Below are 72,089 nucleotides of genomic sequence, written 5' to 3' on the forward strand. Positions count from 1 at the left end.
TGTGAGAGGCTCTCTCTGAGAATGTCAATTTACTAAAGGTCTGAATGATGGGAAGAGCCCAGCCACAGGGCAGTTCCAGGTTGAAGAACAGCTCTCTAGATGGGTAACACTATACACTCATGATCGCCGCCCTGGGATGTGTGCATAGAACATCCTGGCAATCCTCTTAGGTATTTGGTCAGGCTCCCTCACCTGCGTTGCTCATTGGCTGTTCCAAAACTTTTCCACCCTACTCAAGGTCATATCTCATTCCTGCCTTCTTCTTGCTCAACAACTGAGTCTGCCTTTTACTTCACAGAGAAACTTGAGTGTGTCAGGGGAACTTCATCCATGTCCCACCCCCCCCATGCCTGCAGGTTCACTACAAACCCATATTTTCTTTTCCTTCCCATCTCAGAAGCATCCCTTCATCTCCATATTCTCATGTTCCACATTCACCTCGTCCCATCTCCTCAAGGCTGCGACCGGCCCTCTCCTATAATTCCAACTTCTGGCCGGGCACGGTGGCTCATACCTGTAATCCCAGCACTGTGGGAGGCCAAGGCAGGTGGATCACCTGAGGTCGGGAGTTCGAGACCAGCCTGGTCAACATGGCAAAACCCCATCTCTACTAAAAATACAAAAATTGGCTGGGCATGGTGGTGTGCACCTGTAATCCCAGCTACTTGGGAGGCTGAGGCAGAAGAATCATTTGAACCCAGGAGGCAGAGGTTGCAGTGAGCTGAGATCATGCCACCGCACTCCAGCCTGGGGGACAGAGTGAGACTCTGTCTCAAAAAAATAAAAATAAAAATAATTGCAACTTCTTTTATGCTGTCATCTTCCATTCAGCATAGAAGAAATGCTCACATCTCCCTTAACAGAAATGCTTTCTTCACTCTCACAAACTGCTAGTGGTCATTTAAGTTGGCTAATATAAAAGTCACAGTAATATCAAGATATTCAACAAGCATTTTGCAATACATTTCAAGGGTCTTAGACTTTTGCCTAAATTTCGATTTAGGAATTCTACTTCTAGAATGTATCATGATTGTGCTCTAAGTCATAGTGACAAAGAGGGTCATGCTTGTGCTGTTTATAATACTGAAAAGCTGTAAAACCATTATGCTCAATAAATAGGGGAAATTATTTAAATAAAATATGTAGGTATGGCCGGGCTCACGCCTATAATCCCAGCACTTTGGGAGTTCGAGTTGGGCAGATCAGCTGAGGTCAGGAGTTTGAGACCAGCCTAGCTAACATGGTGAAACTCTGTTTCTACTAAAAATACAAAAACTTAGACAGGTATGGTGGTGTGAGCCTCTAATCCCAGCTCCTTAGGAGGCTGAGGCAGGAGAATTGCTTGAACTCGGGAGGCAGAAATCGCAGTGAGCCATGATCAAGCCATTGCACTCTAGTTTGGGCAACAAGAGCAAGAAAACGCCATCTCAAAAAAAAAATTTAGGTATATAATAGAGCACGACCTGCTGCAATTAAACATGGTATTGTAGGAAAGACAATTATGACATGAAAAATTATTCATGATTTATAAAAACACAAAAAGTAGTCAACAAAATGATATGAAAACCATGATACCATTTAAAAAGTATATTTCTGCTTTTAAAAAGACTATAATTATATTGTGTATACCAAAATGTTAACAGCGATTATCCAAGGGGAGAAGACATTATATAAGGTAGCTTAAACTTTCATGCTTAACTGTGTATAGTACTCTACATTTTTGTTGTTGTTCTTGGGTTTTTTTTTTTTTTTTGAGACAGAGTTTCACTCTTGTCTCTTGCCCAGGCCAGAGTGCAATGGCACAGTCTTGGCTCACTGCAACCTCTGTCTCCCAGGTTCAAGTGATTCTCTTGTCTCAGCCTCCTGATTAGCTGGGATTACATGTGCCTGCCACCACACCCGGCTAATTTTTTTGTATTTTTAGTAGAGATGGGGTTTCACCATGTTGGCCAGGCTAGTCTTGAACTCCTGACCTCAGGTGATCCACCTGTCTTGGCCTCCCAAAGTGCTGGGATTATAGACATGAGACCGCCGCACCCAGCCTGTTTTTTTTTTTTTGAGGCGGAGTCTCGCTCTGTCGCCCAGGTTCAGTGCAGTGGCGCGATCTCCACTCACTGCAAGCTCCACCTCCCAGGTTCACACCATTCTCCTGCCTCAGCCTCCCATGTAGCTGGGACTACAGGCACCCACCACCGCACCCCGCTAATTTTTGTATTTTTATTAGAGACGGGGTTTCACCGTGTTAGTCAGGATGGTCTCGATCTCCTGGCCTCGTGATCTGCTCGTCTCGGCCTCCCAAAGTGCTGGGATTACAGGTGTGAGCCATGTTGTTTGTTTTTGAGACAGGGTCTTGCTCTGTTGCCCGGGCTAGAGTACAGTGGGGTGATCATGGCTCACTGCCACCTTAATCTCCTGGGCTCAGGTAATCCTCCCACCTCAGCCTCCCAAATAGTTGGGACTACAAACATGCACGACTATGCCTGGTTAATTTTTTTTATTTTTAAATTTTGTAGAGATAGGTTCTCACTGTGTTGCCTAGACTGGCCCTGAACTCTTGGGTTCAAGCAATCCTCCTACCTCAGCCTCCCAAAGTGCTAGGATTACAAGCACAAGCCACAGAATCTGGCCAGTATTCTAAATTTTCTTTTGTAAGATTATACAGCTTAGTAATGAGAATAAACTTATTTTTATATTTCTTCTTCGTTCTTGAGTATTGTTCACTTTTCTTTTTTCAGGAATAAACTCCTTCAAAGCTTAAATGGTCCCAGACAACACTTTCTCCCTCATTTCTCCAATTCTACACAAAGTAATCTACTTTTTTTTTTTTTTTTTTTACATTGGGTAGAATCTAAGCCATCACCTGTCTTTCTTTATTTTTCTTTTCTTTTCTTTTTTTTTGGTTTGAAGATGAAGTCTCACTTTGCCGCCCAGGCTGTAGTGTAGTGGCGCGATCTCGGCTTACTGCAGCCTCTGCCTCTTGTGTCCCAGGGATTCTCCTTCCTCAGCCTCCCAGGAAGCTGGGATTACAGGCACACACCACCACGCCCGGCTAATTTTTGTATTTTTAGTAGAGACAGGGTTTCACCATGTTGGCCAGGCTGGTCTCAAACTCCTAACCTCAGGTGATCCACCTACCTCGACCTTCCAAAGTGCTAGGATTACAGACGTGAGCCACAGGGCCCGGCCTATTTTTTCTTTATTTTTTATTTGTTTAGGAGAGAAGTTTGCTCTGTCACCCAGGCTAGAGTGCAGTGGCCTGATCATAGCTCACTGTAACCTGGAACTCCTGGGCTCAAGGGATCCTTCCACCTCATCTTGCCAAGTAGCTGGGACTGTAGGCATGAGCCACCATACCTGGCTAATTTTTAAAGGTTTTGTAGAGATGATGTCTCGCCATATTGCCCAGGCTGGTCTCAAAATCCTGGCCTCAAGTGATCCTCCCACCAAAGCCTCCCAAAGTGTTGGAATTACAGCCATGAGCCATTGCACCCAGCTCATCACCTGTCTTTCAAGATGCCTATTCCATTTGCCTTCTCTTTCAGTAAATGACCTTGCCTCTTACTTCACAGAGAAAATTAAAATTAACAAGTGAAAATTCTTTTACCTTTCACATATCCTATAGAGTGCTAGAAGCTAGTGGTACAAAGATTAAAGAGCATAGCCTCCGGACCTTTCCATCATGTGAGCTTTGGGGATTTGTTTGGACATCGGGAAAGAGATTTCCCCCCAACCAGTATACATTACACTAATATTTACAGAAGACTTAATGTATAACCTGTTTGGCCAGATCTACGGATAAATTTGAATTATATGATTGAAGATGCCTAAAAGTCATAGCAAGAAAATTTAGCACAGATACATGGAAAAGTTTGTATACAAACAAGAATCCCTAAGACAGCACAGCTTGTGATTGAATTCTAGCTTCTTACTTGTTACGAAAGTTTACTACTGCATCCTTCCTTTGGATGCACTCATATAACAAATACACCAGCAAATCTGAGTGCAGTCTGTGTTCCATGAAAGCATAGAGAGATGGGCACTAACATAATAACATTACTACAGCGATGGAAGTAGAAATAGAGTTCAGTAAGCAACCAGAAGAAGACCCTAAGGGAAGACTCCATAGAGAAGATGAGATTTGAGTTGGGACTTGAAAGATATCTGCCACCATTTATTTATGCATATCCTTGCATATTCCAGAAGGAGTTAATACAGTTTCAAAAACAAATGTGGGATGTTGACTTCCAGAAAGAAATGGAGCAGATGGACTTCTTCCTATTCATCTCACCAAGTACAACTAAAACCCTGGACCTCACATATAAAACACAGAAAGACTCTGAAAAGTAAAGAGAAGAAGTTAGCCTGACCAGGGACCTCAGAACCTGAAGAACAACAATGAGTGAGTTTCCTGGGTTTTCCTTCTGACTCATATTCCCCATTCTGGATGCCAGAGAAGCTGGTAACACACAAACACCAACAGGAACAAAAATCAGAAACAAAACAAAACTCAAGAAAAATCTGCTCTTTCTAGCCGAAGGAAGAGAAAAGGGGTAGCCTGGCAAGAAGGAAAACTTTTAGACAAACAACCACTCTACTCCAGCCAAATATCACAGATAAAGCTGTGGCTCCACACTCACTCCCACCAGCAAAGGCTGACTGGAGGGTTCAGAATGCTGCCGTTGCCAAGCTTGCAGTGATGAGACAGACACCACTGGGGCTGTGTCAGAGGAAGCCTAGTGGAGAGTCAAGACTTTCAGCCCTGCCCAGGGTAAGGAAGTGACCCCCCCATGGCCTCAGTAGGTGCCACGTACGGAGCAGTAACAAGGCACCCCTGTGCCCCCCATCTAGGATAATCAGTGGAGGCCTAGTAGGGGGGCTGATCTTCCACCCCTGCTTATCAAAAACAAGGAGGTATCCCAGGCATCAGTGAAGGCAGAGTGAGTAACCTCGGGTCAACACATACCTAGCAGTAATGAGTAGAGCAATGTGAGAGGAGGTCTGTTCAACAGAAGATTTGAATAAGAGACACAATGTCTAACATAATACTCCAAATGTCTATGTTTCAATAGAAAATCACTCACCGTATCAAGAACCAGGAAAATATCAATTGGAATGAGAAAGCATAACCAGGATGCACCAACACCAAGATGGCACAGATGTTAGAATTATCTGACAAGAATTTTAAAATAGCCATTATAAAAATGCTTTAGGCCAGGCGCAGTGGCTCACGCCTGTAATCTCAGCACTTCAGGAGGCCGAGGCAGGCGGATCACCTGAGGTCAGGAGTTTGAGACCAGCCTGGCCAACGTGGTGAAACTCCGTTTCTACTAAAAATACAAAAATTAGCTGGGTATGGTGATAGGTGCCTGTAATCCCAGCTACTTGGGAGGCTGAGGTGGGAGAATTGCTTGAACCAGGAAGAAAGAGGTTGCAATGAGCCCAGATTGTGCCATTGCATTCCAGCCTGGGCAAGAAGAGCGAAACTCCATCTTAAAAAAAAAAATGCTTTAATGAGGCCAGGCATGGTGTCTCATGCCTGTAGTCCCAGTGCTTTGGAGCCTGAGGCAGGAGGATCACTTGAGGATAGGCGTTCAAGACCAGCCTGGGCAACATGGTAAGACCATGCATCTACAAAAAATAAAACTAAAAAATTTAGTTGGTTGGTGACATGTGCCTGCACTCCTAGCTACTTGGGAGGGTGAAGTGGGAGGATCACTTGTGCTTAGGAATCCACAGCTGCAGTGAGCTATGATTGCACCACTGTACTCCAACTTAGGCAACAGAGTGGAGTGCAGTGGTACAATCATAGTCCCTTAGTGAAAAATAAAAAAGCTTTAATGATCAATTATGAACATGCTTGAACCAAATGGAAAAAAATATAAATCTGACCAAAGAAATAAAGCAATAAAAAAAAACTCAAGTCAAAAATTTTGAACTGAAAATACAATAACCGAGTGAAAAACTCAGTGGATGGGTTCAATAGTAAAACAGAGAAAATAGGCTGGAAAAAGAAAAGAAGAGATCCTCAGAGAGCTGTGGAAAAAATATCAAAATATTTGTGTCATCAAAGTCCTAGGAGAGGACAAAGGGGGCAGAAAGTACTAGAAAAGTATCTGAAGAAATAATGGCTGAAATTTCCCCAAATTAGGCAAGATGCATAAACCTAAGGATTCAGGAAACCTGGAGAATCTCAAACAGGATAAAGCCAAAGAATCCATACCAGGACACATCACAGTCAAACTCTGAAAACTAAAGAAAAAGGAAAATATTTTAAAGAAACATGAGAGAAATTCTCCTTACATATAAGGGAAAAACAATTCCAGTGGCAGCAGATTTCTCATCAGAAACCATGAGGCCAGACGGAATTGGCACAGCATTTTTCAAGTTCTGAAAGAAAAGAATTGTCAACCCAGAATTCTACATCCAGTTAATACAGTCTTCGGAAATAAAAGGGAAATCAAGACATCCTCATATGAAACAAAACTAAGAGAATCTGTCACTAGTAGAACTGCTTTAAAAGAATGGCTAAAGAAAGTTCTCTTAAGAGAAAAGAAGTAATAAAATAAAAAAGACTGGAATATCAGAAAAGAAAACAATAACAACAAAAGTAAAAATAGGAGTCAATACAATAGACTTTCCTTCCCTTCTGGAGTTTTCTAAATTGTGTTTGATAGTTGAAGCGAAAATTATAACAATGTCAGATGTGGTTTCAATGCATGCAGAGGAAATAGTTAAGACAATTATCCTATAATGGGGAGGTTAAAAGAATGTAAAGGGAGGTGAGGTTTGTACATTTCATTCAAACTAGTAAAATGTTGACACTAGTAGACTATGATAATGAGTAGTACAAGTGACATTTTTGTAGTAATGGAAAAGTTCTGTTTTGATTACAATGCTAGTTACATGAATCTGATGTGGTAAAATGACAGAGAACTACACACACACACGCACACACGCACACACACACACATTGTCCCAATGTTAATTTCCTGTTTTTGATAGTGTACTATAGTTACAAAAAATGTAGTTATTGAAGGAAATTGGGTGAAGGCTACACAGACTTCTCTATACTACCTTTACAACTTCCTAAGAATGTATAATTATTTTTAAATAAAGATTTTTTAAATAAAGTGAATGTAGTACACCTCCTTAAAATATGAATGGAAGGCAGTAGATGTTCCTAAAATTGAGGTTATATCTTTTTTTTTTTTTTTTGAGATGGAGTTTTGCTCTTGTTGCCCGGGCTGGAGTGCAATGGCGCAATTTTGGCTCACTACAACGTCTGCCTCCCGGGTTCAAATAATTCTCCTGCTTCAGCCTCCCAGAGTAGCTGGGATTACAGGCATGCGCCACCACACCCGGTTAATTCGTATTTTTAGTAGAGATGGGGTTTCACTTTATTGGCCAGGCTGGTTTTGAACTCCTGACCTCATGATCTGCCCACTCGGCCTCCCAAAGTGCTGGGATTACAGGCATAAGCCAAGGTTATATCTTAATCAGGACTTTTTTAGTTGCAAGTGGCAGAAACCTGAATCCAACCACTTTAACCAGAAATTTATTAATACACATTAACTTCATCGCTTAGTTTTGCTTCTGTCTGTGGACTCGTTTCATTTTATGCTGCAGCAGCCAAGCCTCCTCCAAGGAACATGACTAAGGATTAGCAATCTTAGAGCTTAAGATCCAAGAACAAGAGAGTCTCTCTACCCTTCCTAACATCCAAATGTAACGTTGGAGACCTCCAAATGTCTCCACAAGTTGGAGAACACTCCAGTTTGCCTGGCTCGGTCACATGCCTATCCCTGGGCCAATCACTATGGCCTGGAGATGGAGTGTTGTGAGTGACAGCCCTTCCCCTTGCCCCACCCACCAAATAGAATTGGTAAGGAAATGCTGTAATAGAAGAAGGAAGGGATGTTGGCCAGCAAATACACTAGGAGTCCACTCCAGAGCCACCAGTGTCCTGCAGGGATTACAGAAGTGAGAGAATGATGAGAGTCCCTCATACAAATGGAATCATACGGCATTTGTTTTTTTGTGACTGGCTTATTTCACTTAGCATAATGTCCTCAAACTTCATTCATGTAGTAGCATGTGACAAAATTGCCTTCCTTTTCAAGGCTGAGTAATATTTCATTGCATGGATATATCACATTTTGCTTAGCCATTCATTCATGGATGGACACTTGGGTTGCTTCCACATTTTATCTATTGTGAATAATGTTGCTATGAACATAATTGTACAAGAATGTTAGAATTTTAAAAGGAGAAAAAGATCACAAAAGAACATAAAACATCCCATAAGGCCATGAGCAGTGGCTCACGCCTATACCTTCCCAGCACTTTGGGAGGCCAAGGCGGAAGGACTGCTTGAGGCCAGGAGTTTGAGACCAACCTGGCCAACATGGTGAAACCCTTTCTCTACAAGAAATATAAAAAGTAGCCAGGCATGGTGGCGCATACCCATAGTCCCAGCCACTTGTGGGATTGAGATGGGACGATCTCTTGAGTCAGGGAGATCGAGGCTGCAGTGAATCTTCACCGCTGCACTCCAGCCTTGGCGACCAAGTGAGACCCTGCCTCAAAAAAAAAAAAAAAAAAAAAGAGAGAGAGAGAGAAAGACAGGAGAGTAAATAAGAGAAATGAGAGGGGAAGCAGCAGAGTTGGCCAATCATATCTCCTGGGCAAAGCCATTCCAGGTCCTGTGGGTGAACTAACACAGCTTCCAGGATGCATTCGAAATAAGAGTCAAAAGAGCTTCTGAAACTTTGAAAAGCTTTTGTGAAAATTCAGATTCCTGTGTTGAATTCAGAACCCCCAGCAGGTTGTAGGCAGATGGTAAACATGAGTGATTTTACTTCTAGTTAGAGGTAAAACAAGGTAAAAACCACAAGAAATTGTTTTTACTTCATGGATCCATTTCAGATAAGGTAAGGCCGAATGAGGGAGCCAACTCAGAAATCAGACAAGGAGTCAGAAAAACAACAGCAGGAATAAACCGAAGAAAAGGATGGGATGTCGCACAAGCTTTCTGTCATTCAAGAGAACATTTTGAAGGTCATCATCTGGTGTTAGTCGGAGTTTAATTTTTGCTTCTCACAGCAACTTGTATCAGAGAAAGAAAATGCTTCTGCACGCCGATCCCACAGCCCTCGGTGAGGAGGCTAGGCTGTGCTGTCTCTAGCCAGCAATAGTCCTGTTAAGTGACTTGGTAAGCTGGGCGCAGTGGCGTGTGCCTGTAGTCCCAGATACTTGGGAGGCTGAGGGAGAGGATCACTTGATCCCAGGAGTTTGAGTCCAGCCTGGGTACACAGCAACTCTGTCTCTAAAAAACAACAATGGCTGGGCATGGTGGCTCACGCCTATAATCCTAGCACTTTGGGAGGCTAAGGCCAGTGGATCCACTTGAGGTCAGGAGTTTGAGACCAACCTGGCCAACATGGTAAAACCCCGTCTCTAAAAGAAACAAACAAACAAACAAACAAACACAAAAATTAGTCGGGCTTGGTGGCGCACAGCTGTAATCCCAGCTGCTCGGGAGGCTGAGGCAGGAGAACCGCCTGAACCTAGGAGGTGGAGGTTGTAGTGAGCTGAGATCATGCCACTGTACTCTAGCCAGGGCAACAGAGTAAGACTCCGTCTCTAAATAAATAAATAAATAAATAAATAAATAAATAACAACAACAACAACAAAGACTTAGTGGGACGGTTCTGCATGCTTCCTCAAATCTCCCAGGTGTGCAGGGCGTTATTGTTGACAGGTAGCTAATAAGCACCTCACCGACAAGAAATAAAAACAATAACCAGCAGGACCAAGGACTTCTCTTCATTTTTTTTTTTGTTTTGTTTTGTTTCGCTCTGACACTCTGTGTTTACAAATACAAGCATACATCAAAATTGCCTGCATTTGTTGTGTCTACAGGACATCTTGCTAAAACTTTTGATCTCATTGCATCACCGCAACAATCCTAGGAAGTGAGTGATATTATTATTGCCACCTACAGAGGAGGACAGTGGGGTATAGATTCATGTGCAAGCACAGGCCTGACTCCAAAGGCTGCATTCTTAACTTCTTCCACAAGGCTTTCTGCTGAAGAGGAAGCCTGGCTATTGTCCCCAAACACAAGGGAATCTGCTTTCTTGCCTGTACACAATTGACACTTTCCTGGGGTGGGAGGATAAGTTAAAGAGACCTTTGCATGAAGTTGTGATGTTCCCTACCAAATATAAGTTAAAGTTCCCAATGACTTCTTGTTGGTTGTCAAAACAGAGATTAACAGTCTGAGTCATGGAGTCATTTATTTCAAATTTGGCTTCTGCGTCCATTGTGAAGTAATTTCAAAAATGGGCCACAGGCGTGGGAATGATTTGAGTGACGTCACGATTGGGCAACACGATCCCACCCTGGGAGGCTGAGACCTAGATTCAAATGGAGCACTCGCCTGTCCGTCCCTTCTCCACTATGGTTCAGGTTAGATGAGCTGCCCCCGTTGGTAGTTTTTATCTCTTAGCTACGCAGCTGCCTGTAGCACTCTCGTCTTTCAGGATGAGTTGCCAACTTTCCATTCTGGCCTTCAGAATCAAGACAAAGAATCATCCTCCAAAGTCATCCAGGCCTGTTATTTTTTTTCTCTCTCTCCCTTTTGGCATTAGTGTTTTAAATGGAAACCTGATTCACTTGTCACCAAAACACACAAGAGAGCGCTGTATCAGAGGTGCTGGACAAAACTTGTCTCCTGGTATCCTATTCAGGGGTGAGCACCCCACCTGCTGAAAAGGGAGCCTCAGACAGAGACCAGAGAGGCAGCTCCTCGGCAGGGAGTGGGGAGGTGGGTGGGTGGAATTTATCTGAGGCCCCAAGGGAACATTTCTTTTTTTTTTTTTTTTGAGACAGGGTCTTGCTCTGTTGCCCAGGCTGGACTGCAATGGTGTGAGCACAACTCACACTGCAACTTCAACCTCCCAGAGTTAAAGGGCGGGCGCAGTGGCTCATGCCTGTAATCCCAGCACCTTGGGAGGCTGAGGCAGATGGATCACCTGAGGTCAGGAGTTCGAGACCAGCCTGGCCAATGTGGTGAAACCCCGTCTCTACCAAAAACACAAAAATTAGCCGGGCATGGTGGTGCATGCCTGCAATCCCAAGTACTAGGGGGGCTGAGGCAGGAGGATCGCTTGAACCTGGGAGGCGAAGGTTGCAGTGAACCAAGATTATGCCACTGTACTCCGGCCTGGACGACAGGGCAAGACTCTGTCTCAAAAAAAAAAAAAACCTCCCAGAGTCAAGTGATCCTCCCACCTCAGCCTCCTGGGTAGGTGGAACTACAGGCATGTACCACCACAATCAGCTAATTTATTTTTTAAGTTTGCTGTAGAAACGAGGTCTCCCTACTTTGGCCAGACTGGCCTCAAACTCCTGGCCTCAAACGATCTTCCAACGTCGGCCTCTCAAAGTGCTAGGATTACCTGCATGAGCCACCGCACCTAACCAAAGGGGACATTCTTGACCAGACAATGTCCTGAAGCACGGGAGTACCAGGCCATGTCAGTTCTGTGAGGTTCATCCTCTCCAGAATGAAACTGACAGGATCAAGTGATATTAAATATAACAATATTAAGATTCAAAAAGTCTTTACCATTGCTTCAACAATCCCACTACTGGGTATCTACTCAAAAGTAAATAAATCATTGTATCAAAAAGAATCTACCCGCCCACACTCATATGTTTATGGCAGCACTATTCACAGTAGCAAAAATATGACGTCAACCTAAGTGTCCGTCAACACAGGATAAAGAAACTGTGGCATGTATACACTATGGAATACTACTCAGACATAAAAAGGAACGAACTCATGACATTTACAGCACCGTGAATGGAACTGGAGGCCATTATCCTAAGTGAAATCTCTCAGAAATAGAAAGTCAAACAGTGCACGTTCTCACTTAAAAGTGGGAGCTAAGAACTGGGTACCCGTGGACATACAGGTGGAATATTAGACACTGGAGACTCCAAAGGGTGGGAAGGTGGGAAAGGGTGAGGGTCGAAAAATTGCCTATTGGGTACAATGTTCACAATTCAAGTAATGGGTTCACCAAAAGCCCAGACTTCACCACTATGCAATATATGCTTGTAAGAAATCTGCACTTCTATCCCCTAAATTAAAAAAAAAAAAAAAAAAAGAGGCTGGTTGTGGTAGCTCACACCTGCAATCCCAGCACTTTGGGAGGCCGAGGCGGGGGGAGTCACTTGAGGTCAGGAGACCAACCTGGCCAACATAGTTAAACTCAGTCTCACAAAAATATAAAAATTAGCCGGGCATGGTGGCAGGCACTTGTAATCCCAGCTACTTGGGAGACTGAGGCAGGAGCATAGCTTGAACTCAGGAGGCGGAGGTTGCAGAGAGCCGAGATCATGCCACTATACTCCAGCCTGGGCGATAGAGCAAGACTCCATCTCAAAAAAAAAAAAAAAGAGAAAAAGAATATAGGTTGAATCAATGGGTGCACGTGGACACACAGCGTGGAATAATAGACACTGGAGACTATAAAACATGGGAGAGTGGGAGGAGGTGAGGGCTGAAAATTACCTATTGGGTGCAATCTATTTGGGTAATAGGCACCCTGAAAGCCCTGGCTTTACCACGACATAATAGATGCATGTAAGAAACCTGCACTTGCAGGCCCTAAGACTTTAAAAATAAGGAAAAAAGAATACAGGTTTAAAGATGCAGGCACTCCCTGCTGACAAAAAAATCCCCACTGAAGTGTAAGCATCTGACCGAAGATCCTTTTCTGATATCAGATTTGGTGGTGGCAGGAACAAAAGGGCACTTATCCCAGAAAGGGGAGGCTAGATCAAATTTAGGTCATGACTTACTACTTTCCTGGTAAGTTTTACTTGCTCTAGAATACTCTAGTTTTAATATCTGTTCCCTTTAGGATTATCAGTCTTGAAAAAAATGAAACATTTTTAGTGTAAGTATGTCCCCTGCAATATTTGGGACACACTAATAAATCATTTGTTTCTCCATTGCTTTTTTATATATTTATTTTTTTGAGACAGTCTCACTCTGTTGCCCAGGCTGGAGTGCCATGGCATGATCTTGGCTCACTGCAACCTCCGCCTTCTGGGTTCAAGCGATTCTCCTGCCTCAGCCTCTGGAGTAGCTGGGATTATGGGCACCTACCACCATGTCCAACTAATTTTTGTATTTTTAGTAGAGATGGGGTTTCACTGTGTTGGCCAGGCTGGTCTCAAACTCCTGACCTCAGGCGATCCTCCCGCCTTGGCCTCCCAAAGTGCTGGAATTACAGACATGAGCCACTGCACTCAGCCTGAAATTCATATTTAACTGGGCATCCTGTATCTTACCTGGCAACACTAGTTCCTTGATCTGAGAGTTTTCCACAGGGTATCTCACAGACAGAGGGGATGGGATGCCATCATCAGGCATCCTGACGTCAGAGAATGGGCCCAATGCCTTCCTAATCTGGCAGCTTAATATGAACTTGGAGCTGCACTCAGGAATGTCTGGACTGGGCATTAAAAGAACAGTTTTCACAGAGGACCCAAAGGGACAATTGATGGTGGGAGTGGTGGCCAGGTCTGAGAGTGGTCGTGACAGGATGGTGAGGAGGAGAGGGCAGGATGGAGCTTACGCTGCGCTTTTGGACATGCATATTTGTTTTTCTGTTGCTACCATGGCAAATGACTGCTAAGTCAGTGGCTTAAAACAACACCCATTTATTATCCCACAATTTCTGTGGGCCCTACATCAGGTAGGCATGTCCAGGTCATGGGATTGAAATTCTGCCTCCCACAACAGGCTTCGGAAATTGACGGTTCACTCTGGCTGGCCAGGGTTGGACAACCTCTTAAAGCAGAAGAGCAACTTCCTGTCATATGTGAGGCTACAACTGTTCATGTAGCCACTTAGGGCCCAGTGTGATATAACCAGGGTAGAGCCCAAAAAGCTTTATTCTGGTCCCAGCTCTGCAGCCACCAAAATGAAGAAACTTAGACAAGTCATTTAAAGTCTCTGACTGGCCTACTGTGGGAGGCTACGGTGGCTTACACCTGTAATCCCAACAGTTTGGGAGGCTGAGGCAGGGAAAATCCCTTGTGGTCAGGAGTTCAAGACCAGCCTGGGCAACACAGAGACTCCCCCGTCTGTACAAAAAGTTTTTTTTATTAGCTGGGCTAGGTGGCATGTGCCTGTGGTCCCAGCTGCTCAAGAGGCTGAGATGGGAGGATTGCTTGAGCCCAGGAGTTCAAGGTTGTAGTAAGCAATGATTGTGCTACTGTACTCTGGTCTGGGCAACAGAGCAAGACCCTGTCCCCTCCTAAATAAATAAATAAAGTAAGTAAGTAAGTAAGTAAGTCGTCTCTGGCTACTTTATCTGTCAGACGTAGCATCCTGGAGGAGTCTGGCTCCTGGTCAAATACCTATGTGTGGTTTTTTTTTCTGGCCCAACCCTAGGCAGTTACCTAGGCTTTACCTGGCAGGCCTCCCTGGGAAAAGCTGTCCTCCCCACACCAGGCGTGGTGCACAGCCAGGGCATTGCAGTCTGCAAAGGGAGCTGCAGTCAAGGGCTCAGGCCCCGCTGGCCAGCCGTGCTCCTACACATAGCTGTCATTCTTAGCCCAGGTGCCCCTTCCTCAGGCCAAGACCTCTTATCAGGGGAGAGAGGAAAACCATGAAGAAACTTCTTGTCTACCCTGACGGTATTCAGTATTTTTCCACTCAGAGTCTTTGTCCCTGATTCCCTGTCCCCACCCTAGTCCCCCAGGACCATAAAACTGCAGGAGCCCTTTGCTCTGGGCTCCCTCAGCAGCGAGACGCCTCACCTGTGTGCTGTCTCCGCACTGACACAGTGCACCAGCCAATACTCTATGCTGTTCCACAGTGGGAGATGGAACCAGGGGCGCTGGTGTTTTCTTCCACTTAGCATCTTGCTTACACTATTGTGGTAAGTGAATAAAGGGTGGGCTCTCGCTTTATTTGGTTTATTTTTTTATTTGACAAGGTCTTGCTCTATGACCCAGGCTGGAGTGCACTGGCACAATCACAGCTCACTGCAACCTCAACCCCCTGGGCTCAAGTGACCCTCCCATCTCAGCCTCCTGAGTAGCTGGGACTACAGGTGCTTGTCACCACACCTGGCTAATTTTTAAATTTTTTGGGTAGAGGAAGAGTCTTGCTATGCTGCCCAGGCTGGTCTTGAACTCCTGGCCTCAGGGAGTCTTCTCGTCTCACACTCTCAAGGTCCTGGGATCACAGGCATGAGCCACTGCACCCGGCCAAAGGGAATATTCTTGACCAGATGATGTCCTGAAGCACGGAACTGCCAAGCCCTGTCACCACTACACCCAGTTAATTAATTTATTTATTTTTATGTTTAGTAGAGATGAGGTCTCACTATGTTGCCCGGGCTGGTCTAAAACCTCTGGCCTCAAGCGATCCTCCTGTCTTGGCCTCTCAAAAGGCTGGGATTTCTAGGCATGAACCACCGTGCCCAGCTTAATGTCCTAAAGCATGAGTGCACAATGACCCCATGAATGCAATGCCTCTCAAAAATGCTGGTTCTTTAATGAGGCCATTTAAGAATCAGAGTTCTGGCTGGGCACAGTGGCTCACACCTGTAATTTCAGCACTTCGGGAGACCGAGGCAAGTGGATCACCTGAGGCCAGGAGTTCAAGACCAGCCTGACCAACATGGAGAAACCCCGTCTCTACCAAAAATACAAAACTAGTTGGGCATGGTGGCGCATGCCTGTAATCTCAGGTACTTGGGAGGCTGAGGCAGGAGAATAGCTTGAACCTGGGAGGTGGAGGCTGCAGTGAGCCGAGATCGTGCCATTGCACTCCTAGGCAACAAGAGTGAAACTCCGTCTCAAAAAAAAAAAAGAATCAGAGTTCTAGCCTGGCACAGTGGCTCACGCCTGTAATCCCAACACTTTGGGAGGCCAAGGCAGGAGGATCGCCAGAAGTTCAAGATCAGCAACATAATAAGACCCCATCTCTATAAACAATACAAAAATTAGCCAGGTATTGGTGGTACATTCCTATAGTTCCAGCTACTTGGGAGACTGAGGTGGGAGGATCACTTGAGCCCGAGAGTTCGAGGCTGTGGGTGAACCACTGCACCTGGCCAAGATTCTCACTTTCATTTTAGCTTGCTGTGCTGATCAGCTACTCCAACCCCCTGGCAGTTCAGCCCTCTCCTGCTCAGCAGAGCTCTTGACAACACTGCCCAGACTAGTTGCCCTAGTAGTGTCATCAGTTACAAGGCTCATTCATTCATTGATTCAATAACATTTATTCAACACCTATTATGGGCTGGGCACTTGCTGGGTGCCAGGGATACAAAGATGAGTAAGTCCTGTCCCATCACCGGCATGAAGCCCGTTCCAGTTAAGACACGTTGATTGATCCATTAGGATATGGTAAAGCCTGACTTCTTACTTGATACCTCATATAACCCTCACAATGATTCTTTGAGATACATTTTATGATTATCTTTAGTTTACGGATTAGTAAACTAAGGTTCAGAGAATAAAATATTTTGAGTGAATATTTTAGGCCCTCTAACTAATAAGTGATTGATCAGGATTCAAACTCAGGACTTCTAGTTTAGTGTGCTGGGTCTCTTTCATGCCACCTAGAGATAAGCTCGAAATAAGGACACAGAGGAAGGAATAGATTATTCCTGGGGCTAAAGGAGGGGAATGCTGCAATATCTCAGGGCTTTGAAAAAATAAAAGGCTATGTATAATTACTATTACTACTATCATAATTTAAACTCTTACCGCTTTTAATTAATGAAGATAAAAGTTGTGGGTCATGCATAGGCCATCGTGCAAAGCCCTAACTTCCCCCTGAGATGGAAAGTTCCCTTGTCATGGGCTTTACTCACAGCTGGTCCCTCTGGGCTATGTGCTGATGACACCAATGCTTAAGGCCACAGTGTGAGTGGATTTCTCCAGGTGAGTTTTTGCAAAATTTGTGCATAATGACCTGCTAAACAATGACTCTCCAAAAATAGTGATTCACTAATGTAGCCATTTAAGAATCAGAGTCCTAGCTTGGCACGGTGGCTCACGCCTGTAATCTTAGCATTTTGGGAGGCCAAGGCAAGAGGATGACCAGGAGTTCAAGACCAGCCTGGGCAATAAAGAGAGACCCCTTCTCTACCAAAAAAAATACAAAAATTAGCTGGGTATGGTAGTGCGTTCCTGTAGTCCCAGCTGCATGGGAGGCTGAGGTAGTGAGCTATGGAGTTTGAGCCCAAGAGTTTGAGGCTGCAGTGAGCTATGATTGCGACACTGCACTCCAGCTCAGGCGGCAGAGTGAGTTTCTGTCTCTTAAAAAAAAAAGAGAGAGACAATCAGTCCAGTAGAAACCCCATCTCTACTAAAAATACAAAATTAGCTGGGCGTGGTGGTGGGCACCTGTAATCCCAGCTACTCGGGAGGCTGAGGCAGGAGAATCTCTTGAACTCGGGAGGTGGAGGTCGTGCCACTGCACTCCAGCCTGGGGGACAGAGCGAGACGCCATCTCAAAAAACAAACAAACAAACAAACAAACCAACAAACAAACAGCAAAAGGAGAGAGAGAGAGAGAGAGAGAGAATCAGAGTGCTATCTGGACATAGAGGATTCCATTTACTCCACCTCCCTGGCTTGAAGGGAAAAATTAAGCGTGGGAGTTTGCAGACTGACAATAAAGGGCGCAGCACAACTTGGAGCTACACGCAAAAGTGAGCATGATGTCACCGTCTCCTCCTTGAAACACTTCCTCTGTTTCCATGAGTGTGAAGATATTGGGAAATATTTAAGATAAGTGCTCTTGTCTGGGGCTCCGGGACGTCTGTGCCTCCCGACAGAGAGGAAGGCATGGAGGCCAGCCCCGGCACGTGCCCATCACAGGGTGGCTTCCTACTTTCATTTGTTCATTTCACTCCCACTTCCCAGTCCTTCTTCCTTTCCAGGCTTCTCATGAAAAACACAGCCGTCCCTAAGGATCCCAGAGGCCCTGCACCTTGGCTGTGCATCTGCGCCTGAAAAAATTCTGCAGCCACAGAAACAAACACAATTTTCTTGTCTCACATCACCTTCAGATAAGCTTGAATCAGCCAGCCCAAGTGACCGGTTATGACATTCATTTTCCTCTTATATCTCTGCTCCTCCTAAACAATAAAGCTTTAAGGTGCCAACAAGGAAGACTGAATTTTATTCTGTCATATTGAGTGGAAGCCAACTCATTACCTCATCAACTTCAGCCTTCCCAGTTATCAAACAGGACTTGCATAAGCACTGATGATCTGAAATTAAGTTTACTGGAGAAGGAGTATAAAGAGCTATCAAGTATTATGAAGCTCTTGTTAGCTATTGAGTTGTAATAGGAATCATTAGAATCCCCATTCATTTGTATCTCTTCTCTTAATAAGCATCAATTGAGCACCTACTGCATGCAGGGCTCTCTGCTGGTCACCTATGGGGGTACACAGACACAATCTCTACCTTTCCAGAATTTAGCACCTTAAAACCAGCCAAGCGGAGTGCTGGAGAGGAGGGGCAAAAGGTATTCTTGGTGGTGTGCCATGTTGGTTCTGAGCAATGTGTCACAGTGCAAACCAAAAATAAAATTCTAAGGCCCACCAACCATCTGAATGGACCCCTCCTTTCAGCCAACGACATTTGAAAGTTAACCTGACAAAAGCTAATTCAGGCCATGATGGAAGAGGGCATTGGACATGCCTCATGATCCCCTCCTCTCTTTGGAATTCAGGAAAAGCTGACCAACGTTAACATCAACACAGACCTTAAGTCTGATAAGAAACATTTATAATCTATTCTCTCTGAAGCCTACTACCCAGAGGCTTCTTCTGCGTGATAAAACCTTTGTCCACAACCCCTTTTGATAACTCAAACATTCCTTTCTATTAATAATAACCTTTTCAACCAATTGCCAAATGGAACATTTTTAAATCCATCTATGACCTGCAAGCTGCTCCATCTTTAAGTTGTCTCTCCCTTCCAGATGGAACCCATACACATCTTACACGTATTGATTAATGGCTCATGTCTCCATCAAATGTATAAAAGCAAACTAGGCTCCCGACTGCGTTGGGCACATGTCACCAGGACCCCCTGAGGCTGTGTCATGGATGTGTCCTTAACCTTGGCAAGATAAACTTTCTAAATTGAGTGAGTGCCCTCTCAGATGCTTCTGGATTCATAACAAGACTCCCCATGCCTACATTTTGAATAAACAAGCAAGACTGATGCTGGCTGGGTGTGGCAGCTCAAGTCTGTAATCCAAGCACTTTGGGAGGCTGAAGTAGGTGGATCATTTGAGGCCAGGAGTTTGAGACCAGCCTGGCCAACGTGGCAAAACCCCATCTCTACAAAAAAAAACCAAAACAAACAAAAAAAAAGCACAAAAATTAGCTGAGCATGGTGGCACATGCCTGTAGTCCCAGCTACTTGGGAGACTGAGATGGGAGGATTGTTTGAGCCCAGGAGATGGAGGTTGCAGTGAGCCCTAGATGCGCCTTTGCACTCCAGCCTGGGCGACAGAGTGAGATCCCATCTCAAAAAAAGACTCATGCTGACCACAGCTGACTTTGCTCACATGTCTCTTTAGTCATCGGAGAGGCCAGGCCCTGGCCAACCCCCAGCCCTCCTGCTGGACTTAATGCATGTGGGCAGTTTGGTTTCTGCCAAAGGCCAACAGGGTTCATCTCAGATCTGTCAGTGGCACTTTGGGATAAGTGCAGTCATTTTTAATTCATGAAATTCAAAGGAGACACTGAATGAGTTGGCTCTCCAGCCCTTAACAGGCTGGCTGAGCATTTTGGGGTGGAAGCATTTTGTAAGGGATTGGAGGAGCCACGCCTTGGCTCAGGCAGGGGAAAGGATGACTCAGCCTGAGCCACTGAGGTTGGGCAGGAAACAGCTGATTCCCCTGCTGTGGTGCTGGGCAGGACTGCCTTCCGGGTGGGGAGCAGGGGGCAGCGGGAGTGGGGGGGGTGGTGGCGGGACAGGTTGCCTTGGGAATTTGGCATGACTTTAACTGGCAGGTCTTTTTCTTCTCTTCCTTGGGTTCTTCTTGGGGATTTGGGGAAAGAGTTGAGCAACAGGCTGAGTTAAAGGAGACAAAATAGGAAGGAAATGAAGAGCTCAGCAAGGCCATCCCTCGAAATAGGCTGGCAAATTCAACCCATGGAGCCTCTTAGGGAGTCAAGTGGAACCAGGAGGAGCACACGACACAGGAGAGATCCTTAACACACTGTAAAACGTGAATGTGCTTTTTTTTTGCACCTGGTGAGAAGCCCCCAAAGCCATAGTCTTCCAGGAACTGCCCGCAGCCTGCAGAGATGGTCTTGCGTGGCTTCCGTCAGTCAAGAAAAATGATGAGACAAGTCTCTCTCATTTTAGGAGGTTTATTTGCCAAAGCTAAGGACACACACTGTGACACAGCCTCAGGAGGTCCTGATGACTGTTTTGTTTCATTTAATTTAGGAGAGCTAAATAATTAAACATGAGGCCAAAGTACATAAAAAAGTGGCAGTTTTTTATTGCAAATATGCGCACATTCTCGGGCAAGGTTCTCTGGTCCTCAGGTGTGGGGGGCCAGGGAAGTCGCGCTGGCGCTCTCGGGTGATGTTCTCCAGTCCATGAATGCAGGGGCCGAGGAAGTCACACCGGCGCTTACCAGCGGCGGACTTTTATATCTGGGAGCTGGAAGGGGAGGAGTTTGGGGCATGTGTGTAGGAGTGGCTTCTTGAGTTTCGGTGTCCCCAGCTTGACGTCACTCTGCGCATGCTCAGTTGATTTGGTTCTTTTCCCGGGCACGGGAATTTTTCCCAGGCACGGGAAAATCTGTGATGAAGAACCCAGAAACAACAGGGACTGCTTCATCTTGTTCACCTTCCTCCATCTTGTCCCTTCTCCCTCACCCAAACAATGACATGTGCCCAAGGTGGTCGGGGCACAGCTTGGTTTTACACATTTAGGGAGACATGAGACATCAAATCAATATATGTAAGAAGTACATTGGTTTGTCTGAAAATGTGGGTGTCAGGCCTCTGAGCCCAAGCTAAGCCATCATATTCCCTGTGATCTGCATGTATATATCCAGATGGCCTGAAGCAATTGAATATCCACAAAAGAAGTGAAAATAGCCTTAACTGATGACATTCCACCATTGTGATTTGTTCCTGCCCCACCCTAACTGATACATATGTTCTCCCCTGCCCTTAAGAAGGTACTTTGTAATATTCTCCCCCCGCCCTTGAGAAGGTACTTTGTAAGCCTATCCCAAACCTATAAGAACTAATAATAATCCCACCACCCTTTGCTGACTCCTTTTTCAGGCTCAGCCCGCCTGCATCCAGGTGAAATAAACAGCCTTGTTACTCACACAAAGCCTGTTGGTGGACTCTCTTCACATGGACGCACGTGACATTTGGTGCTGAAGACCCGGGACAGGAGGACTCCTTAGTGTCAGGCCTCTGAGCCCAAGTCAAGCCATCGCATCCCCTGTGACTTGCACCCCCTGTGACTTGCACTTATACGCCCAGATGGCCGAAGTAACTGAAGAATCACAAAAGAAGTGAAAATGCCCTGCCCCTGCCTTAACTGATGACATTCCACCACAAAAGAAGTGAAAATGGCTGATCCTTGCCTTAAGTGATGACATTATCTTGTGAAATTCCTTTTCCTGGATCATCCTGGCTCAAAAAGCTCCCCCACTGAGCACCTTGTGACCCCCACCCCTGCCTACCAGCGAACAACCCACCTTTGACTGTAATTTTCCTTTACCTACCCAAATCTTATAAAACGGCCCCACCCCTATCTCCCTTCTCTGACTCTTTTTGGACTCAGCCTGCCTTCACCCAGGTGATTAAAAAGCTTTATTGCTCACACAAAGCCTGTTTGGTAGTCTCTTCACACGGACGCGCATGACACTTAGGGAGACCAGTCCCCTGTCATCCCCTGTTGTCGCCCTCACTCCATGAGGAGATCCACCTATGACCTTGGGTCCTCAGACCAACCAGCCCAAGGAACATCTCACCAATTTCAAATCAGGTAAGCGGTCTTTTCACTCTTCTCCAGCCTCTCTCGCTACCCTTCAATCTCCCTGCCTTTACAATTCCAGTTCTTTTTCCTCTCTAGTAGAGACAAAGGAGATGCATTTTATCCGTGGACCCAAAGCTCCGGCGCTGGTCACGGACTCAGGAAGATAGTCTTCCTTTGGTGTTTAATCACTGCGGGGATGTCTGCCTGATTATTCACCCACATTTCATTGATGTCTGATCACCGTGGGGACGTCTGCCTCGATCATTCACCCACATTCCCTTGGTGGCAAGTCAATTGCGGGGATGCCTGCTTTGGCTGCTCACCCACATTGCAGCCCAGGGCTGCTCACCCACCCTCTTCTCCGTGTCTCTACCTTTCTCTTTAAACTTACCTCCTTCACTATGGGCAACCTACCGCCCTCCATTCCCCCTTCTTCTCCCTTAGCCTGTATTCTCAAGAACTTAAAATCTCTTCAACTCACACCTGACCTAGAACTTAAACGCCTTATTTTCTTCTGCAATACCGCTTGGCCCCAAACTTGACAGTAGTTCCAAGTGGCCAGAGAATGGCACTTTCGATTTGTCTATCCTACAAGATCTTGATAATGTTTGTTGAAAACTGGGCAAATGGTCTGAGGTGTCCGACGTCTAGGCATTCTTTTACACATCGGTCCCTCCCTAGTCTCTGCTCCCAATGCAACTCATCCCAAATCTTTCTTCTTTCTCTCCTGTCTGTTCCTTCAGTTTCCACCCCAAGCTTTGAGTCCTTTGAATCCTTCTTTTCTACGGAATCATCTGACCTCTCCCCTTCTCCCCAGGCTGCTCCTTGCCAGGCCAAGCCAGGTCCCAATTCTTCCTCAGCCTTTGCTCCCCCACCCTATAATCCTTCTATCACCTCCCCTCCTAACACCTGGTCTGGCTTACAGTTTCGTTCTGCGACTAGCCCTCCCCCACCTGCCCAACAATTTCCTCTTAAAGAGGTGGTTGGAGCTAAAGGCATAGTCAAGGTTAACGCTCCTTTTTTCTTTATCTGACCTCTCCCAAATCAGTTAGCATTTAGGCTGTTTTTCATCAAATATAAAAACCCAGCCCAGTTCATGGCCCATTTGGCAACAACCCTTAGACACTTTACTGTCCTAGACCCCAGAGGAAGGCCATCTTATTCTCAATATGCATTTTATTATCCAATCCGCTCCCAACATTAGAAAAAGCACCAAAAATTAGATTCTGGCCCCACAACAGGACCTAATTAAGCTCGCCTTCAAGGTGTACAATAATAGAGAAGAGGCAGTCAAGTAGCAACATATTTCTGAGTTGCAATTAACTTGCCTCCACTGTGAGAGAAACCCCAGTCACATCTCCAGCACACAAGAACCTCAAAATGTCTGAACCGCAGAGGCCAGGCATTCCTCCAGGACCGCCTCCCCAAGGATATTGCTTGAAGTGCTGGAAATCTGGCCACTAGGCCAAGGAATGCCCGCAGCCTGGGATTCCTCCTAAGCCATGTCCCATCTGTGTGGGACCCCACTGGAAATCAGACTGTCCAACCCGGCAGCCACTCCCAGAGCCCCTGGAGCTCTGGCCCAGGGCTCTCTGACTGACTCCTTCGCAGATCTTCTCGACTTAGCAGCTGAAGACTGATGCTGCCCCATTGCCTTGGAAGCTTCTTGGACCATCACAGACACTTTGGGTAACTCTTACAGTGGAGGGTAAGTCCATGCCCTTCTTAATCATTATGGAGGCTACCCACTCCACATTACCTTCTTTTCAAGGGCCTGTTTCCCTTGCCTCCATAACTGTTGTGAGTATTGATGGCCAAGCTTCAAAACCCTTTAAAACTCCCCAACTCTGGTGCCAACTTGGACAACATTCTTTTATGCACTCTTTTTTAGTTATCCCCACCTGCCCAGTTCCCTTATTAGGCTGAGACATTTTAACCAAATTATCTGCTTTCGTGATCATTCCTGGACTACGGCCACACCTCATTGCCACCTTTTCCCCCAGTTCAAAGCCTCCTTCACATCCTCTCCTTGTATCTCCCCACCTTAATCCACAAGTATAGGACACCTCTACTCCCTCCTTAGTGACTGATCATGCATCCCTTACCATCCCGTAAAAACCTAGTCACCCTTACCCCACTCAATGCCAATATCCCATCCTATAGCACACTTTAAAAGGATTAAATCCTGTTATCACTCACCTGTTACAGCATGGCCTTTTAAAGCCTATACACTCTCCTTACAATTCCATTTTACCTGTCGAAAAACCAGACAAGTCTTACAGGTTAGTTCAGGATCTGTGCCTTATCAACCAAATTGTCTGGCCTATCCACCCCACAGTGCCAAACCCATATACTCTCCTATCCTTAATACCTCCCTCCACAACTCATTCTGTTCTAGATAAACCTAGCTGACCCCATAAATCCTAAATCCTTTCCTCACTCCCCTTTCCATTCCTTAAAACACAGCCCTAAAAGCTGCTCCCGCACTAGCTCTCCCTAACTCATCCCAACCCTTTTCATTACACACAGCCAAAGTACAGGGCTGTGCGGTCAGAATTCTTACACAAGAGCCGGGACTGCGTGCTGTAGCCTTTCTGTCAAAACAACTTGACCTTACTGTTTTAACCTAGCCCTCATGTCTGTGTGCGGTGGCTGCCACTGCCTTAATACTTCCAGAGGCCCTCAAAATCACAAGCTATGCTCCACTTACTCTCTACAGTTCCCATAACTTTCAAAATCTATTTTCCTCCTCACACTTGACGCATATACTTTCTGCCGCCCCAGCTCCTTCAGCTATACTCAGTCTTTGTTGAGTCTCCCACAATTACCATTGTTCCTGGCCCAGACTTCAATCTGGCCTCCCACATTATTCCGGATACCACACCTGACCCCCATGACTGTATCTCTCTGATTCATCATCCTCCATTTCCCCATATTTCCTTCTTTCCTGTTCCTCACCCTGATCACACTTGGTTTATTGATGGCAGTTCCACCAGGCCTAATCGCCACTCACCAGCAAAGGCACGCTATGCTATAGTATCTTCCACATCTATCATTGAGGCTACTGCTCTGCCCCCTCCACTACCTCTCAGCAAGTCAAACTCATTGCCTTAACTCGGGCCCTCACTCTTGCAAAGGGACTATGCATCAATATTTATACTAACTCTAAATATGCCTCCCATATCCTGCACCACCATGCTGTTATATGGGCAGAAATAAATTTCCTTACTATGCTAGGGTCCTCCATCATTTATGCCTCTTTAATAAAAACTCTTCTTAAAATTGCTTTACTTCCAAAGGAAGCTGGAGTCATTCACTGCAAGGGCCATCAAAAGGCATCAGATCCCATCGCTCAGGGCAACACTTATGCTGATAAGGTAGCTAAAGAAGCAGCTAGTGTTCCAACTTCTGTCCCTCATGACAGTTTTTCTTCTTCTCATTGGTCACTGCTATTTACTCTCCTACTGGAGTTTCCACCTATCAATCTCTTCCCACACAAGGCAAATTGTTCTTGGACCAAGGGAAAAATCTGCTTACATCCTCACAGGCCCATTCTATTCTGTCGTCATTTCATAACCTCTTCCATGTAGGTTACAAGTTGTTAGCCTCCCTCTGAAAACCTCTCATTTCCTTTCCATTGTGAATATCTATCCCCAATCCTCCATTCTTGACTCCCTCTTGGAGTGGATAGATGATCTTTGCTGACAGGACACACTCCAACACTCTCTCCCTGATGAAGTCCTATTCTTCACTTTTATACTCATTCTTATTCTCGTTCCTGTTCTTATGCCACCCTCTACCTCTCCCCAGCTATCTCCACCACACTATCAATCTCACTCACTCTTCCTAGCCATTTCTAATCTTTCTTTAACAAACAATTGCTGGCTTTGCATTTCTATTTCCTCCAAAATCCCTGAGGCCTCAACACACTGCTGAAAAAGGAGGACTCTGTGTGTGTGTGTGTGTGTGTATATATATATATATATATTTTTTTTTTTTTTTTGAAACAGAGTCTCGCTCTGTTGCCCAGGCTAGAATACAGTGGCGCGATCTCGGCTCACTGCAAGCTCTGCCTCCCAGGTTCACGCCATTCTCCTGCCTCAGCCTCCCGAGCAGCTGGGACTACAGGCGCCTGCCACCACACCCGGCTAATTTTATGTATTTTTAGTAGAGACGGGGTTTCACCGTGTTAGCCAGGATGGTCTCCATCTCCTGACCTCGTGATCCGCCCGCCTTGGCCGCCCAAAGTACTGGGATTACAGGCGTGAGCCACCACGTCTGGCCAACTCTGTATATTTTTAAATGAAGAGTGTTGTTTTCACCTAAATCAATCTGGCCTGGTATATGACAACATAAAAAAACTCAAGGATAGAGCCCCAAAACTCACCAACCAAGCAAATAATTATGCTGAACCCCCTTGGGCACTCTCTAATTGGATGTCCTGGGTCCTCCCAATTCTTAGTCCTTTAATACCTGTTTTTCTCCTTCTCTTATTCGGACTTTGTGTCTTCCTTTTGGTTTCTCAATTCATAAAAAACTGCATCCCAGATTTGAATCGTGGGACCCGTTGGCAGAGGTGGCGGCAGCGGCATGGGTTCCCCGACGTTGCCCCCTGCCTGGCAGCCCTTTCTCAAGGACCACCGCATCTCTACATTCAAGAACTGGCCCTTCTTGGAGGGCTGCACCTGCACCCCGGAGTGGATGGCTGAGGCTGGCTTCATCCACTGTCCCACTGAGAACGAGCCAGACTTGGCCCAATGTTTCTTCTGCTTCAAGGAGCTGGAAGGCTGGGAGCCAGATGATGACCCCATAGAGGAACATAAAAAGCATTCATCTGGTTGTGCTTTCCTTTCTGTCAAGAAGCAGTTTGAAGAATTAACCCTCGGTGAATGTTTGAAACTGGACAGAGAAAGAGCCAAGAACAAAATTGCAAAGGAAACCAACAATAAGAAGAAAGAATTTGAGGAAACTGCAAAGAAAGTGCGCTGTGCCATCGAGCAGCTGGCTGCCATGGACTGAGGCCTCTGGCTGGAGCTGCCTGGTCCCAGAGTGGTTGCACCACTTCCAGGATTTATTCCCTGGTGCCACCAGCCTTCCTGTGGGACCCTTAGCAATGCCTTGGGAAAGGAGAAGATCAATATTTTCCAATTAGATATTTCAGCTGTATCTTGTTTTGTCTCGAAAGTGGCACCAGAGGTGCTTCTACCTGTGCAGCGGGTACTGCTGATAACAGTGACTGCCTCTCTCTCTTTTTTTTTTTTTTTTTGGCTTATTTTTGTCTTCCTGATTCCCGGACTTACCAGGTGAGAAGTGGGGGAGGAAGAAGGTGGTGTCCCTTTTGCTAGAGCTGACGGCTTTGTTGGCGTGGGCAGAGCCTTCCACAGTGAATGTGTCTGGACCTCATATTGTTGAGGCTGTCACACAGTCCTGAGTGTGGACTTGGCAGGTGCCTGTTGAATCTGAGCTGCAGGTTCCTCATCTGTCACACCTGTGCTGCCTCAGAGGCCACCTTTTTTTTTTTTTTTTGGTAGATGCATGACTTGTGTGTGATGAGGAGGGGAATGCAGACAGTCTCTGGCTCCTCTACTGTTTCACAACGTGTCTTTCTTATTTTGTTTGAATTGTTAATTCACAGAATAGCACAAACTACAATTAAAACTAAGCACAAAGCCATTCTAAGTCATTGGGGAAACGGGGTGAAATTCAGGTGGACGTGGAGACAGAATAGAGTGATAGGAAGCATCTGGCAGATACTCCTTTTGCCACTGCTGTGTGATTAGACAGGCCCAGTGAGCTGCGGGGCACATGCTGGCTGCTCCTCCCTGAGAAAAAGACAGTGGCCTGAATCCTTTTTAAATGACTTGGCTCGATGCTGTGTGGGACTGGCTGGGCTGCTGCAGGCCGTGTGTCTGTCAGCCCAACCTTCACATCTGTCACGTTCTCCACACGGGGGAGGGATGCAGTGTGCCCAGGTCCTGGCTTTCTTTGGCGGTGGCAGCTCCCGCAGGGCTGAAGTCTGGTGTAAGATGATGGATTGGATTCGCCCTCCTCCCTGTCACAGAGCTGCAGGATGGATTGTTACAGCTTCGTTGGAAACCTCTGGAGGTCATCTCGGCCGTTCCTGAGAAATAAAAAGCCTGTCATTTAAAACAAACAAACAAACAAAAAACAAAAAAAAAAAAACTGCATCCCAGGCCATCACCAATCATTTTATATGACAAACGCTCCTTCTAACAACCCCACAATATCACCCCTTACCCCAAAATCTTTCTTCAGTTTAATCTCTGCCACTCTGGGTTCCCACATTGCCCTTAATCCCACTCGAAGCAGCCCTGAGAAACATCGCCCATTATCTCTCCATACCACCTCCGGAAATTTTCACCGCCCCAACACTTCACCACTATTTTATTTTGTTTTTCTTATTACTATATGAAGACAGGAATGTCAGACCTCTGAGCTCAAGCTAAGCCATCGTATCTCCTGTGACCTGCACGTATACATCCAGATGGCCTGAAGCAACTGAAGATCCACAAAAGAAGTGAAAATACTCTTAACTGATGACATTCCACCACTGTGATTTGTTCCTGCCCCACCCTAACTGATACATATATTCTCCCCTGCCCTTAAGAAGGTACTTTGTAATATTCTCGCCCCGCCCCCCACCCTTGAGAAGGTACTTTATAAGCCTATCCCAAACCTGTAAGAACTAATGATAATCCCACCACCCTTTGCTGACTCGTTTTTTGGACTCAGCCTGCCTGCACCCAGGTGAAATAAACAGCCTTGTTGCTCACACAAAGCCTGTTGGTGGACTCTCTTCACATGGACATGCGTGACCGTGGGGACAACTCAAAGCAGGGAGGGGGCTTCCAGGTCACAGGTAGGTGAGAGACAAACAGTTGCATTGTTTGAGCTTCTGATAAGCTTTTCCAAAGGAAGCAATATACATCTATTTCAGTGAGCAGAGGGATGACTGAATAGAACGGGAGGCAGGTTTGTCCTGAACAATTCCCAGCCTGACTTTTCCCTTAGCTTAGCAATTTTGGGGCCTCAATATTTTCCTTTCACACTTCTCTATGGCCCAGGCACTGCTGAGTTGGAGTCAGCCATTGTGACTCTTTTTTTTTTTCTTGTAGAGATGGAATCTCACTGTTTGGCCCGGGCTTGTCTCGAACTCCTGGCCTCAAGCCATCCTCCTGCCTCGGCCTCCCAAAGTGCTGAAATTACACGTGCAAAACACTGTGCCCTGCTTCCATTGTTACTTTAACTTCTTTCCAGTCTTTATGTCTCAGAATCCTCATTTGTAAAATAAAGTTAATAGAAGCCACCTGTAGAGCTGTTTGTGAGGATTAATGAATCAAAATGGATGAAGCACCTAGAACAGTTCATGGCTTAAAGTAAGGGCTTCGTAAATGTTTAGCTATTTTTATGAGCAGGTCAAGAAAGAAGGCATTGGTCAACACAAACAGTTGTACAGACACTGATTGTTAAATTGTAGCCAGAGGTAAGAGTTGACTTAAAAGGGAGAAGCTGAGGCAAAACTAATATAAGTAGAGAGCTTACTCAGGCCACATTTGAGGGCTGCAACCCAGAAGCATAGATTTAAGTTGCCTGAATATACACTCCAATTTGCAGTAGTTGCAAGTGAATTTTTAAAGGCAAAAAGAGGGAGACAGGGAGTGGGCTAAGACAAAGTTGTTGGTCAGGAATTCCCATTGGTTTACAGAAATAACACTGATTAGCTATACACTATGAAGCATTAGGGTGTGGGTTATGGTGTCCCATGTGGCATTATTAGATTAACTTATAGCTGCCTGTGGCAATAGCAAGCCATTTCAAGAAATGAATACGTAGCTCAAAGCGGGGAGTAGGGCATGATTGTGAGACAGTCAAATGCCTGGGCATATAAAAAGAGATCCCTGGAGAATCTTCGACCTGCCCCACAAGCGTTTACATTAGATACTTTTGTGCAGATGAGGGAACCTGCCCAGGACCTTGTTTGAGCCTGCCCACATGCACCCTGGGGGAAGGGGCGGAGCCATGGGCAATGGGAGGAGCCTGGCCTCTTCAGTTCCTGTGTGGTGGCCTGGGATTCAATCTGTGAGGTGGGGGGCCTGTTGGCAGGACTCTATCTCGCTTTGCTGTTTTTTTCATTTTTCTCTTTTCACCCAATACAGTCCTGCTCTACTCACCCTTTAATGTGCCTTCGTGCCTAAATGTTCCTGGTTGTGTGAAAAGAACCCATTTACGACTGAACTAAGGTGCAAAATTCTGCGACAGTTGCTGCCTCGTTTTAATGCCTCTCTGGGCCCAATAATTAAAAGGACCTGCGTTCCTCAGATAAAAGTTCTTTTCTTTTCTCATAACTTAATATTTTTCTCAGTTTTAAGAAGCCATAGGAAAGACGCATTTCTGTAGGAAGTAACTGCACCTATAGCCCAATCTGGATGCAGTTCTTTCCTTCTTCTAAGCCTTAGGGTATGCTTCCTCTATGGATGGAAAAAGTCAAACTCTGTAAACTATTTGAGGAGATTTATGCTGAGCCAAATAGGAGTGACCATGACCCATGACACAGCCCTCAGGAGGCCCTGAGAACATGCACCCGAGGTGGTAAGGGTGCAGCTTGGTTTTATACATTTTAGGGAGGCATGAGACTTCAATCCAATACATTTAAGAAATACATGGGTGTAGTTCAGAAAGGAGGACAACTGGAAGCAAGGAATGGGGAGTGGGGTACAAGGGGGTGGGGGAGGCTCCAGTCTATAGATAGATTTAAACATTTTTTGGTTAACAATTGGGTGAGTTTCTCTAAAGACCTGGGATCAATAGAAAGGAAACGTCTGGGTTAAGATAAAGAATTGTGGAGACCAAAGTTCTTATTTGCAGAGGAAGCCTTCAGGTAGTAGGCTTCAGAGAGAATAGGTTGTAAAATGTTTCTTATCAGACTTCAAGTCTATATTGATGTTACTGCCAGAGAGGTATAATGAGGCACGTCCGATACCCACTTCCTGTCATGGCCTGAACCAGTTTTTCAGGTTAAATTTTAAGAGTGTTCTGGCCGAGGAGGAAGTCCGTTCAGATGGTTGGGGAGGTGCTTAGAATTTTATTTTTGGTTTACACCTCGATTGTCTAGAACAGTGCTTCTTACACTTGAATGGTACATAAATCACCTGGGATTGTCATTAGAAAGCAGATTCTCTCTCAGTAGGTCTGGACACAGCTGAGATACAGCATTTCATCCAAGCTTCCAGGCGATATTCCTGCTGCTGGTTCACAAATACCGGTCCCAGGGACCCAGCACAGTCCGCAGAACTTCCGGTGATGGCGGAAATCTCTACCTGAGCCACTAATCATATGTGACTACGGACCAATTGAAATGTGGCTATTGAAAACTGAAGTTTTCATTGCATTAAAATGAAGTATAGGCCGGGCGCAGTGGTTCATGCTTGTAATCTCAGCACTTTGGAAGGCCGAGGCAGGTGGATCACAAGGTCAGGAGATCAAGACCATCCTGGCTAACATGGTGAAACCCCGTCTCTACTAAAAATACAAAAAATTAGCTGGGCATGGTGGCGGGCACCTGTAGTCCCAGCAACTCTGGAGGCTGAGGCAGGAGAATGGCGTGAACCCGGAAGGCGGAGTTTGCAGTGAGCCCGATGTCGCGTCACTGCACTCTAGCCTGAGCGACAGAGCGAGACTCCGTCTCAAAAACAAAAAAAAAATAATAATAATAAAATAAAATAAAACGAAGTATAAATAACTACGTATGGCAAGTCGCTACCTTACTGGACAACACAGCTCTAGACTTATGCCCAGAAGGTCCAGCTCATAATCTGGTTTCTAATTAGAGTCACAGAACAAACCATGTTCAGGACCACATATTACATCTTAGATAGCAACGAGGACTCAGCAAAAAGGTGTGTACAGCTCTACCCAGACCCTCTGCATACCCAGAGCATACAGTCAACACATGTGCTCTGATAATCTGTAAATGTCAGTAAAATAACTTTCCTATTTGCAGATAAACTTCCTGGTAGAGCTGTCTGACTGAGTTCCTTCCCTCACCTCTGGACCTGGGGCTAGAACCACTGTCGTAGTCTGTGTGTTTGTAAAGAAAAAATAAAAACCAGATATTTAATTAACATTTTTTCTGTGATCTCCTCAGCTCCATAATTTTTACTTCTCAATTGTTTTTGTTTAGGTGAGGGAAAAGGGACAAGATGGAGGAAGGTGAACAAGATGGAGCAGTCCTCATTGTTTCTGGGTTCTTCATCACAGATTTTCCTGCGCCGGGGAAAAGAACTAAATTAACTGAACATGCGCAGAATGACGTCAAGCTGGGGACACCGAAATTCAAGAAGCCGCTCTTACATACACGCCTTAAACTCCTCCTCTTCCAGCTCCTAGGCATAAAAGTCTACCGCCGGCAGGAGCCGGCGTGACTTCTTCGGCCTTCCGCATTTGTGGACCGGAGAACATCACCTGAGAGCGCCAGCGCGACTTCCTTGGCCTTCCACACCTGAGGACCAGTGAACCTCGTCTGAGAGTGTATGCATATTTGCAATAAAAGACTGCCACTTTCTTACGTACTTTGGCCTCATGTTTAATTACTTAGCTCTCCTAAATTAAGTTACATTACATTAAATTAAAACAGTTTTCTTTGCATGCGTTTAGGGCATGCCCTTGATACCCACCAACAACATAAAAACAGGCATTCTCTGCACTTAAAAAATGGAAAGTTTGTAAAATTGAGACACGTTAAAAGATCTTTATCTGACTACATTGTGAAATAATAATAAAAGAACTTGGAATGTTTGATATTCAGGAATTTTTCTCGGGTTGAAAATTATTTCCAAGTGTTTAGCTTTCTTCTGGGTTGTTCCAAACAATCTTTGTGGTTTCTTTTGGTTTTTGTTTTGTTTTGTTTGAGACGGGGTCTTGCTCTGTCACCCAGGCTGGAGTGCAGTGGCACGGTCTTGGCTCACTGCAACCTCCGCCTCCTGGGTTCAAGCGATTCTCCTGCCTCAGCTCGCCTTTTGTATTTTTAGTAGAGACAGGGTTTCGCCATGTTGGCCAGGCTGGTCTCAAACTTCCCATCTCAGGTGATCTGTCCGCCTCAGCCTCTCAAAGTGCTGGGATTACAGGTGCGAGCCACTGCACCCAGCCCCAAATAATCTTTGATTTCTGCCAGTGCGTTCTTGGGTGAGCTGGATGTGTCAAACATCCTGGATAAATGGTGACAAGCCTTACACCCATATCAGTGACAAATAACTGACTCTGATCCAGAGCATGCAGCCAGGTTCTGAGCAGATGCCGGGGCCTGATGCTTCAGAACTGATAGGAGGACGAAATCAGCCCTGTTTTTCACTACCTCTTGCTGAGAAATGTATTCACACTTTTACATGCTTTTGGTGTTACATGGAAGAGATCAGTTTCAATTGTCTCCAAGTTACAGTACTGATTTTATAAATGACTCTGCATTTAAGAGGACACTTTACATTTTAGCATGTGAATGGTTGAAACCATAATAGACAACACTTCATATGTAGGGACAAAGTGAAGAGCTATTATATTAGTTGTGAGAACCTTCTACTGTAACATAGACTGTCAAATTGAATTTAATAGCAAGGAGTTGATAGCAATCATGAAATAATAGCAATGAGTAGCTACCTTTTATTTCATGATAGTGGAAAGTTTTTTCTATATCCTTATTGCTTTTATAGGGTCTGCGTATAGTGGTCATGCCTCTAGTCCCAACACTTTGGGAGGCCAAGGCAGGTGGATTGCTTGAGCCCAAGAGTTCAAGACCAGGCTGGGCAACATAGCAAGACCCTGTCTGTACAAAAAATTAAAAAATTAGCCAGGCATGGTGACACACACCTCTAGTCGCAGTTACTCAGTAGGCTGAGGTGGAAGGATTGCTTGAGCCCAGGAGGTTGAGGCTGCAGTGAGTTGAGATCATGCCACTGCACTCCAGCCTAGGTGACAGACAGCGATCCTGTAAAAAAAAAAAAAAGAAAGAAAGAAAGATAGAAAGAGAGAAAGAGAGAAGAAAGAAAGAAAGAAAAAAAGAAAGAAAGAAAGTTTATGGAAATGAGATATACTGAAAAACTATCCAATAAATGCCCCCATGCCATACTGTGTTGAAAATAATATGTGTTGAATAAGAATGATTCAATTCTTATTCAAGGACAACATTGAGTTTCCTGCCATAGTGAAAAGGGGGACACTTGAGTCAACATTCACATAGAAATCAAAGTGGGGTTAAACATTAAATGCCTTTGATGATGGACTATAAAATATACACACTTTGGACATTTTATTATGACACACCACTTAACAGATTCAACATTAACTCTCAGATGAGAAAGAATGCTAGCAGCCCAAGGAGCAAAGGAGTATTCTTCTCTTTTCTTTATTGTTCCCTCCCCTTCCCTAATTTCGCTTTCTAGTTCTCTCTGCTTTTTAACTATTAGAAAACTTTTATTTTGTACTTTATCCCATGTCTTCTTCCACTGGAAAGACATGCCCCTTCACTGGGCATCAAATGTACGCAGCACTGTGCAAGATGCAATAGAAAGGTATAAAGGACACATACGAGATTCCTTCCCATAAGCGATTTAGAATGTATCTGGGGAGTCAACGCAGCAAATACGAAGTGATGTGTTTATAAGGGCCATAAGTGATTGAAAACTACTCACCAATCACACAGAAAAGCTAGAGTGGTTGACTACAAAGAGGTGAAGGCGAAAAACAAATTCCTTGAGATTCGTGATTTTAGTCTGATGGCTGGGAAGTAACTAGAGAAAACCAGGCTGATGCAGTGAGTGTCTGGGAGAGGCTGAACTCCCCTCTAAAGCTAAGAGTATCTTGCAACGATAGCTCATTTAGGCAAAGCAGTCTGGGCAGACAAGGCTGCACAGGTGACGGGTTCTGAAAAATTCTTCTTTTTTTTTTTTTTTTTTGAGACAGAGTCTTACTCTGTCACCCAGGCTGGAGTGCAGTGGCGCAATCTCGGCTCACTGCAACCTCCACCTCCTGGGTTCAAGCGATTCTTCCACCTCAACCTCCCAAGTAGCTGGGATCCCTATGCCCACTAATTTTGTATTTTTAGTAGAGATGGGGTTTTACCATGTTGGCCAGGCTGGTCTCAAACTGCTGACCTCGTGATCTGCCCACCTCAGCCTCCCAAAGTGCTGGGATTACAGGTGTGAGCCACCACTCACGGCTCTGAAAAATTATTCTTAAGGAAGCCTGGATTGAAACCTACTAGGGTTGGACAGGCTAGCTTCAGCTCTTCAGCCATACTTGGGCCCACTGTGATCTGAGAGATTAAAACAGACACCCCTTCATCACTAAGATGGATTCTAAGGTTAAGGAAACAAAGTTCCCTGTAAGTCAAGGGTTTGGGCTGACTGGCATGGCAAATTTCTAAATTCCTACAGCTTTAAGCTTCCTAGTAACAGGAGCTCGAACCTCTCCTAACTGATTTACAACCCAGTTGGACAGAGGACCGGCCTTAAGAACATTCCTTTCTGATAAGCAATTGCAGAACTTAAGCCAGTTTTAGCAACTTATAGAGACTGCATACAAACTGTCTTTGTGCCCTATAGTTCACCTTTTGACATAAAGAGCCAAATTCCACCTCATTTTATTTTATTTTTATTATTATTATTATATATTTTTTTGAGACAGAGTCTCGCTCCAGCCCAAGCTGGAGTGCAGTGGTGCAATCTCAGCTCACTGCAACCTCCGCCTCCTGGGTTCAAGTGACTCTTCTGCCTCAGCCTCCCCAGTAGCTGGGATTTCAGGCATCCGCCATCATGTTCGGCTAATTTTTGTATTTTTAGTAGAGATGGAATTTCACAGTGTTGGTCAGGCTGGTCTCAAACTCCTGACCTCATGATCTGCCCGCCTCGACTTCCCAAAGTGCTGGGATTATAGACATGAGCCACCGCGCCTAGCCAATTCCACCTCATTTTAATGCTAAAACCCTGCCCCAAAGTGAACATGAGATGTATGTTACAGACGTGTTTGTTTGCCCATTGCACATGCATTCGGCTCCCCTCATAAATATGTATAGTTATCCCCCTAAAACTGCTAAATATATATGTCGTGTGAGGAAAAAAAAAACCCCACTTGCTCTTCCCTCTTGAAAAAGAGAACACCTTTGTCACACATCAGAGATTGTCTCTTCCCGTTTTGCAAACTAATATCGATGATAAAGCTCTGCTTTCTACTACTGAGCCATCCTGGTGGTCTTTGGGACAACACTCTGAGCTGGATATCTTCTGCTAAGAAGAAACAACTACATATATGGGTCACAAACCCAGGAGTAATGCAGGTATCTGTGATTGGACATGAATCAGGCAGATGGGCCCATGAGGATCCCAACCAAACACTTCTGGGTCCTGTGAAACTGCAAGCATTTTCATTTTATTAATTGCCTTTCAGAGAATGTGCTGGGCCACGTTTGGCTGTGTCTAAGGAGAAAATGATGGACTACTCTTATGGTGGTTTTCTTCTCTTTTCTTTCCCTTTTTTTTTTTTTTTTTGAGACAGAGTCTTGCTCTGTTACCCAGGCTAGAGTGCAGAGGTACGATCTCAGCTCACTGCAACCTCTGCCTCCTGGTTTCAAGTGATTCTCCTAACAGCCTCCTGAGTAGCTGGGATTACAGATGCCTGCCACTGCACCTGGCTAGTTTCTGTATTTTTAGTAGAGACAAGGTTTCACCATCTTGGCCAGGCTGGCCGCGAACTCCTGACCTCATGATCCACCCTTCTCGGTCTCCCAAAGTGCTGGGATTACAGGCTTGAGCCACCGCGCCCGGCCCTTGTGGTGGTTTTCTATAGCACCTCTTGGAGTTATATCTTTTCATTGTGAATTGCGTTTTTTTTTCCTTTGAGCATATCACCTATTTCATTCTTTAATTTTATTTTTTAATTGACAAACAGTAATTGTACATATTCATGGGTGATGTAGTGTTATTACATATAACGTATGGTGATCAGATCAGAGTAATTAGCATATCCATTAGGGTAATTAGCATATCCATCATCTGTGAGATGCATTATTTAAAAATTTTTTTTATTATTTATTTTATTTTATTTTTAGAGACAGGGTCTTGCTCTGTCACCCAGGCTGGAGGACAGTGGTACAATCAGAGCTTATTGCAGCCTTGAACTCCTGGGCTCAAGCGATCCTCCTGCCTTAGGCCTCCCAAGTAGCTAGGACTGAAGGCATGCTACACAACCCCAGATGGGGTCTCATTATGTTGCCCAGGCTAGTCTCATACTCCTGGCCTCAAGTGATTCTTCTCCCTCAGTCTCCCAAATTGCTGCGATTACGGGCGTGAGCTACCATGTCTGGTTGTATGTGTTGCTTTTTTAAATAAAGCATATTCACAAAAGCATATTATTGAGGTAAGAAAAGAATGAAGGAAATAAAAGCAGTTAAACAGCCAAAGTTTTGGGAAATACAAGAACTAAGGAATAAAAAACAAGAGTGTGGTCTTGATAAATAATGAAATCTTAGAGAATAAAAAAAATGATGATAATTTAGTCATTTAAAAAAATTCACTGCTATGAATTAGTGGGATCAAATTAAAATGACAGATGTTGAAATGTACAGTAACAGAGAGATGAAAATATAAAAGCATGTTGGTTCTTAAATCCTTCAAGTTTGAGAGCTAAAGGACACCAGTGAGATTGTCTGTGTGGCAACACAGACTTGAAATGTTAAAAATTCACACAAACAATTATTTCCTTTACTCATGGAAATGTCTAGATTGCTGTCTGTTCCACTACACTGGTGAATAGACCTTTGTCCCAACATCCTTGACACACAGCCTTTGTTGAGATCCCTGAGGGGTTGTGAAGAAGGGGGAAGGGTGGCATAACATAGAGTAGTTTAGAGGACAGAATCTTTCTCAACTCAATGTCTTTTGTTAGAATTCCAGAACATGCTGGGTGCGGTGGCTCACGCCTGTAATCCCAGCACTTTGAGAGGCTGAGGCAAGTGGATCACGAGGTCAGGAGTTCAACACCAGCCTCTAGCTTGGCCAACATGGTGAAACCCTGTCTCTACTAAACATACAAAAATTAGCTGGCCGTAGTGGCATGTGCCTGTAATCCCAGCTACCTGGGAGGCTGAGGCAGGAGAATTGCTTGAACCCAGGAGGTGGAGGTTGCAGTGAGCTGCGATAGCGTCACTGCACTCCAGCCTTGGTGACAGAGTGAGACTCCATCTTGGGAAAAAAAAAAAAAAGAATGCCAGGACAAGTTCCAAATGATGGAGTCTCACCAAAGTACACTTTTCAGAAAGCCCTCTTGCCTCTGTGTGAATCCCAAAGCTAAGAGCTCTCCCGTGCCCACCCTTCCCATATTGGGGCTATTTGTCACTTCAAGTAGCAGTGCCCATAGCTCAAGGCATTGAGTGATCATTGTAATTCTCTAGCCAGCTTCATATATTTGAAATGTGATCAAAGAGGAAAAGAAAAGCAATAAAAAGGGCACAATTTAGATGTAATCTTTGGCTAGTGAGAAAAAATAATGGTACTGGATTTGCCAGGATGCTTTTTTTTTTTTGAGACAAAGTTTCGCTCTTATTGCCCAGGCTGGAGTGCAATGGTGCGATCTTGGCTCACACAAGTTCTGCCTCCCTGGTTCAAGCAGTTCTCCTGCCTCAGCCTCCCGAGTAGCTGGGATTACAGGTGCCTGCCACCACACCCTGCTAATTTTGTATTTTTAATAGAGACGGGGTTTCTCCATGTTGGCTAGGCTCATCTCGAACTCCCGACCTCAGGTGATCCCCCTGTCTCAGCCTCCCAAAGTGCTGGGATTACAGGTGTGAGCCACCGTGCCCAGCCGGATTAGCCAGGATTCTTTTGGCTGGAGAGTGTTAAAAGAAAAATCTTAAACAGGCCAGGCATGGTGGCTCATGCTTGTAATCCAAACACTTTGGGAGACTGAGGTGGGTTGATCACTCAAGGCCAGGAGATTGAGACCAGCCTGATCAACATGGCAAAACCCCATCTCAATGAAAAATACAAAAATTAGCCAGGCGTGGTGACACATGCCTGTAATCCCAGTTACTCGAGAGGCTGAGGCACGAGAATCGCTTGAACCCAGGAGGCAGAGGCTGCAGTGAGCCGAGATGGCACCACTGCACTCTAGCCTGGGCAACAGAGCAAGATCCTTTCTCAAAAAATAAAAAATAAATGAAAGAAAAAATCTTAGCTAAATGAAATTTAGCAGAGTTTAATTGACCAAAGAACTGGTCACGAATAGGGCAGCCCCTGAACCAGAGGAGGTAGAGAGAGGTTCCAGTATGGCTTGGTGGTCCTAGAAGATTTATGAACAGCAAAAGGAGAGTGATGTACAGAGGATGGAAGTGAGGTGCAGAAACAGCTAGATTGGTTACAGCTGGGCGTTTGCCTTATTTAAACACGTTTTGAACAGTTGGTTACCTTTGATTGGCCAAAACTTGATGATTGGCACAAGCATAGCTTGCAGTCTGTTCACACACCCAGTTAGTTTACAGTTCACTATGTACAGAGACATCTTTAAGCTGAACTTAAAATATGTAAGGAGGCAGCTTTAGGCTAAGCTTAGTTTAACAAATGATAGAGCATAAATTTCAACTAGCTAAAGCAAAAAGTGGAAACTAGTCAAGGACACCTGTGTGTCTCATGGAGTCCAAGAAGAGAAATGAGGTCGGGTTGTAGGGAGGAACAGAACCAGGATTTTAAATCTTTCTACTGCTCTGCTAACTGAGCATCTGCTTCCTTCCTTCCCTCCCTCAGCCTACCAGGCCCTGAAAACCTACCTTAATCACATCATGTTACTGCTCCAAGCACAGAGATCCCCAAGAGAGGTGAAACTGATGGCAGCGGCAGGCCATCTGGAGCCACCGCTGCCGTCACACCAGCTGCAGCAGGGAGGAGTGGCCAGTGTTGCTGCTCTGTGGAGCCCGTGGGAGGTGGGGACAAGTGGGAGCCCCACCCCTTCTAAGTTGGGGTGGGAGCTTCCTGGGTGCTGCTGCAGCTGCCCAAACCTCAGCTGCAGACCTGGGCCTCCCACTCCACAGAGTAGGCAAGAGCCCCACCCTCCCAGGCACGGCTGCAGCTGCCCAAACTGCAGCTGCAGACCTAGGCATCCCTGCACTTTTGGAGGCCCAGGAAGGCACCCCCACTTGGAAGTGCCTGCTCCCGATGCCTGGCTTCTCCCTGCTGTCAGTGCCTGGTCCCATCTTGGAGCAAAGTTGGGGGGAGCCTGGGCACTATGAATGGCAGGAGGAGGCAGACAGATTCTTGGGCAGAAGGGGGTGGGTCCCTGGTGAGGCCCCACCTTCAGGCCAGGGAGGGCCTGAAAGCTGGAAGCCGGGCTGCCAGTCCTGCAGACCAGAGTGGGAGCTTGTGGTGGCTTTTCTGGGTCCACCAATGGCTGCTCGCGGACCAGCTGTTGCACACTTCCTCCTCTCTGAGGCCCGTAAAAGCCCCAGGCTGAGCCAGAACTGAGCAGATGTTAGGACAACCAGCAGCGGAGAGGAGATATCCACTCTAAGGCCTCCTCTATGCTGAGAGCTTCAGAGACTTGCAGAGACATTGAGACAGGCAGCTGCGGAGAGGAGCAACCCACTCCAGGGCCTCCTCTCCGCTGACAGCTGCAGAGACAGCGGGACAATCTGCCTGCAGAGAGGAACTTCCCACTCCAGGGTCTCCTCTCTGCTAGAAGCTGAACACTCATCAGGACACCCTGGCTGCAGAAAGGAGCTGCCCCCTGCGGGTCCCCTCTGAGCTGTTCTATCGTTCAGTAAAGCTCCTCTTCATTTTGCTCACCCTCCACTTGTCTATGTACCTCATTCTTCTTGGTCCCAGGATGAGAACTCAGGGCCCATCAAATGGCAAGACTAAAAGTATTGCAACATAAACAGGGCTGAAACTTGTCCCCTGCTCATCATGTTGTGGGTGAACAAAAGGAGAGAAGAGCTGTGGCCCTTTGGGGAAGCCAGACCTAGGAGCTCCCTGAGCCAGGGATGTGACTCTCTTTGGGGCCCTGAGGTTCCTGGTGTCTCCAAGCTTCTAGGCACCACTGCAATCCCCAGTGCCAGCTGAGGAAGCTGCTTGTGGTGCGCCTGGTCTTGCTGCAGCCTCATGGAGAGCTGGTGTTCATGCCAGCATCTGGAGCTGCTTGCCCCCCAGCAACAGCTGGCATGTCTGACCGTGCACAGTGGCCAGACCTCACACTGGCTCATATACTCCTCACTGTCCCGCACCTGGCTTACCCTCGGCAGGCATCGGATCCAGGCCAGCAGCACGCCAGGCCAAGTGGGTGGAATGAGCCCAGTGGGCCCAAGCAAAGATCGGGCAATGGCGCCACCAACCACAGAGGTTTCCAGCCAGAAAAGCAACACTCAAAGATCCTGCAACAAAACTACTCTTTATTTTCTCCCAAAGCCTTGACATGTCAGGAAGCGCAGTAAGTAGTTGCTCTAAAATCCCTGCTGCTTCTGCATGGGTACCCTTCCCTTTCCCTCTGGAATCCCTGGAAACCAATATTTCTGATCATATCCTGAAGGAACCTGTGCTTTTGTTTCCTCGGCCTGCTGAAATCCCATTCACCCTGCAGGGTCCAGCTCCAATCTACGAAATTCTTCCACCCCAGTCCTTTGCCTACACTGCTAAGCATGTTATTAATCTTCCAAATTCCTCTCCACAGTGCTGGGAAGAGCCAGCCTTAGCTCCTAGTAGACACTTAATGTGTGCCAAATGGAACCAAATTAAAGGGCTGACAGACCATCCCCCTCCCCGCCCCAGAACCTCTCACACAAACTATGGCAACAATGACAGCCCTAGGGATTGCCACAAGGAGCTTGTGCCCAAGCCATTATTTTAAATCAAACAAAGAGGCAGCTATTACCACATGTAAATCCACCCTTTTAGATAGAAAAGGAGGTAAAATAATGATCCAAAGTGTAATCATAGTAGGTTCATTGCCCGACACACACCACAAGTCAATATGCTGAGAGATTGGGTTGCAGCAGAGAAAGATGTAATCCTAGGGTCACCAAACCAGGAGATGGGAGGGAACCCCAAATCCATCTCCCCAAGGAATTTGAAGTTAGGATTTTTAAGGGGTATTCAAACTGGTTGCTGGAATGCAGGGTCGGAGAAACATCTTAAGCAATCCTTAAACAAAAGCCTTATGATTCTAATGTCAAAGATCCTGTCTGTAGGAGCAATGGGGATGCAAATGTCAACACCTAGTGCACCTGACTTTTATAAACAAGGAAGTAGGTCAGAGTGCAGCCTGATGAATGCTTAATAGTTACTATATTTTTGACTAGAACCATGGACGAAATCCTTGCAATCCTTGTCAACCCTGTAGGAATGGTTTCAAAGATAACATTGAAATGACACAGTCATGTTTTTCCTCCTTTTAAATGTTCTCATTCATGTGAAATATCTAAGCATTGGCCTGGTGTGACAGCTTACGCCTGTAATCCCAACATTTTGGGAGGCCAAGGCAGGAGGATCACTTGAGGCCAGGAATTAGAGACCAGCTTGGGGATCATAGGGAGACCCCCATCTCTACAAAAAATACAAAAATTAAAAATAAATTTTAAAAAGCATTTAAGCACCACTTCTGCTCTTCCAAGTCCTCCACTGGCTCCCAGCTTGGCAACTTCAAGGCACTGTTTGATCCCAACTTTAACGGGGGCCACCTCCCTCTTTGTCAAACTTCAAAGAGTAGGACGTAGGAAAAAGCAAACATTCTTTTTTGTGTGTGTGCCAAAAATCTTTTTTTGAATTTTTTTTTCTGTGATGTCTGGGAGTTTCTAGTGAGAAATAATAAAGTAAAATAAGACAATCTCACTCCAGCCTTTGCCTTCAAGCCCCCGCTTCATCATGTGTGTTTCTGCATCACCCCCAAACAGCTAGTGAGTGCTGTGTTCTCACCTTTTCTTTCTCTGCATTCCTACCCTGGCACCGGCTGCAAACAGGGTCAGACATTGCCCCTGTAGCCTTAAAGACTGATGAACAAAGACAGCCAAATACTCTCTTGTATTGTAGGGAAATGGGGTGGGGGCGTTTTTCCCTGGCAGAGAGTCTCTAGTATGTTACCTTCCACTTTGAGCCATCATCACCATTGTTCCCTGTACTGAAAACGGTAGTTCCCCCCACACAAGGACTCTCTCTCCCTTAATGCTGCAAGCCAGTGGCCTATGTCTGCTGGCTCGCAGGGACCCCTGGCATCGTATGTCTTACCCAGGGAGATAGTACTCTGTGGTGGCAGCAAAAGTCACCTCTTTTTAAAATTTATTTATTTGTGTTGTACTTTAAGCTCTGGGATACGTGTGCAGAACATGCAGGTTTGTTACATAGGTATACATGTGCCACGGTGGTTTGTTGCACCCGTCAACCCATCATCTAGGTTTTAAGCCCCACATACATTAGGTATTTGTCCTAATGCTCTCCCTCCCCTTGCCCCACAACCCCCGACAGTCCCCAGTGTGTGATGTTCCCCTCCCTGTGTCCATGTGTTCTCATTGTTCGACTCCCACTTATGAGTGAGAACATGTAGTGTTTGGTTTTCTGTTCCTGTGTTAGTTTGCTGAGAATGATGGCTTCCAGCTTCATCCATGTCCCTGCAAAGGGCATGAACTCATTCATTTTTAGGGCTGCATAGTATTCCATGGTGTATAAGTGCCACATTTTCTTTATCCAGTCCATTATTGATAGGCAAAAAGTCACCTTTTTGCTCCTGGCAACCTTTGCCCAGAGGATTCTGGTTTGTCTTTTTGTCTAACAACTCAAGGGAGTTGGCTTTTTGTCCCGAGATAGCACTTTCAATATCATGGTGCTTATGTGGTACTTAAGTAAGCACAACATAAACAGTATTGCTGAGAAGGACAATTCATGCTTATGTTTTAATTTGGTGGAGTATTATTGTTTATTTGTCATTTGGTTGAATCACCATCTTTGGCTATTTTAGGAAAGAACAGAAAGGGAGCAGTTTCCTGATCCACCTGATAAATTCTGGGCCTGCATTCTCCCTTGGAGTCCACAGGATTGAATTTAAAGAGCCGGAAGACTAGGTTTAAATAGAAAAGGATATTTTGAAAAAAGACAAAGTGAGACTCTGTTTTTTTTAAATGAAACCTGAAAACTTACCTTGAAAGAGTTTCCATGAGTAAAGCCGCCTAAGGGAGTTTATTAAATTTGTATTCTTTTTTTCTTTGTTTTATTTTTGTTTTAGGTAAGAGCAATCCAGGTTTCTCTTCAGAAAAGGTTTTTTCTTTTGATGGAGTCTCGCTCTGTTGCCCAGGCTGGAGTGCAGTGGCATGATTTCAGCTCACTGCAATCTCCGCCTCCCGGGTTCAAGCAATTCTCATGGCTCAGCCTTCTGAGTAGCTGGGATTATGGGCGCCCACCACTATGCCTGGCTAATTTTGCATTTTTAGCAGAGACAGGGTTCCACCATGTTGGCCAGGCTGGTCTCAAACTCCTGACCTCAAGTGATCCACCCACCTTAGCCTCCCAAAGTGCTGGGGTTACAGACGTGAGCCACCGCACCCAGCCAGAATATGATTTTTGATACCGTTATTAGTTGGACTTCATATTCTCTTTCACCTTCAGCAAGCAATTTTGTTTTCTATACAGTTATAATTTATTTATAAACAGAAGGGGTTTTGTGGAGACCTTTGCTTACCAAGCATAGTTCGAGAGTACACTGTATTTCTGGAATTTTCCTGTCTTCCTTTGAAGACCTACCTAAGAAAACTACAATGATGCATGTGTGAAAGACTTCAAGCTTCTTAATATGGCTCATTACTTTAACGAGAAAAAAAGTTACTATAGACTTAGTTAAAGCAGGAAAAAGGCTTTTTATTGGAGTGGTCATTTCACAGTTTTATATCAAAATTATTTTATTTTAAAGGGAATTACAGGTAAACCTCACAAGGCTGGGCATATTGGCTCATGTCTGTAATCCCAGCAATTTGGGAGGCCAAGGTCAGAGGATTGCTTGAAGCCAGGAGTTTGAAATCAGCCTGGGCAGCATAGCAAGATCTATCTCTACAAAAAATTAAAAAATTAAAAAATTTGCTGGGCATGGTGGTGCACACCTGTAAGCCCAGCTAATCGGGCGGCTGAGGCAGGAGGACCACTTGAGCCCAGGAATTTGGGACCGCAGTGAATTATGATTGCGTCACTGCAGTCCAGACAACAGAGAGACCTGTCTCTGAAATACACAACAAACTACAACAAAACAACAACAACAAAATCACGCAAACATGTGATTTTCTTTGTGAACGCTTACTGACTCGGTTTCTAAAGGGCAATAGAGTCATTTGTCTGTATCTGATCCAACAATATCCATCTTTAAAATTCCTGAAGATCCAATTAAAATGCCCCTTATTCCCTCTTGAAGCCCCTTCGCCCTCTAGTCACCCCTGCCACACACACAGATATTAAATTGTTACATCCCCCAGCACAACAGCTTGAGCCCGCCATCTATTCCAATCTATCATAATCCTTTGTGTACAGCCCCAAGTCGCCTAGCAGACTATGTGTTCTTCGAGTGCAGGGACTATGTCGTACTCTTCTTTATTTATTTTACTTATTATTATTATTTTTTGAGATGGAGTTTCTCTCTTGTAGCCCACCCAGCCTGGAGCGCAATGGTGCGATCTTGGCTCACTGCAACCTCTGCCTCCCGGTTCAAGTGATTCTTCTGCCTCAGCCTCCCAAGTAGCTGGGATTACAGGCATGTGCCACCATGCCTGGCTAAGTTTTGTATTTTTAGTAGAGATGGGGTTTTGCCATGTTGGTCAGCTGGTCTCGAACTCCTAACCTCAGGTGATCCACCCACCTCGGCCTCCCAAAGTGCTGGGATTACAGGCATGAGTCACCATGCCTGGCAAAATGTCATACTCTTCTATTTTGCATCTTTCACTGAACCTATATCTGTGGCTGGTACATCCAAAAATAAATTAAATACTTGCTGGATTTAACTTATTTCAATGTCTCCACAAAATCCTATTATCCTCATAGTACTCTTTAGAAGTTGCTATTTTCCCTCTAGAGTGACAGTGTACTATGACTGTCACTCTAGAGTTATTGCAAAAAGGAGAGAAGTTTAGGAGGGACACAGTAACACACATGACGTTTGCCTTTATTGTGCTCCTGCTATTTTTAATAAACATTTTCTCCAGGTGCCCAGTTCTGCCACGGAACCCCCACCTTGGCACCTCATAAGGGCCCGCTCAGCGCCATCAGTTTCTGTGACTTTTGTATTCATTTATTTGTTTCAAATGTCTTTTATACTGACTTTTTTTTTTTTTTTAAACAGAGTCTTGCTCTGTCGCCCAGGCTGGAGTGCAGTGTGGCACGATCTCAGCTCACTGCAACCTCTGTCTTCCAGGTTCAAGTGATCCTCCCATCTCAGCCTTCCGAGTAGCTGAGACTAGAGGCACACACCACTACACCCAGCTAATTTTTATAGAGATGAGGTTTTTCCATGTTGCCCAGAATGGTCTCAAACTCCTGGGTTCAAGCAATCCGCCAGCCTTGGCCTCCCAGAGTGCTGGGATTACAGGCGTGAGCCACCATGCCTGGCCTATATTGACTTTTTAATGATATGTTCATTTAAGAAAAAGTTAGCAATACAGATAAGCAAGATAAAAACCACCCGTGAACCTACTTCTAGGGTGGGATCATGTGGTATAACATTCCTGTGTATAAACAGAGTGAGTTTTGTTGGCTTGTTTTCTAGAATGAAGGTATCAAATAACCTCTGAACAGGGAGAGACAAAAATTCCCCTGGCAGGGATCTTCTTTGTCCTGTGACTGTCTCTTCATCCATCCTCTTAGTTTTGCACTAACATGTTTTGGTAGAAACAGGTCCTGATTAGAGTTGAAGTGGATTTCTCTTTGGTTTTACAAAACTGACCCTCCCTCCTAAACTCCTTCCCATTGACAGTAGTAAGTAGAATTTGGGGGAAGCTGAGCATGAGGGGATTGTGGGAAAACCATATGTGACCCAGCATGTGGTTGCTATTTGAAGCAACCGCAGACTTGCTCACCTCGGCACAGTGAGTTGCTTTGGGGAGCTATGGCTGGGTAGAAGAGTGTTCATTACGAAGAGTTGTTAGGGCCGGTGCAGTGGCTCATGCCCGTTATCCCAGCATTTTGGGAGGCTGAGGCAGGAGGATCATTTGAGAACAGTCAAGGATGCAGTGAGCTATGATGGCACCACTGCCCTCCAGCCTGGGTGACAGAGTGAAACTCTGTCTTCAAAAAAAAAGGAGAAGGAGGAAGCAGCAGAAGAAGCAGGAGAGGAAGAGGAAGAAGAAGAAGAAGGAAGAGGAGGAGGACAGAATAAGAAGGAGGAGGAGAAGGAGGAAGCAGCAGAAGAAGCAGGAGAGGAAGAGGAAGAAGAAGAAGAAGGAAGAGGAGGAGGACAGAATAAGAAGGAGGAGGAGGAGGAAGAGGAAAAGGAAGATGAAGAAGAAGAAGAGAAGAAAGAAGAAAGAAGAAGGAAGGAGAAGAAGGAGGAGGAGAAGAGGAAGGGAAGAAGAAGAGGAGGAGGAGAGGAAGAAGAAAAAGAGGAGGAGGAGGGGGAGAAGGAGGAGGAAAAAGAAAGAAGGAAAAAGAACAGGAAGAGGAAGAGGAAGAAGAGGAAGAAGGAGGAGGAGGAGGAGAAGTAGTTATTAGTATCCAATGTAGGTTACATCTGACACTCCAGGAGAAATCTAGACCGACCAGTGGGGTCATTCTAACAATGGTGCACAACAATTTTCCTTCAAATGGTAGTAGGACAGCCTTTAGCAAAGGCACTGTGAGGCTGCAAGAAGCAAAGAGGTGGGCGTGGAGGAGGGACTGTTGAGTCTCTAACTCCCCCTCTGCCTGGCATGGAAGCAGATGTGCATGTGTAAGAGGATGCTTGGTATTTAATAAGTTGGGTATGTAATAACTTTTTCAAAAAAGTAAAACATCATCATAATAATGAGGTAAGAATTATGTTTTACCATTAAAAAGTAAAATGTAATAATAATATTAATAATAATAGGTTGGGGGATTTGAACACTGGGAGGTGGAAAGAGCCCTTAAGAAGATGTTCTTTGGGATAAGAGCTAATAAAAAAAGAAAAAAGAAAAGAAAAGAAGATGTTAGTTTGCCTGGAAGTGGAACAAGTAGGCATTCAAGCAGTCAACTCTCCAAATGAGGCAAGATTATATTTGTGCACCAAAGTGGAAAAGCAAGTTATACCATGTGTGATTGCGCCTGCATAAGTGCGTGTGTAATTTTTATTGAGGGCATCACATTAACTGGTGCTCATTGCTTCAGTTCAGGGAACTTCAGGCATGTATGGCAGAACACAAGAGAGATATTTCTGGATGAAATGGGCTTTCTGATCTTCCTCTTAAGTATGTAATGATTTCACTGATAGGTCAGGTCAGATTTAGCCCATCTCATAACTGGTTATAGAAAATCAGGAGAGGCTGAGCGCAGTGGCTCACGCGTGTAATCCTAGCACTTTGGGAGGCCGAGGGGGGTGGATCACAAATTCAGGAGTTCGAGACCAGCCTGGCCAACATAGTGAAACCCCGTCTCTACTAAAAATACAAAAATTAGCCAGGCATGGTGGTGCGTGCCTGTAGTCCCAGCTACTCGGGAAGCTGAGGCAGGAGAATCACTTGAACCTGAGAGGTTGTGTGGGGAGGCTGTGGTGAGCTGGAATCGCACCACTGCACTCCAGCCTGGGCAACAGAGCAAGACTCCATCTCAAAAAAAAAAAAAAAAAAAATCAGGAGAAAGCCCTAAAAAAGGTTCAGGAAAGAGCAAGGAGAATTGCTGAATTCTCTTACCAGACTCTGACCTGGAGTCGGGTAAGTTCTGAAAGTTCTCCCAAGTCCCAAACCCCCGCAGTCTCCCCAGCCACTGCCATATGCCATTGGCTTGTCAACAGTTGCAGCCTCTTCTCAGTCACATGATTTTGTTTGTTTTTGCTTTTTCACTTTTGCTAACATTTAAAACCTTTTAAAATAAAAATTTCCAAACACAAACAGAAGAAAAAAAAAAAAAAAGAATGGTACAATGAACTCCCATGTACCCATCACTCAGCATCAAGAATTATCAGTGAGGTTCCATCTGTACCACCATCCACTCCAACAATCATTCTGAAGCAAATCCCAGATATCATATATATACACCTAAAAGCAAGGATTCCTTTTTAACATGAACACGATACACAATACCACTAACACCTAAAAAGTTAACAATAATCTCTTAATATCAAATATTTAGTGAAAGTTCAGCTTTCTCCAATTGTCTTATAAATATTTTTGTAATAGCCTCGTTTCATATGCTGATAGTGTGTTAGAATATTTTGTTTCTATCTTTTAAAATCAATCAATAAGCAGGGTGTGATGCATGCCTGCAGTCACAGCTACTTGGAAGGCTGAGGTGGGAGGATTGCTTGAGCCCAGAAGTTTAAGGCTGCAGTGACCTATGATTACACCTGTGAATAGTCACTGCACTCCAGCCTGGGCAAAATAGCAAGATCCCCATCTCTTAAAAACGAAAAACTGAGCAATAAGTGTGCATATATTTACTATATGGTCAGCTTTGTTTTAAGCACAGTAAGGAGCTAAGTGCCCATGCTGGGGAGTGGTGAAAAATGGGATCAAATAGACAGGATAGGGCTAGACTATGGAGGAAATTTAAAAACAGCAGTGGGGTTTCAACATGATTTGGTAGAGAAGAGAATCTCTGAAGATGTTTGAGCTTAGCGTGACAAGAGGAACTTCAGCTTCTGTGGTGAATGACAGATTACAGTGACAATTCCTTTCACCTCTCACAATGCCTGACTTCCTGAAGAGTTGAAAGAGCAAGGGAGGTAATGAGCATTCTACACAAACCCCAGTTGTGACGATGGGAGTATAAAGATAGAAACTTGCCTTTATAGTCAAATGTTTTAGTACAGATATTCTGCAAAGCAAGGGAGATATATATATATATATATATATGCACACATAAAACTATAAATTGAAATGAAATATAAATTATATTTCAACAATAAGATATTTTAATGAAAAGTTTAAAAATAGTAAAATAACCATGTGCATAGTATTAATATAAACAAAGAGCATTCTTTTTTTTGAGATGAGTCTTGCTCTGTGGCCCAGGCTGGAGTGCAGTGGTGCAATCACCTCTCACTGCAGCCTCAACCTCCTGGGCTCAAGGGATCCTCCCACCTCAGCCTCCTGAGTAGCTGGGACTACAGGTGTGCAACACCACGCCTGGCTAATTTTTTGTATTTTTTGTAGAGACGAGGTTTCGTCATGTTGTCCAGGCTGGTCTCGAACTCCTGGGCTCAAGTGATCCTCCCACTCTGGCCTCCTAAGCTGCTGGGATTACAAGTGTGAGCCATTGTGCCTGGCCTCAAGAGCATTCTCAATGGTCAGGAGAGACAACATGAAAGAAAATAGCTTTGAAGACTTAGAAAGTGAGTGTTTTTCTGACATCTTCTAAATATGCATCTTGAGTTTTTTAACTGTATAAGTCCTAACCAATAGCCTAAGAGCTGAGTATACAGATGAATACCACATAAAGGCAATCTAAGTCTAGTTATTTTTAACTCAGTGGATTATTAAATAAACCTAAGACCTCATTAGAGGTCAAGTTTTTGCAAAGATATAAAAATCAAACTAGAGTTGGCAGGGACATATGTGGTAGAATTTTGAAACACTTTGTAATCCATGAGTCAGTGCCTCTGGAATGCGGGAGAAGAAAGAATGGCAGTAATCAATCCAAGAGGACCCAAAGGCATGCACTCTGTAGGCTGTTCCAAGCCTATTTTAGCAAGTGCACATGTCTCCAAAATAAAAGGTACTCTCCAAGAGGCGAGATGGTATCTGGATCATACAGGGTTTTGTGGGGTTTTTTTAAAAGTCATTTAAAATTATTGAAATTCAACTAGACCCTCCAAAATCTTCAGAAGAAAAGAACAAATTTCAAATTTTAGAAAGCAGTTTAAGAAAAAGACATAATGGGACTGAGGTTTATCATTATGCATATTATCATGATCAATCTTTAGTATTATTAAATGAAACTGATGGATGTTTCATAAAAACACATGGATTCTGGGCAGCTTTCCCTGCTGAAAAGTTGAGAGGAGGACCCCGGGGTGGACAGCTGGGCTCACAGCCGAGCAGGGTAGGGATGGATGAGGATGTGCTGACCACCCCGAAGATCCTCATCATTGGCAAGAGTCGGGTGGGCAAGTCCAGCCTTCTCTTGAGTTTCACAGATAATACTTTTGATCCAGAACAATAGCATGATGTGACTGCAAACAGTATGATGAGAATGTATGTCAGGTGAAACACGGGGATCACTGTCATAGAAGTTGCCTAAAATTCCAGTTGTCTGGAAAGTGATGTAAACTGGACTGCCTGCCACAAAAATATACTAAGTAAAATAAATTCTATAATATGTCAAATGTGCCAACAGAAGATAACAGTAAGCATATGTCTCTTTCCCGCTATCTAAACTAGTAATTCAATGGTGTCTTCTGTATTTGCTTCTTCCAGGCAATCCAGGAATCACGTCAACCTGGCTATTCACAGATGAAGGGGTAAAGAAACTGCTGTGTAGATATACAATGGAATACACTTCAGCCTTAAAGCTTCTGGAAACCCTGTCATCCGCAGCCCCTTATAGAACCCTGTCCATCCACAGATGAAGGGATCAGGAAACTCTAGTATCTATACTGAAGAGAATAGCCTTCAGCGACCAAAATAATAAAATTATGTTGCTTGGAGCAACACAGATGAACCTGTCCATCCACAAATGAAGAGATCCAGAAACTCTAGTATGTACACAAGGCAAAACCTTTCAGCCACCAAAATCATGACGTATGTCACTTGGAGCAACACAGTTGAACCGCCGAGGATACCTCATTCTCCACAGGCGGATGAAGGCCGTGGCCGCCGCTCCCACCTGTGTTGTGCCCTGACACCCCCACTGCTTCTCCATTCATATATCTTAATAGGGTTGCTGACCCAGCAGTAGCTGAACAGCTGACATGGACCTCATGCTAAGCCGGTGCTTCATATGTATCTAATCTGAAAAATGCTGAGCTAGTTACCTTCTTAACACCATGGAACTTTTACTTAAAAGTTTGTTTTTTAATCCCAGAGAGCTCCAAGCAAGTTTTAGGGGGCTCCCCAAAGCCAGTGAAGACTTTAACTAAAAGTAGAATTTCAGAGTACTATAATTTGATTAGAAACCAAACCCCAAAATTAAACATGAAGATCAATGTCTGTACTGAACTGACCCATCTGGTGGATACAGGGTTTGTGTTATTGACTAGAATGTTACCGAAAATTCACAATTTCTGGTATCTGTCATGTTCAGAAAATTGGATTAAGTACCAAATACAGCAGAGCACACCCAGCCTGGAGGCAAGGACCCCATCAAGCAGTCAGGCACTGCTTTTGTTAGGGTTCTGGGGGCAAGTCTTCCTCATCCCTCCCACCTTCTCCTGGCCTCCCTGTAAACCCGAACCACCAGGTACCTCAATTTTCTTCAAGGCCAAGGTGTTCTTAAGGTTGGTAAATTGGTCGAGGAAATGGGTGAGCCACTGCTTGCTCTGCACACTGTCCTCAGGGTCCTCGGTCTTCAGGTAGTACAGCAGCCGCATGGCTTTGGCCCGCAGGAGTAAGTGGCCCATTCCTAGGCTGCCCCCCAAGATGCGTCCTCCAAAGAAGCCGGTCAGGTAGAGGGATGCCTGCCGTGGTTGCAGATGGGGAAGGAGATGCTGCTCAGGTTGAGCGTTTGGTCCACCTGGCGGGTCTACAGGAGCGGGTTGCAGGGCACGCAGGGTGTCCTGTACCTCATGCACACCTTCTGGTACTGGATCTGCCTTCCGTTTCCCCGCACCACACGCAAATCCTGCACCGTGCCATCCAGTTTGCTGACTTCTGCAAAGGTGGCCGGGTTCAGCAGTGAGTCGCTGTAGGAGACCGCAGAACCGAGGCGAAATTGGCCTCGGTGCTCATCCTGGAAGCCGAGAAGAGGTAGGAGTCATTGTTGGTGAAATGGCCCTGCAGGAAGCACCCAGGCGTTGGCAGATGAAAAAGCAGCCGTGGGCCAGAGCTCTACCCACCCAACCGTTTCCTGGAGAAATTCTAGGGGAGTCTGTTTCAGCTGGGCCGGGAGCTGCCGGCGGAGGCGGCGTCTGGAGCACGTGGTTGGCCCCAGTCGCCCAACGAATCTGGAATGTGTTTGTGGCCTGCCTGGCCTCTCAGGGGTTCGGCAAATACAAGGATCACTTCTTCAAGGCCATCAAATGCGTGCCTATCCTACGGGACTCGCAATTTATTGGGAGAATTTGGGGGTTTCTCCTACACACACAAATGGCACAGAAATTCCCTTGTCCTGAGAAACAGGTTTTACCTTTCCTGGTGTTCACCCAGTAGCAGTTTCAGGTAAGGCTTTTGTGAACCTGATTCTCTTGACTTAGTTATTGTTTTTATTCCCTGTCCACAAATGTAACATGAGCATACATTCTCCTAGTAAAAACAAGTAAACGCATAGAATGAAAAGTGGAAAAAAAAATCAAAACCTTTCTATTCCATTCCTCTTAAAGGAAGTGTTAAAAAGTGGGTCTATATCCTTACAAACCCTTTCTATGCATATACATGCATATCAAAGATATAGCAAATATACCTTTTTCATAAATATTGTTGCGCTGTGTTATGCAGATTACATTTTTCATCTACAGTGGCAAAGGGTTTGAACATGTCAGTGCATATAGATTTATTTATTTATTTATTTATTTATTATTTATTTATTTATTTTTGAGGCAGATTCTTGCTCTGTAGCCCAGGCTGGAGTGCAGTGGTATGATCTTGGCTCACTGCAACCTCTGCCTCCCCAGTTCAAGTGATTCTCTTGCCTCAGCTTCCCAAGTAGCTGGGATTACAGGCGTGAGCCACCACGCCTGGCTAATTTTTGTATTTTTAGTAGAGATGGGGGTTTCACCATGTTGGCCAGGCTGGTCTCGAACTTCTGACCTCAAGTGATCCACCTGCCTCGGCCTCCCAAAGTGCTGGGATTACAGGTGTGAGCCACAGCACGCCTGGCCTTATCTTACTTTTTTTGAATTGCTCTATACTTTTCTAATGTATGGATTAAGCATAATTCAGCCAGAATTTTGCTGATGGATGCATGGATTGTTTAGACATTTGCTTTTATAAACAGCATTCAGTGAGTGAATGTCTTTTATTTAACCTATACTCAGGAACCATATCTGTGAGATAGTTTTTTAGAGTGGATTCACTAGGCCAAAGGACAGGTCATTTTAAATTTTTAGAACTATTGGGAAATTAAAATCTAAAGAAGTTGTATTAATTTGTACCCTCATAAGCAATATATAAATCTACCATACCTTGGTTTAATTTTGAATTTATTGCTTAGTATCCTTATCTTTCCTTTTTGAGTGAACTATCATATCTTTTGTGTGCGTAATCCATTCAATAATTTTCCCTTTGGATTGTTGCGATTTTCTTCTTGGTTTATAGGAACCATTCATATGTTAAAGAAATGACCACTTTTCTTGTGATCAGAGTTACAAGCGTCCTCCCCACCCACCTGCATTTTGCTCATTGCCATGGCTTATTTTTGTAGCTCATTAACGAATACTTTTCTTTCCTGAGTTCCAAATTTTTGTCATAGTGAATTTTTGTGTGTGTGTGATTAAAAAAAACCCACATGGATTCTGATCATGAAAAATGCAGAAAATAGCGTAAGGACTATTTCCAAAGACTTTGTCTTGTTTTTGGTTATTCGCCAGATGGATGCACAAGACTCAGTGACAGGGCTTGAAGATTCATCGCAGCAAAGCATACTGAGCAAAAATGGCAGGGAATGTGCAAACAGAGGAGTCCAGGGAGGGTCCTGGGAGGCCCAGCATAGGCCTCTGATTTCCTTACTCATTCACAGCCACACAGGAGCACTTTCTCTCCAGTAGAGCTATCTGGTATATACGAGTCTCAGAATCTGAGGGTTTTGTAGCAGGTGGGTCACAAGGGTACCTTCTGCTATACAACCAGTCATGGCAACCAACACTCAAGATCCCAGTAAAAAACCAAAGTGTCTTGATATTTGTGCAAAGAACCCGACAAACCAGTACAGTGTGGCCCATTGCACCAAGTATATGTAGCAAAACCATCAATCATAGCCAGGTGCATTGGCTCTCGCCTGTAATTCTAAAACTCTGTGAGACTGAGACAGGAGGATCACTTGAGTCCAGGAGTTTGAGACCAGCCTGGGCGCCATAGCGAGACCCTGTCTCCCTGAAAATGAAATTAAAAATTAGCTGGGCATGATGTTGCATGCGTGTAGTCCTAGCTACTCAGGAGGCTGAGGTGGGACAATTACTTGAGCCCAGGAGATCAAGACTGCAGTGAGCTATGATCATATCACTGCACTCCAGCCTGGTTGGTAGAGTTAGACTCGGTCCCAAAAAGAAACAAAAACAATCTGTCACTACCATAAAGAACATTTCAGGAGCCATATTCCCAGTTGCTGGCCAAGAGTCAATCAAGTCAATCATGATGTCCTTGGAGACATGTAAGGACTAAGCATACAGACCTGTTGTGGTATTAGTTTGGTGCAAAAGTAATTGCAGTCTTTGTCATTACTTTCAATAACTCTTTATCAGGGATATTCTGGAATGAACCAAAGGCAGCAAGCTTGCAAGATGGTATTACTCTGGAGAGTGTGCCCAGTATGCCCTACCACCCTGCCTTTCCCCATGTTTCTCCCTATGCCTACTTCCTCTCCTGTCCTTGTTTCCAGGTCCCATATACCTTTCAAGCTCCCAAAACTTTGGGACAAACTCCCAAGACTGTCATGCCCAGCTGGTAGCCATCACTTGTACAGTCAGGACTGGCTGTGCAATTTGTAGGATCTGGTACAAAATGAAAATACCCAGTTCCTTGTTAAAAAATTATTAACAAACTTCAGGATAGTGACAATAACGCATTAAACTAAGAGTAAGCCCCTCCCTGGTGCAGGTCACAGCTACACAGGTTGCAAAAACCTGAAACCAGCCCCCGTTTTTTTCTTTCATATTCTGTCACCGAGGCTGGAGTGCAGTGGCTCCATCGCTGCTCACTGCAATCTCGACCTCCCAGGCTCCAGCAATCCTTGGGACTTGGGGAAGCTGGAATACCACCACACCTGGCTAATTTTTGTATTTTTTGTAGAGACGGGGTCTCACTATGTTACCCAGGCTGGTCTCCAACTCCTAGGCTCAAGCGATCCTCCTGCCTTGGCCTCCCTAAGTGCTGGGATTACAGATGTGAGCCACCACGCCTGGCCTTGTGGTGGGTTTTCACTGGCATATATGAGACAGCTACAGGGAAGTGGAAAGTACCCCACTCACCTTCAACTCAGATCACTCCTAGGTCTACTCTATTGACAAGGTGACCTTGGAAAGTCACTTTGCCTCCAGACTCCATTTCCTCCTCAATAAAACAGGAATGATAATGATAGCGTGTTTATGGGGCAATTGTGAATGTTGAAAGAGATATGTACATGAAAGCGCTTTTTAAAGTAAAGCACTATGCAAATATTAGCCTTCTCTCTGGGACTATGTCCATCTAGAAAACAAACACTGGTCTATTATTTTATCTCCCTTGGACAGTGCTGGAGGCACACTAGCGATACTTTTCTTTGTTGCTATGAGTTTCGTTCCTTACCCAGGCTGGAGTACAGTAGAGCGATCTAGGCTCGCTGCAAACTCCACCTCCCGGATTCAAGCAATTCTCATACCTCAGTCTACTGAATAGCTGGAATTACAGGTGCCTGCCATCATGCCCAGCTAATTTTTGTATTTTTAGTAGAGATGGGGTTTCACCTTGTTGCCCAGGCTGGTCTTGAACTCCTGAGGTCAGATGATCCACCCACCTCAGCCTCCCAAAGTGCTGGGATTATAGGCATGAGCCGCCGCACCCAGCCAATACTTTTCTTTTTCACCCTTTCTCCCCACACATGAATGCTTTTGTTATTATAGTAGGACAACATAACCTCATATTATGTTTCCCCAATTACAAATGTAGTTATATTTACAGTTGTTACTATGGGGAAGACTCATTTGTGTCAGTCAGGTTGAGTAACTTCTATGGATGGCTAATCTTACGCACTTTATGTTTTATTTCAATTCAACTTTGGAGAACGTCATTTTCAAAACTTGTCCCTAAATTGTCACTTTGTCGCACCATGTAATACTGCAGTCACCTCTCTACGGAATACATTTTGTGCTTGTTAATCTCTCACCTTCCTAACTACTGCTATGTGCACATAAAGATCTTGAAAAATATTTGCTAAATAAATGAATTGGCAAATTAATAAAGAAAGAAATAAATAAAGAGAAGATCATAATCTGGATATACAAAAAGATTAAATGACGAAACTGGTTTATGATCACCAAACATGATTTCTTCAATGTCAGAAATAGTAGTTCTCCTAGCTGCTACCTAAAGACTTCAAACACACAGAAATGCATCCCAGATCATTGCAGCACGGGAACCAGAGAAGACGAGGTCCTGGTGGGGCAGCCATGGAATAGTGTGGGGCTAGGTGAGCCACTGATTGGCCCACATGCATCACTATTCCCTGAATGGGAATAGTGCTCCAGCCTTGGGGTTCCGGGTCTGTTCCAATATATTCAAAGGGGTCATCCCCAGACCAGATTAGGGGCTCAAGGTCACTCCAGGGAGGGTCAGCCCAGAAGTCTGTGGTCTTTCCACTTCCTGACTTGAGTTTCCTCTTTACAGAGCCCTCTTTCTTCTTCCTTCCACTACATAACCAACACACAATCAGGGCCACTGCTGATCCCTCCTAGACCAATTTCTTTTTTTTTTTTTTTTTTTTGAGTCGGAGTCTCACTCTGTCGCCCGGGCTGGAGTGCAGTGGTGTGATCTCGGCTCACTGCAAGCTCCCCTTCCCGGGTTCCCGCCATTCTCCTGCCTCAGCCTCCCGAGTAGCTGGGACTACAGGCGCCCGCCACCATGCCCGGCTAATTTTTTTGTATTTTTTTAGTAGAGACGGGGTTTCACCGTGTTAGCCAGGATGGTCTCGATCTCCTGACCTCGTGATCCACCCGTCTCGGCCTCCCAAAGTGCTGGGATTACAGGCTTGAGCCACCGCGCCCAGCCATCCTAGACCAATTTCAATCCATGAGTCATCTCTAGGACTGACCCCATTCCCGTGCAACACTCAGGAGTTGAGCTGATCCTCTTAGAAGTACAGTCCTTGATATATAGTCCTTGATTCTGAAAGGCTAGTCTAGCTCTTAGAGGTGGCTTAAAGGAACAAAACAAACATTTTTCATTTCCAAACTTCTATTTCCTATATAAATTTGGGCCAGGTGTATAAGAGAGACTCACTAAATGTGTGTTAACAAGCTGAATAGAGTTTCCACTCTGATCGACTCAGAAATGAAGAGCTCACAAGTTCAGAATGTGTCTGTGACCCCCAGATAAGTCACTTGGCCTGCACAGCTGGAGACTACCCAAGAAATTCCAATAAAATAAATTGCTTGCCCTAAAAATGGAAGTGTTCCATTTTTAATGTTGTAAAAGAAACAAGTAAATGCTTCAGAGCATACAGCCTTTAGGATGGCTAAGGAACCCAACATTATGATGACATTAAAGCTTTAAATGAGAATTGAGACTCCTCTGCAAAGTCTTTGAGTGAAAATTTTTATTGCTGGTGTTCCTGGGATCCTTAGATAACAGAGTTAAAATAATTTAAGTGTGGTGACGGCAACCCTGATGGCTTTCATGATTTTGTAGATTGCTATGATATGGGTATGGTTTGAGTTTATTTCCCCAAAAACCTCATGTTGAAATTTGATCTCCAAAGTGGCAGCGTTGGGAGGTGGGGCTAGTGGGAGGTGTTTGGGCCATGAGGGTGGATCCCTCATGAATGGCTTGTGCTGTTCTCGTGGTAGTGAGTGAGTTCTTGAATTAGTCTTGGATTAGGTCTCTTGGGAATGGATTAGTTCTCAGAAGGGCAGGTTGTTATAAAGCCAGGACATCCCTCAGGTTTTGCCTTTCTTTACACATATCCACTTCACCTTTGACCTTTCCACCATGTTTGTTTGTTTTTTTTTTTTTGAAAAAGAGTCTTGCTGTATCACCAGGCTGGAGTGCAGTGGCATGATCTCGGCTTACTGCCACCTCTGCCTCCTGGGCTCAAACGATTTTCCTGCCTAGGCCTCCCGAGTAGCTGGGACTACAGGCATACGCCACCATGCCCAGCTAATTTTTTGTATATTTTTAGTACAGATGGGGTTTCATCATGTTGGCCAGGGTGGTCTCGAACTCCTGACCTCAAATGATCTGCTCACCTTGGCCTCCCAGAGCACTGGGATTACAAGCTTGAGCCGTCACGCCCAGCCTCTCCATCATGTTTTAACCTACCATTGGCCCCTCATCAGAAGCCAAGCAGATGCTGGAGCCGTGCTTCTCATACTTCCTAGCTTGCAGAACCAACTAAATAAACCTCTTTTCTTTATAAATTACCCAGGTTTAGTTATTCTGTTATTGCAAAAAGAAAGGAAGGGTTAAGACATAGGTGACCCTCTTTCCTTGCCTAACGCAGCCATGGCTCATAGTCCCAAGAAGCATCTGAAGCAGGTAGCAGCTCCAAAGCATTGGATGCTGGATACATTGTCCAGTGTGTTTGCTCCTCGTCCATCCAGTGGTCCCCACAAGTTGAGAGAGTGTCTCTCCCTCATCATTTTCCTAAGGAACAGACTTTAAGTATGCCCTGACAGGAGATGAAGTAAAGATTTGCATGCAGCCGTTCATTAAGATCGATGGCAAGGTCTGAAACTGATATAACCTACCCTGCTGGATTCATGGATGTCATCAGCATTGACAAGAAGGGAGAGAATTTCTGTCTGATCTATGACACCAAGAGTCACTTTGATATACATCTTATTACACCTGAGGTGGCCAAGTACAAGTTGTGCAAAGTGAGAAAAATCTTTGTGGGCACGAAAGGAATCCCTCATCTGATGACTCATGATACTCACACCATCCGCTATTCTGATCCCCTCATCAAGGTGAATGACACCATTCAGATTGATTTGGAGACTGGCAAGATTACTGATTTCATCAAGTTTGATGCCGGTAAGCTGTGTATGGTGACTGGAGGTGCTAACCTGGGAAGAATTGGTGTGATCAGCAACAGAGAGAGGCACCCTGGATCGTTTGATGTGGTTCACGTGAAAGATGCCAATGGCAACAGCTTTACCGCTTGAATTTCCAACATTTTAGTTATTGGCAAGGGCAACAAACCATGAATTTCTCTTCCCTGAGGAAAGGGTATCCGCCTCACCATTGCTGAAGAGGGAGACAAAAGACTGACGGCCAAACAGAGCAGTGGGTGAAATGTTCCCTGGGTGACATGTTAGATCTTTGTACATAATTAAAAATAACGTGGCATGATTAATAGCCAAAAAAAAAAAAAAAAAAGACATAAGTGATCTTCAGCCTGACACCTAAGTCCTCCTGCATCTGTGTTCAGAATGCTTCAGTTATGTACTTGTTTAATTAAATAGAATAGTAAATCAAAATGTGTTATTTGTGGGGAACTTATATTTCCTGGGAGGAGTTTTGGTGAAATAAATGTTCAGCGGTTAGAGATTTTCCTTCTTGTGGCAGGGAATGGCTTTTCTCAGTTAGGCAATGATAAAACTTTCTACTGTTAGGAAAGTAGAGTATAGTAACATCATGTATTTAAGTGGAAAAATCAGTATAAGCTTTTGGCTTTAAAACATATATTTTCTAGCTCTATCACTCTTGAATTTGGTCCCATGGCAACAGCAGCACATTTATGTATAACAGCTGCAGTGATTGTTAAACTCCTATCTTCCCTGTTGTTGTGTGTGACCACTAGGAACAGTAATTCTTCCTGTCTTTTGTATAGTCTCTACAATTTCTGGGACTTTTTAACAGTGTTGTATTCAACATTTTTCTTATGCAGATGGATATAAGTATAAGTTGGTTTCTAGTACTACTGTCTACCAAAAAGAGAAGGACTCCTAGAGAACAGCTGATTCCATGTCTTGCAGCAGGAAAAATCAGGATGGTTTTTGGAACTTCATGTCTTGCCAAAAAGCCAGAACGTCTTTAAGGATGCCAGAACAATGCTACAGGGCAAAGCAACTTACTTAAATGGTTTCCCATCATGAACAATAAACATTACTGTTAATAAACTTAGTTAGAACAAATCAAATCTATAAAAGGCCAAGGGTTTATGATACCTGAAAAAAGAACATCAGCCTAAATTATACAAAAGGTAACGTACTGGAAAAAGAATGATTATAAGGAAATACGTTTTATTTGTATTGATTTTAATAAATAAAAGAGGAAGCATGTGTGTTTTCTTTCTTTCTTTAAGTTTTTACCTATTAATCAAGTATGGATGTATAATTCTTCCTATCTGTATAAGAAAAATGTTGAATACAACACTGTTAAAAAGTCCTGGAAATTGTAGAGACTATACAAAAGACAGGAAGAATTACTGTCCCCAGTGGTCACACACAACAGCAGGGAAGATAGGAGTTTAACAATCACAGCAGCTGGTTACACATAAGATGCAAAAAAATAGTTCAATAGAGATAAATGTGTCAAATGTCTTAAAGAGGAAAGCTAACTGTGCATCTCCTAGGTAATTAAACTTCTTGATAGTCCTACAGGTTATAGTGAAATACAACAAGAAATGAATAGGGTTTTAATATGAAAACAGACCAGGTGAATATATAATAGCAGAACGTGTTATCTAACACTAACCAACCAGGACTATAAAGAAAAAGTAAACGATTTGGATTTTTGCTTGTTTTGTGTTTTTTTGTTTGTTTGTTTTTTGAGATGGAGTCTCGCTCTGTAGCCCAGGCTGGAGTGCAGTGGCCGGATCTCAGCTCACTGCAAGCTCAGCCTGGTTTACCATTCTCTGCCTCAGCCTCCCGAGTAGCTGCTGGACTACAGGCTTCTGTCCCCGCCTGCTACTTTTGTATTATTTTTTTTTTTTTTTTTTTGAGATGGAGTTCTAGGTCTGTCACCAGGCTGAGTGCAGTGGCCGGATCTCAGCTCACTGCAAAGCTCCGGCCCGGGTTTACCATTCCCCGCCTTCCTCCCGAGTAGCTGGGACTACAGGCTCGCCACCACCGGCTAAGGTTTTGTGACATTTTTAGTAGAGACAGGGTTTCACCGTGGCTAGCCAGGATGGTCTGATCTCCTGATCCGTGTAATCCCCGCCTGCCTCGCCTCCCAAAGTGCTGGGATTACAGGCTTGAGCCATCATGCCTGGCCTAAGCTTGTATTTTTAGTAGAGACGGGCCACCATGTTAGCCAGGATGGTCTCGACTTCCTGACCTCGTGATCCACCCGCTCCTCGGGCCTCCCAAAGTGCTGGGATTACAGGCATGCGGAGCCACCAAGGCCCGCCTATTTCTCTTGTGTTTTAGAGGCAGGGTCTTACTATATCGCCCAGGCTGGAGTGCAGTGGGGTGATCCTAGCTCACTGCAGCCTCCAATTCCTGGGCTCAATTGGTTCTCCCACCTCAGCATCTCAGAGTGCTGGGATTGCAGCCATAAAAAGAATGAATGAGTTCTTGTCCTTTGCAGGGACATGGATGAAGCTGGAAACCATCATTCTTAGCAAACTAACACAGGAATAGAAAACCAAACAGCACACGTTCTCACTCATAAGTGGGAGTTGAACAATGAGAACACATGGACACAGGAGGGGAACATCGGACACCGGGGCCTGTCGAGGGGTGGGGGAGAAGGGGAAGGAGAGCATTAGGACAAATACCTGATTCATGCGGGGCTTAAAACCTAGGAGACAGGGTGCCGCAAACCACCATGGCACATGTATACCTATGTAACAGACCTGCACATGTATCCCAGAACTTAAAAAAAAGAAAGAAAAAGGAAGGAAGGAAGGAAGGAAGGAAGGAAGGAAGGAAGGAAGGAAGGAAGGAAGGAAGGAAGCAGGGAGGGAGGGAGGGAGGGAAAGAGAGAAAGAGAGAAAGAGAGAAAGAGAAAGAAAGAAAGAAAGAAAGAAAGAAAGAAAGAAAGAAAGAAAGAAAGAAAGAAAGAAAGAAAGAAAGAAAGAAAGAGAAAGAAAGAGTGAGTGCTGGGATTACAGACATGAGTCTCCATTCCCTGCTCAAAGTAAACTATTTTGAAGGAAGATAGCAAGTTGCAAAAACTAAAACACAGGCTAAAAATGATCTTGAAAAGTTTTACTGAGATGTTAAGTGGAGCTTTACTATAAACAAGAAGTTCAGCCCCATGACCAGGGATCAGATTTGACTCACCTAAGAAGCCCTCAAGTCCTGTGCTCTGGAGAATAATCTTTGATAAGCCACATCTTACAACCTTGGCTGTTCTATGGAGTATTGTTCTTTTGGATCTGGTAAGATTACTGCAATCCTGGGAATGTATCAAAAAAATTGTTACAAAAACTCAAGATGTTATTAAAATAAAAATAACTATAACCCAAAAAAGGTATAAAAATAACTACAAACATAATAAAGGTAGCCCGTTATTCTGATGTCTCAAAAATAATTTAAGTATAATAATACATTCTATTATCATTTGTATGTTTTATTTACATACACCATCTGAGGTGTTTGAAATGTCTTAGAAATCAACCATGCTAATAAATATATTTGTAATTACAGTTTAAAATTGTTTGGGGAAATGTAATTAATTAAATTTAATTCTTAAATGTTCAAGAAAATTTAGTTTTCAAATATTAGATATATGAGGTTTAATAATCTGAGCATTAAACAAAGTACAAATAGCTAGGAATATTCTTCTACACATCCCAAAGCCCCTGATCATTAAAGAATGTACCCAACAGTTCAGAGGGATAATGATATGGTTGGGCTTTGTGTCCCCACCCAAATCTGATCTTGAGTTCTAATCCCCATTATCCTCACGTGTCAAGGGCAGGACCAGGTGAAGGTAATTGGATCATGGGGGCGGTTTCCCACCTGCTGTTCTCGTGATAGTGAGTGAGTTCTCATGAGATCTGATGGTTTTATAAGTGTCTGGCAGTTCCCCTGCTTGCACTCACTCTGTCCTGCCACCCTGTGAGAAGGTGCTTGTTTCTCCTTTGCCTTCCACCACGATTGTAAGTTTCCTGAGGCCTCCCCAGCAATGCGGAACTGTGAGTCAATTAAGCCTCTTTCCTTTATTAAATTACCCAGTCTCAGGTATTTTTTCATAGTAGTGTGAGAATGGACTAATACAGTAAATTCGTACCAAGGTAGTGGGGCACTGCTATAAAAACACCCAAAAATGTGGAAGTGAATTTGGAACTAGGTAACAGGCAGAGGTTGAAACAGTTTGGAGGATTCAGAATAAGACAGGAAGATGTGGGAAATTTTAGAACTTCCTAGAGACTTGTTGAATGAATGGTTTTGACTAAAATGCTAATAGTGATATGGACAATGGAGTCCAGGCTGAGGCTGTCTCAGATGTAGATGAGGAACTTATTCTGGAGCAAAGGTGACTCTTGCTGTGCTTTAGCAAAGAGACTGATGGCATTTTGCCCCTGCCCTAGAGGTCTGTGGAACTTTGAACTTGACAGAGATAATCTATGGTATCTGGCAGAAGAAATTTCTAAGCAGCAAAGTGTTCAAGATGTGACTTTGGTGCTCTTAAAAGCATTCAGTTTTATGCATCTGCAATGAGATGGTTTGGAATTGGAACTTATGTTTAAAAGGGAAGTCAAGCATAACAGTTTGACAAATTTGCAGGCTGACAAAGCAATAGAAAAGAAAAACCCATTTTCTGAGGAGAAATTCAAGCCCACTGCAGAAATTTGCTTAAGTAATGAGGAGCCAAATGTTAATCTCCAAGACAATGGGGAAAATATTTCCAGGGCATGTCAGAGGTCTTCTTGGCAGCCCCTCTCATCACAGGCCCAGAAGCTTAGGAGGAAAAAATGGTTTCATGGGCGGGCCCAGGGCCCTGCTGCTTTGTGCAGTCTTGGGACTTGGTAGCCTGCATTCCAGCTATGACTAAAAGGGTCTAAGGTAAAGCTCAGGATGTTGCTTCAGAGGATGCAAGCCCCAGGCCTTGGTGGCTTACCTGTGGTGTTGGGCCTGTGAGTGTACAGAAGTCAAGAATTGAGGTTGGGAAACATCTGTCTAGATTTCAGAGGATATATGGAAATGCTTAGATATCTAGGCAGAAGTTTGCCACAAGGGCAGAGCCCTTATGGAGAACCTCTGCTAGTGCGGTGTGGAAGGGAAATATGGGGTCAGAGTCCCCACACAGAGTCCCTGCTGGGGCACTGCCTTGTGGAGCTATGAGAAGAGGGCCACTGTCCTCCAGACGCCAGAATGGTAGATCCATCAACAGCTTGCACCATGCACCTGGAAAAGCCACACTCAACGCCAGTCTGTGAAAGCAGCTGGGAGGGGGGCTGTACCCTGCAAAGCCACAGGGTGGAGCTGCCCAAGACCATGGGAACCCACCCCTTGCATCAGCGTGACCTGGATGTGAGACATGGAGTCAAAGGAAATGATTTTGGAGCTTTAAGATTTGACTGCCCCACTGGATTTTGGACTTGCAAGGGCCCTGTAACCCCTTCATTTTTGCCAATTTCTCCCATTTGGAATGAGTGCATTTACCCAATGCTTGTACCCCCATTGTATCTAGGAAGTAACTAACTTGCTTTTAATTTTACAGGCTCATAGGTGGAAGGGAATTGCCTTGTCTCAGATGAGGCTTTGGACTTGGACTTGGTTTAATGCTGGAATGAATGAAGACTTTGGGGCACTGTTGGGAAGGTATGATTGGTTTTCAAATGTAAAAAGGATATGAGGTTTGGGAGAGGCCAGGGGTGGAATGATCTGGTTAGGTTCTGTATCCCCACCCAAATCTCATCTTGAATTGTAATCTCCATAATTCCCATGTATCAAAGGTGGGACCAGGTGGAGGTAATTGAATTATGGGGGTGGTTTCCCCCATGCTGTTCTCATGATAGTGAGTGAATTCTCACAAGATCTGATGGTTTTATAAGTATTTGGCATTTCTCCTGCATGCACTCCCTGCTACCCTGTGAAGGAAGTGCCTGCTTCTCCTTTGCCTTCCACCATGATTGTAAGTTTCCTGAGACTTCCCCAGCAATGCAGAACTGTGAGTCAATTACACCTCTTTCCTTTATAAATCACCCAGTTTGGGGTATTTCTTCATAGCAGTATGATAACGGACTGATATAGGTAACATGTAGCAAGAATAACTGGGATTGATGTCAGTACCCAATGGGAAAAGTGGGAACAAAATGGGGAGGAGTGCACAGAAAGCTTCAGTTATACCAAGTTTACAACTTAAATGGGGCTTTTTGCTGAATAGGTGCCCATAACATTACATGCTAAACATTTTTTTATGTTAAAATATTTCAAAATAAAACAAATTTACAACTGTACTTGAACAAGGAGAAAATGTCCCTGATCAAAAATATGGTCTTAGTCCTAAATAAATGGCTAGGTTGGTTAAAATCACACTGAAAAACTTTTACATGTTGTAATCTTACCTCAAAGGCAGAATTTTACGAGTTGAAAACCATTTTAACTGGTCAAGTGAGATAAGTACATTGCAATTAGCCTTAATGTTTGATTTTGATGCCACTAACCATTAAATATATGTTCATCTATTTCAATTCTTAGATGTTCATGAAACTCTTAATTTTCCAGAAATTAAGTCACATTGCCTCTGTGGACTTTTGACTTGTGCTGTGCCCTCAAAAACTGTTTATATAAAACATTTACTATACTAACATATTGCGTAAGTTGGGTTAACCAAGCAAGTTACCAGTAGTAAACTATTTTTACGTTGACTTTGGGAAGTAATAGCTATAATGGAAAACAAAATTACAGCAGTAAATAAATAATCTTTTAGTGCATTATAGTAGATTCATATCACGAAGAGAAAAGAAATATGAAAACATATGTAACTAGTGCTATTCTGTACCTTATACAGCTTTGCAGTGGCTAAAGCCACCATAATTTGGGCTGAGAATTGTCATCAGTCTAGGTCATGTACTGGGCCATCATCAACCCTGGGAAGTTTGTTACACAGAGCCACTTAGAACGCATTCTGGCAGATCACTTGAGGTCAGGAGTTCAAGACCACCTTGGCCAACATGGGAAAACTCTGTCTCTACTAAAAATACAAAAATTAGTTGGGTGTGACAGCATGTGCCTATAATCCCAGTTACTCAGGAGGCTGAGGCAGGAGAATTGTTTGAACCTAGGAGTCAGAGGTTGCGGTGAGCCAAGGTTGTATCACTGCCTTCCAGCCTGAGGGACAGAGTGAGACTCCATCTCAAAACAAAAACAAAACACGTTCTTCACAGTAGTCTGCAGAGGGAAGCTCTGTCTAAAGGCATTGGCAGGGCTCATGTCTGAATTGAGAGCTCAAAATCTCTGGAATTGACCAAGTTAAAAGAAAGATTACTTGTTTTCCACAGATGCTGTATTAGTCTGTTTTCATGCTGCTGATAAAGACATATCCAAGACTGGGCAATTTACAAAAGAAAGGGATTTAATAGACTCATAGTTCCACATTCCTGGGGAGGCCTCACAATCATGGTGGAAGGTGAAAGTCACATTTCGCATGGTGGCAGACAAGAGAAGCATGAGAGCCAAGCAAAAAGAGTTTCCTCTTATAAAACCATCAGATCTTGTGAGACTTATTCACTACCATGAACAGCCCCCATGACTCAATTATCTCCCGGTGGGTCCCTCCCAAAACACAAGGGAATAATGGGAACTATAATTTGATACAAGATTTGGGTGAGGACACAGCCAAACAATATCAGATGCCAACTGAGATCTGGTGGCAGAGTGGAACCTCCAGGAATTCTGAGATGAAGGACCTGAGTGCCAAAGTGCCCATATATTTACTTATTTCGATTGTATTGATTCCAAGTAACTATACTTAATGCATGTGTACTGACACCATGGGTCATCATTTGCATGATCAATTCTGTATTTGCTGATTCCACACTTTCAGAAACTTCAGAAATTGATGTTTGCTATTTGAGTCCAGACTGGCTCTCAAAGATTTCTTTTTCTTTGTTTGTTTCTTTTCTTTTCTTTCTTTTCTTTCTTTTTTTTTTTTTTTTTTTTTTTTTGTTCCTTAGCCCAGACAATGTCTTGCTCTTTCACCCCAGTTGGAGCACAGTGATGCAATCACAGCTCACTGCAGCCTCAAACTTCTGGGCTAAGGTGATCCTCCCACCTCAGTCTCCCAAAGTGCTCAGATTACAAGCATGAGCCACTGCGTCTAGCCCAAGATTTTATTACTTTTGTAACTTGTACACTTAACTCTCTGCTTGTATATGACCTTTGTTTGTTTGTTTTACTGCTAAACTCAACTCAAGATAATAGGGTTTGAGGACACCTCCCTTTATTGACATAGTCACTATTTGCTAAAAGTGGAAAGCAAGTAAGGAAGACAGCACAGCACTCACCACTGCAGCCAGGGGACCTCAGCCCTGCAAGGGTGCCGCAGTGGAGAAGGGCACTGCCTTATGCACTCCTGGGGTGAGGGCCCTGGATCCTGGCATTTGCTGGCTGTGTGACCTTCAGTTAGTAATTTTACTTCTCTGGACTGCAGTTTTCTCAGTGAAAATGAATTAACAATACCTTTCTTATTCAGGGCCAGGGTTAGGGCGAGGTGAGTGAAACCAGATCATGCAAGCACAGCTACATTCTTTCCTAAAATTTTGACGCTATGTTCATCATGGATTTTCTTGGAGTTATTTAATTAATGTATTTACTTTTTTGAGACAGAGTCTTACTCTATCGCCCAGGCTGGAGTGCAGTGGTGCGATCCCAGCTCACTGCAACCTGCCTCAGCCTCCCGAGTAGCTGGGATTACAGGCATCCACCATCATGCCTGGCTAATTTTTGTATCTTTAGTAGAGATGGGTTTTCACCATGTTGGTTGGGCTGGTCTTGAACTCCTAACCTCAAGTGATTCCCCCACCTTGGCCTCCCAAAGTGCTGGGATTACAGGCGTGAGCTACCGCACCCGGACTCTTGCCATCATTTTAATTTTGCAAATATTGCATTAAAATATTATTTATCTTGCTGAGTTTTGGGAGATCCCCCTTAATTTTGTGTCTGAGGCAAGTGCCTCACCTCCCTCACCCTAGTCTGAGTTGTATCATCATCCAAGGCAATGCGTGGGAATAATCCTAGATTCTTCATTCTTAACCCCATCCCATGTCCAAACAATCTCCAAGTTTCATGGAATCTAGTCTCCCTCTCTTATTGCTTTCTTTTTCTCTATTCCCATTTGTTTTGTCTCTCATCACTCCCCTGTGAGATGACTGCAAAAGCATTCTAACTAGTCTATTCTAACTAGTCCACCTGTCTTCCCTCCAATGCATTCTCCAAGTTACTGCCAGTGGGGCCTTTCTAAAGGGCAAACCTGATCCCATCACTCTCTGGCTTTAAAGCCTTCAAGATGTCCTCTAGCTTTCAGGATAACCTAAACTTATCCCCAAGGTCTTTCATATCCTGGCCCTTGCCCAGTTCTGTAGCCTTGTTTCCTGCCATAACCCCCACTCCCACAAGCATGATGGTATTTCATGCTGCCAGGCCTTTGTGCATACTTTTCCCTGTCCCTGGAATGCCCTTCCCCATTTCCTTATCTAGCTGACTTCTTATATTTCAAAGCTCATCTCAAGGATACTTCCTCTGGAAGGAATTGGCTGCCCAGATAATTGAACGTATATATCTAGTCTCTGTGTTCCCAAAGCACTTCATGTGTCCTCTATCATTGCTTCCATCATGTTAGACTGAATTCATTGATATACTTGCTGTATTAGATTATTAGTGCCTTAAAAGCAAGGATTATGACTTTTTATCTTTGTATTCCCATCTCCTAGCACAGTGCTAGTGAGACTCAATAAATGTTTGTTGAATGACTGACTGACTGAATTATATAAAAGGACATAATAATGCACTGTACATAGTAAGTACTTGAAAGTATTATTCTCTTTCCTTTTTTGGTTTTGCACCCAGCTACCCCAACGATAGATGTATGGTTGTTGTCTTCAGCAACCAGATACTTTTTAAGAACTGATACTGAGTCTGTCACTGCTGGTTGGAGGCTTTGATTGAAGGTATTCAATTTTACTAAATAAACTGTGCTGATCCCAGTAGTCTAAAGGATAGATAAGAACTGATTCTTACTCTTTAAGAATATTCAGTCTAATATAACTGAATGTGACAAATACTCAGTTTATGCTAACATAAGGCATTTTGCACTAAAGTACCATACAAAAGGCTGTGGGGGTTATATAACTTGGACTTGAAGAATCAGTGGAGTAAGAGATGGAGACAGAATCTTCCATATGGGGGACACAGAGGCACAGAGGTGGTGAGCCATGGAACATTTGGAAATAAAAAGTAGTTCTGATGGGCTACATAAGGGGACCTGAAGAAACAAAACTTATAAAGATGGTTGAGAACACATTTCAGATACCCTAAAATACCACATGGAGGAAATGTGTGCTTGACCTGAGACAATAAGAAACCACAGAAGGGCCAGGCGCGGTGGCTCACGCCTGTAATCCCACTGCTTTGGGAGGCCTAGGTGGGCAGATCATGAGGTCAGGAGTTCGAGACCAGCCTGGCCAACATGGTGAAACCCTATCTCTACTAAAAATACAAAATATTAGCCAGACATGATGGCAGGTACCTGTAATCCCAGATACTCGGGAGGCTGAGGCAGGAGAATCGCTTGAACCTAGGAGGTGGAGGTTGCAGTGAGCAGAGACCACACCACTGCACTCTAGCCTGGGCAACAGAGTGAGACTCTGTCAAAAAAAAAAAAAAAAAAGAAACTATAGACCAGAGAATTTCCCGAAGAAAGTTTAGTCAGGTAGTCAGATAGTATCATCACGGATGTGTACTACATAAAAGGAATCCAGCCATCATGAACTACTTTTATAAAAACAACCACAACGACAACAACAAAAACTTGGCTGGGCACTGTGGCTCATGCCTGTAATCCCAGGACTTTGGGAGGCCGAGGGGGGCAGATCATGAGGTCAGGAGTTTGAGACAAGCCTGGCCAATATGGTGAAACCCCGTCTCTACTAAAAATGCAAAAATTAGCCAAGCGTGGTGGCACACGCCTTTAGTCCCAGCTACTGGGGAGGCTGACGCAGAAGAATCTCTTGAACCCAGGAGACAGAGGTTGCAGTGAGCCAAGATCGTGCCACTGCACTCTAGCCTGGGTGACAGAGCAAGACTCTGTCTCAAAAACAAACAAACAAACAAACAAAAAACAACCTCCCAAATACATTGAAAACTGTACCCCTCATTCAAAGACCAAATTAATTAACCTTGAATATCAACGGTCTTAATGCTCCAGTTAAAAGGCACCGAGTGGCCAGGCGCAGTGGCTCATGCCTGTAATCCCAGCACTTTGGGAGGCTGAGGTGGGTGGATCACCTGAGGTCGGGAGTTCGAGACCAGCCTGGCCAACATGGCGAAACCCTGTCTCTACTAATAATACAAAAAATTAGCCGGGCATGGTGGCACATGCCTGTAACCACAGCTACTGGGAAGGCTGAGGCAGGAGAATCGCTTGAACCCGGGAGGTGGAGGTTGTGGTGAGCTGAGATCGCACCACTGCACTCCAGCCTAGGCAACAAGAGTGAAACTCTGTCTCAAAAAAAAAAAAAAGGCTCAGAGTGGCAAGTTGAGTAAAAAAACAAGACCCATTCATCTGCTGTCTTCAACAGAGCCATCTCACCATAACAACACTCATAGACTCAAGATAAAGGGTTGGAGAAAGATCTATTACAGACACATAAAAAAGAGCAGGGGTCGCTAGTCTCATATCAGACAAAATAGACTTTAAATGAACTGT

The 72,089-nt window shown here is 44.5% G+C and overlaps 2 pseudogenes across 1 annotated transcript; both read left to right on the top strand.

The window, feature by feature from the left end:
- Positions 1-26,512: 26,512 nt before the first annotated feature.
- Positions 26,513-27,753, top strand: LOC116269480 (annotated as a pseudogene). The gene has a single exon (XR_004177056.1). The product of XR_004177056.1 is annotated as a baculoviral IAP repeat-containing protein 5 pseudogene (transcript).
- Positions 27,754-59,455: 31,702 nt separating this feature from the next.
- Positions 59,456-60,644, top strand: LOC101002611 (annotated as a pseudogene).
- The last annotated feature ends 11,445 nt before the right edge of the window (positions 60,645-72,089 follow it).

The sequence above is a fragment of the Papio anubis genome, chromosome 11 (genome assembly GCF_008728515.1).
Source record: "Papio anubis isolate 15944 chromosome 11, Panubis1.0, whole genome shotgun sequence".
In the NCBI taxonomy this organism is placed as follows: domain Eukaryota; kingdom Metazoa; phylum Chordata; class Mammalia; order Primates; family Cercopithecidae; genus Papio; species Papio anubis.